At 42.6% G+C, this 72,089-nt stretch overlaps 1 long non-coding RNA gene across 2 annotated transcripts; it reads right to left on the reverse strand.

Moving 5' to 3' along the window:
* Positions 1-5,727: 5,727 nt before the first annotated feature.
* Positions 5,728-42,101, reverse strand: LOC146835412 (uncharacterized). 2 transcript variants are annotated; one of them, XR_014960436.1, is made up of 4 exons: positions 41,986-42,101; positions 41,802-41,866; positions 30,380-30,532; positions 5,728-5,949 (listed from the first exon to the last, which is right to left on the reverse strand). It is a non-coding gene; the product is annotated as an uncharacterized LOC146835412 (long non-coding RNA). The 2 variants fall into 2 exon arrangements; XR_014960437.1 differs by lacking the exon at positions 41,802-41,866 and having other exon boundaries at positions 41,986-42,063.
* Positions 42,102-72,089: the final 29,988 nt, after the last annotated feature.

Consider the following 72,089-nt stretch of genomic DNA (forward strand, 5'->3'; position numbering starts at 1 on the left):
TGTTGGGTTTTGTAGTTTAGAATGTTCATTTGTTCGATGACATCTTGTATGGTTTTATAGTCTAGAATGTTCCTTTGTTCGATGACATCTTGGTCTATAATGTTCCTCTGATGACATCTTGTTGGGTTTTATAGTCTATAATGTTCCTCTGATGACATCTTGTTGGGTTTTATAGTCTATATTGTTCCTTTGTTCAATGACTTCTTGGTTGGTTTTATAGTCTAGAATGTTCCCCTGATGAGGTCTTGTTGGATTTTATAGTCTATATTTTTCCTTTGTTCAATGACATCTTGTTGGATTTTATAGTCTAGAATGTTCCTCTGTTTGATGACATCTTGGTTGGTTTTATAGTCTATAATGTTTCTCTGATGACATCTTTTAGTGTATAATGGTCCTGTGTTTGATGACATCTTGTTGGGTTTTCTGGTCTATAGTGTATCTCCATCTGATGACATCTTTAGGGTTATATAGTCTAGAACATACCTTTGTTCAATCACTTCTTGTTGGGTTTTATAGTTTAGAATGTTCATTTGTTCGATGACATCTTGTATGGTTTTATAGTCTAGAATGTTCCTTTGTTCGATGACATCTTGGTCTATAATGTTCCTCTGATGACATCTTGTTGGGTTTTACAATCTATAATGTTCCTCTGATGACATCTTGTTGGCTTTTATAGTCTATATTGTTCCTTTGTTCAATGACATCTTGTTGGCTTTTATAGTCTATATTGTTCCTTTGTTCAATGACATCTTGTTGGCTTTTATAGTCTATATTGTTCCTTTGTTCAATGACATCTTGTTGGATTTTATAGTCTAGAATGTTCCTCTGTTTAATGACATCTTGGTTGGTTTTATAGTCTATAATGTTTCTCTGATGACATCTTGTTGGGTTTTATAGTCTATGATGTTCCTCGATCTGATGACATCTTGTTTGGTTTTATAATCTAGAATGTTCCTTTGTTCGATGACATCTTGTTGGGTTTTATAGTCTATAATGTTACTCTGATGACATCGTGTTGGGTTTTATAGTCTATAATGTTCCTCTGGTGACATCTTGTTGGGTTTTATAGTCTATATTGTTCCTTTGTTCAATGACATCTTGTTGGCTTTTATAATCTATATTGTTCCTTTGTTCAATGACATCTTGTTGGATTTTATAGTCTAGAATGTTCCTCTGTTTAATGACATCTTGGTTGGTTTTATAGTCTATAATGTTTCTCTGATGACATCTTGTTGGGTTTTATAGTCTATGATGTTCCTCGATCTGATGACATCTTGTATGGTTTTATAATCTAGAATGTTCCTTTGTTCGATGACATCTTGTTGGGTTTTATAGTCTATAATGTTACTCTGATGACATCTTGTTGGATTTTATAGTCTATATTGTTCCTTTGTTCAATGACATCTTGTTGGGTTTTATAGTCTATAATGTTCCTCTGTCTAATGATACCATGTTGTTGGCCACTACAGACTGGAAAAGCAGTGCGTAAACTTCTAGTTTGGCATTGCCATTAAAAGCAGTGGCAAAGCCACCCCTCCCTTAACCTTATATGTAAGACTCCCCTAATGAAGGCCTATGAAGCCTAATAGTGGGGAGCTATACACTGTTAAATATGACATTCATTTTTAATGTGTCCTAAGAGCAACACTTCAAAATTTTTGTTTTGCTGGGGAAAAGTTAGTTGCCCCATTGGTTAACACAGGGTACCGGCTGGCATCCAAGCCTGGCTAACTTCTGAATCGGACTACCTAACTGGGTACTGTAAGGTATCAATTTAATCGCGGCATTACATCTAACTTGATGCCCAAATTGAGATTTATGTCACTTTTAAAGTTAAGCAACTTTTAGAAAGTTGCCACTCTGTGCCCAGCTAGTCCAGGAGCCTCACAAAGGCCTTAGCACACAGACAACGTTCTGCCCGTCTGGGGAGATGTGTGGGAACAAAGGCGGTAGAGGCACAGTGAGGTGTTACCTCCTCGCCCAGGAGACCACTCAGGGTGTTAGCCTAAAATGTGTCCTTTCAACAGGGAAACTGCTTTTGAAGGGCCGTCTGCAACAACACTCCAGAGCAGGATGCCTTTTGTTCCTGAAGACTAGTTGGAGACAAGGCCAGGGAGGGAAAACCGATTCCCAAATCGGGTTTCCAGTGGGCAGGGAGAACTGAGGAAGGGTTCCTGACATTTTGAGGGTGGCTAGAATAGTGCACTCTGGGATAGCCAGATTCCACACATTGCAGGAAACACATCTCTAGGCGGGAGGAGACCCAGTAGTCTATAGCCTAGTGACCATGTGGTCCCCTCAGGGCACTTTCCTGGGATAAATATTTCACCCTTAGCACCCTGCTTGTCAGAAAACATTAGACTTGAAGAAAGGACCGAAGAAGGACTGCCCTTCTTTCCTTGAAACTGCATGGAGAGAGGCTGCACAGTCGGAAAGACTGAACCTGCTGCACTTTGGGCTAGTAAAGTTTGGACTGTGCCTGTGGCTCCTGGACTGGGGAAAAGTTGTTTCCTGGATTCACCTCACATCAGTGACTCCAAGGAACAGCTGTCTGATCTGCAGGAGCCAGCTCCAGGGACACAAGAGCTAAAAGAGCTGAAACCGACAGGCTGGTAGCCACGGCAGAGGTTTTGCAGCTACCAGTTGTCAGGAGCACAAAACTGCGAGACCCAAAAGTTGCAATCATGTCTGCAAGAACTGGGAGTGCTATCAGAGCCCCCACCTAAGTATTTTTACCCAATCGCAGTGCAATGAGACCAGTAGCCCGGCATTGGCTGGCCTGCTACTATAACATAGAGGACTTCGAGGGACTTCAATAGCAGTAGCCAGAATTGCCCTTCATCACCCATAGAACAAGAGACAACAACAAAGGCACCCCAATCAACCGCACCTTAACAGTAACATCCTTTTTTCATCTTTTAGCCTGCATCCCCAGCATCAGGACCACTCCCTTGTAGTATATAGCTGTCATCATGTAAAGCTTGGAATTTGCCCTAAAAATGCTTTGATGACCAGGTAACTGCTCAACGTATCCCCTCTGGCCCCCTAGACCTCCATCCTGTTGTATTTGGTCGATCAAGCCGGGCTGGAGTTGCCGAACTAACACTTTAAAAAATTTCAAAAGTTTACATACTTTTTGTTGATCAATACTTTTTTGCAGTTCCATTTAAAGGTATTTATAACTTCAAATCTCTGAAACCCTCTGGTGGATTTTGATCATCAAGTCTCTAACAATTCATAAACATATGCTCTGTTTTTATAAATTGTTGTTGAGTCTCTTTCTTGTTGTGTGATTTTCTTATTTCGTTGTTTGGTGTTAGATGGTTTACACTAAGTTTTGTCAAGCCTTGTTGCTTGAAGCCACAGCTACCCAGGGTTGAGTGTAAGGTTTACAAACGAGGTTGACGGGACCAAAGACAGATTTTGCAAGGGTATTACATGATAAAGCCCCACAACCCTAACATATAATCCACCCAAATCCTTGAATATTGTATTATTTTTGTATGCCATTATATTGTTATTGCGAAAAGTATTTTCCATTACTTATCAATAGGATTAAAGCAATGTATAATGAAGGTATCATTTTTTCAGGTTAGTGTATTCATTAAGGATTGGTGCATAGTGTTTTTAAAGTATATATTAATTAATTTGAGTTGAATAATTTGATGTTTTATGTATTAATTTACATATATAATACAGTATAAAATTATTTATAACATTTTACTTTTACGTTGTGAGGGTTTTGGGGGTTTGGTTAGGCAGTGTTTTTAAAATGCTTATCTATTAATTTTCATTGATTAGTTTGCTTGCTATTTATTTGTTTACTTCATAATAAAAATTACATTTTTTTAACAAATGTTCTTTCGGTTGTGCATTTTATTCGAGGATTTGGTGGAGAGGGTTAAGTAAAACTTATTTGAATTAGCAATAATTTCTTAATGTATTAATTATATGGACATTTTATTTAAAAAAAATTATTTGTATAATCAATCGTACTCAACCCCTTCGCTGCTAGGCCTCCCCCCTCCCCCCGTGCTAAGCCTTTTTTTGGCTATTTGGGGTAGTTCGCATTTAGGCCCCTGTTATTTTTTGACCACATAAGGTATCCACACTAAATTTGCGTCCTTTTCTTCCAACATCATGGGGATTTTAAAGGTACCCAGGGTTTGTTGATTCCCCTGGAAGGGATTAGCCAAAATACAGCTACATTTTAGTTTTTTTTTTAAAATAGGAAAAAAGGGATGAAGATGAATGCATATGGTATTTTCCCTGCAAAAGGTATCAACAAAGGGTTTGTCGTGCTGAAATCACCATATTCTCCACTTTTAGGGACTGACAGACTTTTATCAGAAAACCAACTTTTTTTTAACAGGTTTGGCATTTTACTGGGACATAGCCTATTTTTGCTATTTTGCGTGCTTTCAACCTCCTTCCAGTTAATTGTAAAAAATGGGTATGAAAGCAAGATGGATCCTAAACAGCTATACATTTCTGAAAAGTAGACAAAAGGGGTCATTTGTGCTGATCCTTCAATGTTTTCTTATAGAAACTAAGGAGTCTATTAGGATGGCGGTCGGAAAATCACTCAGACCTCCATGGTAGTGGGAAAAGACCGCCCGCATGGACCGCGGCATAACCACCGGTCCAATTAGTATGCTCCGCAGTTGAAATCTGACCGTGGCCTTTAACATTGCGGTGGTTGCTGCTGTCAGCAGCACTGCCGCAATGTCAAAAGGAGCATGACCTGCATATCCCTGCACTGCGTGGCACAGTGCCTGCCACCTGGTCAGGGACATGTAGGGGTGTACCATGGGTACCCCCAGTGCACCTGCAACCCCCCAACAAATTGGGGGCCCGCAATGGGCCCCCAGAGACATTCTCCGCATGCCTTTCCTTGGCGGTTCCACCGCAGCGGAAAGGCTGGCTACCGCCGGCATGATATTCAAGCCGGCGCAGCCTGGCCCTGCACCGGCCCCATTTTAGCGGTCCAGCTCCACCCACCAGGCATGTATGCGGACTGCTACCGGCAGAAAAGTGGTGGGCGGAATTTATCACCGCCACGGTCATCACCGCCATGCTAATGTGACCGGTGGTTTTCCGGGTTGCGATTGCGGACAGATGTCCGCCTCCGGCCCGGCGGTTGTCACCGCCGGCAGCCATCTGTCCGCCATCCTAATAGACCCACAACAGTTCAAAATAGGAAAAATTTAAACTGAGTTGAAAAAACCAGCCATTTGTGCCAACGTTTTCACCTGTAACTTCTTCTAAGTATGACAGATTTTTAAAAACGCTGGACCCTTCTGGTTGTGGGGATATATAGGACTTGTAGGTTCACCAAGAACCCAGAGCCAATAACTAAGCAGCGTTTCCCAATGTTTTTTATTGTGTACTGGGTATATAGGAATTCATTTGGGAAAATATAAATAGTAAAATATAGGTATGAAAGACACCTATGTATATCTGAAATGGGAAAAAAATATAGAGTTTAGAAACAGTATCGATTTGCACATCTCTGAAATTGTGGATACCCATACTAGCAAGAGAATTATACGACATTTTTCAAAGTGACTTCTTTTTTACACATTGTCTTACATTTGGGAGGCAGAAATGCATCGAAAATCAACAGGTAATAACAGTTGCTCTACAATGAATAATTTCCTAGCTATCGTAACGGAAAGTTTCAATTCTATTAAGGACTCGGAGGCGAGGATTATGCCTTCTTTCTTCACTTTATTTTAACAGCAGCGTGAAAGAACCAACAAAACTACGTTTCCCATGAACCAAAGGGAATAGTAGTCATTTGTAACAACCAATCAAAAAACAAGAAAGTGTCCAATCAGGATCTGCAATGCTCCACATCGTCCCTTGTCCGTGTCCTGTTCTCCTCTTTCGGAGCGCGAAGACAGCCCAATCGTCATCTTTAGGAATCTTGTTTGTGGGTATCAGAACCTGCAACAAACGAAGGAGAATTACCAGAGGAAAGTACAACCCTAGGAATTAGCATCTAGGAAATTTTTTTGGGGTTCAGCAAGATAAAACAGCAATACAACCACACAGAAGAGATCGCATCCCCCATAACCTCCCCAACTGGAGATCTCACACGAAAAACTTTACTTACGTCCATACGTGGGGGTTCTCTTCCAAGAGCATAGGGCGGGATAATCCTCACCTCTGAGTCCTTAATAGAATTGCAACTTTCCGTTACAATAGCTAGGAAATTTTTCATTCTATGTCAGGACTGGAGGCGAGGATTATGCTTGTTTAAAGCTTGCCCACAACCAGATGAGCCATATTCAGAATTGGCTTAAAGTAAAAACGCTTGAAGGTGGAGTCCGAGGACCAATCCACCGCGTTAAGGATATCCTCCAAGCGGGCACCCAAACCGAAGGCTTTTGATGCCAGAGCTCCTCTTGTAGAATGCGCTCCAAACAGTCTGAGGCTAATGCCTGCTTCTGACATCACCCAACGAACCCATCTAGCAATGGTGGGTGAGGAAACCGCTTTGAAAGGCTTGCGGAGCGCAATGAGAAGCTGACGCTCTCCAGGTGGAAGGTATTCCTCCGTCATTTCCTCGTACGCCTTGAGACAGCGCACAACACAAAGTTTAGGGGAGTCCGGGAATTCCAGGTAAGAAATAACCCTCGTGTGACACTTGGTACGGCGCAAAAGGGTAAAGGTCACCCCATCAGGGGTGAACATTCGACGAGAAATATCTAAGGCCCTGACATCCGACACCCGACGGCACGACACCAGGCAAAGGAGCATTGCAAGTTTTGCCGTCAACTCTTTACGGGATAGAAACCTATTGGGTTGCCATGAAAGGAAAAGATTCAAAACTTGATTGACATCCCATAAAGCTGAATACCGTGGTTCCGGCGGTAAGGAGAGACGAATGCCTCTCAAGAGTCTACAGACCAACGGGTGTTCCCCAACCGGCGATCCTGCTACAGGGACATGGCCCGAGGAGATGGCCGATTTGAAAGTGTTAACTGACCGATAGGCCATACCATCCGACGCAAGACGCGTCAAAAAATTCACGACATGGACCACATCCGTGACAAAGGGATCGAAACCCCTTCGCATACACCAACGGGCCCATCTGCCCCATGCGGACTTGTACCTTTTAACTGTACTGTCCGCCCAAGCCTTGGAGATGAGCTCTTCAGCTGTTCGCGAAAGCCCCGGGGTTTGCCATCTACCCCTGAAATCCTCCACGCCATGAGATTCAACGAGTTTGTGACTGTCAGAGGATGGGGAGAGCCGTCCGGGCTCCGGAGAAGGAAAGGAAGACGGGGGAGTAGGATTGGAAAATCCCAGGAAAGTTCCAGAAGAACTGGAAACCACACTTGAGACCTCCAAAGAGGGGTGATTAGGACTAAATCCGCTTGTTGCCTGCGGACTTGAGCTGTGGATCGGGTGATCATCGCGAAGGGAGGGAATGCATAACCCAATTCCTTGCTCCAATCCTGGAGAAACGCATCCGTGGCCATCGCCCGAGGATCGGGCCTCCAACTGAAAAACTTCGGGAGCTGATGGTCTAAGCGGGACGTGAAAAGGTCCACTGTAAACGGACCCCAAAGGCTGTTGAGGGAAACAAACACCGAACAGTCCAGTTTCCAAAGACTGTAATCGTGGAAGTGACGGGATTGGAAATCCGCCTCCACATTGTCGCGGCCCCGGAGATATTCCGCCGTGACAGATACGGGACTGTCCAGTCAATACTGCCAAAAACTGGCCACCAGATCGGACAGCGCTTTCGACTTGGTGCCTCCCAAGTGATTGATATAACGGACCGCTGATACGTTGTCCATTTTCAGGAGCACACACGACTGCACGGAATCTCTCGTCCAACAACGCACGGCAAACGAGCCTGCCAGAAGCTCGAGACAATTTATATGTAATTTCCGTTCTTCTGGAGACCACAAGCCTCCTGTGGAAAGATCTCCACACCGAGCGCCCCAACCGAGCCGGCTCGCGTCGGATTCTATAACCAGATCTGGAACAGCCCCGAAGATTGCTCTTCCGTTCCACGCCTCCATGTGGGTTAACCACCACTGAATTTCGCTCCGGGCTTCGTTGGACAAGATGATCTTGTGGGAGTACGGAAAACCTTTGCGAAGGAAATACGCCTTGAGGCGTTGGAGGCCCCTGTAGTGAAGAGGACCCGGAAAAATCGCCTGAATGGAGGCCGAGAGAAGCCCTACTATCCGTGCCAATTGGTGAAGAGACACCCGCTGAGCGGCCAGGACTCGACGCAACTCGTGACGGATTTTTGTCAGCTTTTTTGCCGGCAAACTCAGCGTAGAGGAGGTTGAGTCTATGACGAACCCCAAGAAGATAACGGACTGCGCCGGATGTAGAAGGGATTTCTTCCCGTTGACCACAAAGCCAAGATCCTGAAGAAGAGTCACTGTCATCTGCAGCTGCTCCCTCAAAAGAAGGGGCCAGGACGCCATCAAGAGGAGGTCGTCCAGATAAACAATGAGTCTGACGCCTCGCGCTCTCAAAAAATCCACTGCCGGTTTGAGAACCTTGGTGAAACACCAGGGTGCTGAAGAGAGCCCGAAAGGGAGAGCTGTGAACTCGTAAATCTGACGATGCCAGGCAAACTGCAGAAACCGGCGATGCGGAGGAAAAATCGGGATTACCAGATAAGCGTCTTTCAGGTCCAAGTGGACCATCCAATCTAGGGGATGCAAAACATCTTGCAGAAGATGAATACCTTCCATTTTGAAATGGTGGTAAACCACCCATTCGTTGAAGTCGCTTAAGTTTATGACCGGGCGTTTGCCCCCATGGGTCTTGTCGACTAAAAAGAGGTTGCTGAGGAACCCGCGCGGATGTAAGGACGTGCGTGAAATTGCACCTTTGGCGAGAAGGGAGGAAACTTCCTCGTCCACCAGGTCTGCATCGCAATTTGAAAACTGAATGGGCCGCGGAGGAGCCTGCTGTACTGGGTTCCCGACAAACTCTATATGGAACCCCTTCACTGTTTGAAGCACCCATGCATCGTGTGTGATGGCTAACCATGCCTCGTAATGACTGGCCAACCTCCCCCCTATACTTTGTGGGGAAAAAAGGCGAACACTCACCAGCATTTGTGTTGGAAGCTCCTCCTCTGAAACCTCTGCCTTTTCCACGGCGACCTCTGGTAGGGTAGAAGTTGCCAAACTTCGACTGGTCCTGATATTGTCCGGGGCCTCTCTGGCCTGTTTGATGATTCTGTCGACCGGACCCTCGAAAAACACGAGGGAACACTTTTTTAATAGTGGACTGGGCCCTATCCAAAGAGGTAAAAGTATTTACAAACTTGCCCAACTCTTTAATGAAGGGTTCACCGAACAGACCTCCCTGCGCAACGGCCCCCGCCTCTGAATCAGCAAGGTCGCCGAGTTTCGGGTCTATTTTGATAAGGAGAGACCTCCTTCGTTCGGTAGAAAGGGCGCAGTTAGCATTGCCCAGGAAAACCACTACCCGTTGAGCCCAGCCGGATAGTGTCTCAGGAGAGATTAAGGAACCAGAAGCTTTTGCTTCCTCAGCCATGTCCAGGATTTTGGTGGCAGGACCCAAGGCATCCAAAAGTTTGTCCTGGCAGGCCCTCCACGACCTATCAATCCCTTTCTTAGGGTCCCTGATACATTTTTGCAAAAAAGTAGTCATTCTAGGATCAATGTCCGGAGTAAGCGGCACCTTACCCTCAAAGGAAGGACATGGACATTCAGCTCTCAAGCAATTCCTCGCCTCTTTTTCCAGAGGCCTCCTAATATGTTCCGTGACATAAGTCGCCACTTTCTCGGCAGGCACCCAGTCCGATGAACGTGGGTGCATAATGTCGTTTGGATCTAACATATCCGAAGTTGGACGTGTTTGTGAGTCAGAGGGTACTGTAGGATCCAGAGGGGCCTGAGAAGGCCGAGATGGAAGCCATGAACAGATGGACTGGCATCGGGATCACCCGAAGGACCTGGCAATCCCGAGGAAGGGAGAGGCAACGGGGAGATCTCCGAACCCGTGGCAGGGTGACTATCAATAAAGGCCTGTTTGAGGCGTTCAAAAGCATCTACATCCACCCCTGAAGCACAAGCGCGTTTAGAAGGGAGGGGTCCGTGACATCTGGACCAACCCGAGACGAGGTAGGTAGGGTAACCGGTCTACGCTCCAGGCGCAAGAACGCCTGTTCTATCTTCTGCGTAAGCCTATCCTCTAATGGGGAAATGGCTTGGTCAACTGCCCTGTAAATGGAGGTATCCACAGCCTCATAAAAAGCGTCCCCCCAGGCATATTTGCCAAAGGATCCTCCTCCTCTTCCTCATGGAAGTCGTCATAAAATTCCATCACGACCACGGGAGGGGTAATCTTAATTAAGCCGCAATGGCAGTCTTCAAAAACTGGGTGTCAGTTTAAGTTTTTTCCTGTGTGCACTTGGTATATAGCACAATTCAATAGGGTGACTGGCCCTACGGGGTCAAAGCTGGCAAACTATTGGTTTAAAAGCAATGAACAAACTGGGCTGGTAAATGTCCCCATAACCAGGCCTAAAAGGCCAATACCAGACCTCCTGTGAGGCGTCAGCACGCTCCAGCGCAATACAGGACTCGTGCCCTTAGTGATGACACAAGCGTGAAATATTTCTGAAGCAACGGCCACGAGCAATTCTTAAATAACTCGCGCGCCGATTACAGACCGTGACAAACGGCGTCTTCCAGCCCAGAGCTCCGTAAGGATTAGCGCGCGCGTCTCTGAGAAACCGTTTGAAAACACCAGAGACGCGACGCGTTAATCCCTGCCTCCCGCGCCCCCAGGCGGTGGGAGGACCGAAGCCGACACCAGCTCCACACCGCGTAGGAGAGAGGGAAAACCCCTTCTCCCGCGGCACCTCACAGCGGAACGCTGAACGCGTTCACTCGCAACTGCGCGTCGAAATACTTAAAACGGGAAACAAAATACCTCATAAAAACTCAGCGCTCCACCGAAACCGGCGGCGCCGCCTAATAAAACGTGCATACATTAAAAACCATAAAGATATCAGCACAAGAATCACATTCACTATATGACAAGCACCCCTCAAACCTGAGAAGAAAATAAGAGGGCACTTAACTGGGTGCGCAGCAGCAAAGAAAGAGGAGAACAGGACACGGACAAGGGACTATGTGGAGCATTGCAGATCCTGATTGGACACTTTCTTGTTTTTTGATTGGTTGTTACAAATGACTACTATTCCCTTTGGTTCATGGGAAACGTAGTTTTGTTGGTTCTTTCACGCTGCTGTTAAAATAAAGTGAAGAAAGAAGGCATAATCCTCGCCTCCAGTCCTGACATAGAATTCTGTGTTGCCCTAAGTCTTCAGAGAAAAATGGTACCTCACTTGTGTAGGTAGGACTAGTGCCTGCGACAGGAAACGGCCCAAAACGCAATGTGAACACACCACATTTTTACAATGAAAACGGACCCTTTTTTTGCAAAGTGCCTGTACATTTTGAACCCCAGCTCTGCCAGCACCAAAGGAAAACCTAGCAAGCCTATACATATTTCAAAACTAGACACCCAGGGAAATCTAGGATGGGGTGACTTTTCTGACTCTCTCCAGGTTATGTTACCCAGAATCCCTTGCAAACCTCAAACTTTGTAAAGAAAAAAACACACACATTTTCCTCACATTTCTGTGGTGGAAAGTTCTGGAATTTGCATAGATCCACCAAATTCTACCCACCCGCATTCCCCAAAGTCATCCGAGAGAAATGGTACCTCACTTGTGTGGGTAGGTCTAGTGCCCGTGACAGGAAATGGCCCAAAACGCAACGTGGACACACCACATTTTTAGAGGGAAAACTGACCCTATTTATGCAAAGTGTCTAGCTGTCGATTTTGAACCCTAGCTCTGCCGGCACCTAGGGAAACCTAGCAAACCAATATATTCTTTAAAACCAGACTCACAGGCAAATCCAGGATGGGGTGACTCGTCTGTCTCTCACCAAATTCTGTTACTCAGAATCCCTTGCAAACCTCAAACTTTGTAAAAAAAAAAAAACATTTTCCACACATTTCTGTGGTGGAAAATTCTGGAATCTGCGTTTGTCCACAAATTCCCCCAACCCTCATTCCCCAAAGTTATCAGAGAAAAATGGTACCTCACTTGTGTGGGTAGGCCTAGTGCCTATGACAGACAATGGCCCAAAACTTATTGTGGAGACATGAGTCACCTATTACAAAACGACATGGTTTTGCAAAGGGGGGGCACCTGGGTTTTTGGCCCCGGGCTCAGCGGCCATCTGGGGAAACCTACCAAACCCACACATTTATGAAAATCAGATACCCTGGGGAGTCCAGGAAGGTATAGCTTGTGTGGATCCTCCAACGTTTCACTACCCAGAATGTGTGGGAATGTTGTGGGATCACCGGGCTGACACGAATTTCCTTTGGGATCCCCCAGGTCTCCCAATAAAAAATGGTACCTCTTTTCTGTGGGTAGGCATAGTGGCTGTCACAGGAAATGGCCCAAATTGTACTGTGGAGGCTTCAAAATTCAGTATCATGCAACGACCTGGGTTTGCAGGGGGGGGGCACCTGGTTTTTTGGCCATGGGCTCGCGGCTATCTAGGGGAACCTACCAAACCCACACATTTCTGAAAACTAGACACCCTTGGGAGTCCAGTGAGGTATCGCTTGCGTGGATGCCCCAATGTTTCTCTACCCAGAATTGCCTGGAAATCTCAAATTTAGCTGAAAAATTCAAATTTTCCTCACATTTCTGTATGGGAATGTTGTGGGATCGCCGGGCTGACACAAATTTCCTACCACCTGGTGTTCCCTCAGAATTTCTGGGTAGGGAAACGTTGGTGGATCCATGCAAGCCATCACTCCCTGGACTCCCACAGGTCTCTAGTTTTCAGAAATGTATTGGTTTGGTAGGTTTCCCTAGAAGGCCGACAAGCCCGGGACCAAAAACTCATGTGACCCCACCTTGCAAAACCAGATCGCTTTGTGATAGGTAATTTTTATGTCTCCACGATACATTTTGGGACCTTGCCTGTCACGGGTACTTGACCCACCCACAAGGGTGAGGTACCATTTTTATCAGGAGACTAGGGAGAATGCTGGGTGGTAGGAAATTTGTGTCAGTCCAGTGATCCTATAACTTTCCCACACAGAAATTTGAGAGAAATAGATTTTTTGAGCAAAATTTGAGGTTTGCAGGGGATTCTGGGTAGGGAAACGTTGTGGGATACACACAAGCCATACCTCTCTGGACTCCCCAGGGTGTCTAGTTTTCAGAAATGTGTGGGTTTGGTAGGTTTCCCTAGATTGCGGCGAGCTCGGGGGTATATATATATATATATATATATATATATATATTACCTACTGGCGGTCGCCAGTAGGTAGTTATAGTTAGGACCACGTTTCTATAGGAAATCCGCAACATTCTATTTTGAATAACTTTGGCGCCGGTCGACGAATCCTCGCGAATTTTTCAAAATAGGTGGGGCGCTACGCTCCGCTCCTACCCTGAAAGTCTCGGGGGGATTCGTCAAGCGGGGGCTGAGATAAAAGGGGGGTCCCAAAACGCGTTTTTCCCATGCATTTTTCCATAGGACCTTTAGACAGGGCTACAGCCCGAACGGCTGAACAGAATTACTAGAAATTTGGCAGAGAGGTAGTCCTCAGGTCAAGGAAGTGCCTTTTGTAGGTTTGGTGTAAATCTGTTCAGTAGATTCTGAGAAAATAGCCTTTAAATCAATATATATATCTGAGCCAGCTTACGGTGCGCTTACGGTACGCTTACCGTACGGTGGCGTGCGCGAGCGCGATTCTGATTGGCTCTTAGATCTTAGTAAACATTCGAATCGGCCGAAACCAGGAAGCGGCGGCCGCCATTTTCTCTCTCGCACTGAGAGAGATGTTTAAAATATAAAGCACAAAAACATGTAAAGGGGCTGTTTAGACAGCTCCCACACACATAGCCATGTTGAGGGAGTCCCCAAAGATCCCCCAAGGCCAAAAAACGGAATTTTTATTTTTTCGCCGATTACGCTTACCGTACGCGTACGATAAAAAATTATATAAAAAAAAAATTATCCACACTCCCCACCCCGTGTGCAATTGGTGGCCGAAGGCCACAAATTGTGCATGGCTTATTACACCTGAGATAAACTAGAATATTTAAATAAAAAATAATAAAAAAAAAAATTATCCACACTCTCTCCACCCCGTGTGCAAATGGTGCCCGAAGGGCACCATTTGTGCATGGCTTATAAAAATTACGAAAAATTAAAATATTACCTTTCAAAACGAAGTGCATCATATGTCCTCCATGTGCGCACGGTGCGCGAAGCGCATCGTGCGTACATGGCCCATCTAGCGTAACGTGGGCACGCGGTGCGCATAGCGCACCGCGTGCCCACCGTGCGTGCACGGCACTAACTGCGTAAAGTGGGCGCGCGGTGCGGGAAGCGTGGGCACGCGTGCCCACCGTGCGCGCACGGAACGAACTGCGTTAAGTGGGCGCGCACGCCACGAATGGCGTAAAGTAACTTAGCATTTAAAAAACCATACAAATTCACTGAAAAAACCATAGGTTTCACACACGTTATAGTTAGGAATTAGCATTTAAAAAACCTTGCAAATTCACTGAAAAAACCATAGGTTTCACACGTTATAGTTAGCGGAAATTTTACTGATAAAAAACCAATGAAATTCCCCCGTTATAGTTAGTGCAGGCAACTATAACTCACGCGACCGCAATCTTCTGCTGATGACATGTCTTTATGAAAAAAAAAAATATTTGTAATATATGTATAGCTAAAAATGTATGGAAGAAGACATGGGCAAATAAGTGTCTAAATACAGTATTAGCATCAGCAGAGGATTGCAGTCGCGTGAGTTATAGTTGCCTGCACTAACTATAACGGGGGAATTTCATTGGTTTTTTATCAGTAAAATTTCCGCTAACTATAACATGTGTGAAACCTATGGTTTTTTCAGTGAATATATATATATATATATATATATATATATATATATATATATATATATACTTGAAGCATTAAAAAACCTCCAGCGCGCAGCGCGTGGCTAAAATGAATGTACGAACTCCTCTTCGTCGGTGCTTAAAGTAATTCTTTATTCACTCCCTTCTGTCTGCCATGACGCGTTTCGGCCGGTAAAACGGCCTGGATCACATAAGGCTGGCTTTACAAGAAGTGTGTTTTAAAGTAGATAGCACCCGTGTCACGTGATTCATAGACATGTAAAATATACTATGTTTACAGAGAATGCTTTTCTTAAATGAAAAAAACAGACTAGGTAACAGATCGAATTGCAGATGAAATGAATCAAAGTCAATGTTTAAACTTGATAAATTGATATTAGTCCCATAAATACATTGTGCTCATGAAATCGTAAGACATAAAGACATAAATGCCGTTCATAATGGTGCCTAGTCATCGCATATAGTGTATTCACTGATACAGAGTAGAAGGTCACGCTGTTTTACAAATTTTTTGGTCGACTGTCTAATACAGTATATACTGATGGCGTTGATGGATGAATTAAGGCAGTCCAGACATGAGCACAAATATAAGATAAAAAAACTGCAAGTAAAAACATTTTGGTATATTCCATGTTATGCATCTAATAGATAAAATCACATTCGCTTAATCCCAGTAAGAGAAATTGCATATGTGCAAAAAGTGCAAATATACCTGTAAAGTGCTAAGTGCAAATATGTGCAAAGTATAGCTAAGTCGTCCTGAATTAAGAGCTCCATATGCATAATTAAATAGATTGAATGTAAAAACCCAATATAAAAACCATGTTGTTAATAAAGCTGTCACATTCAAAATATTTGGGAAATGCTATCATAAAAATTAAAAACACTATTATACTGAGCGAGGCAAAGCTGTATGTCAACAAGATGGTAAAGGTGTGGTTAAACAAGATTGAAGAACTATCCTTATGTAAACAAAATATGTCAGTCAGGGGTTGCATCTTATAAAAAATTGTGCAGATCTTCTGGGGTGTTAAGTCCAAGTGGGGTCTTACTATCTAATTCCATTATGATCCGTGTCTCTAGTTGTCTCAACATACGTTTCTATTGCCCCCTCGTTTAAGTTTCGGGATGGCATCAATGACAAAGTATGTAAGGCAGCTAAGATCATTATTGTGTACCAATTTAAAATGCTGTGCCACCGGGTAGGTGGCGTCGTTGTTAACGATGGCTCTAAGGTGCTGCAAAATTCGAGCATGTGCCTGAAGTTTGGTGCTGCCTATGTAGTTGAGGCCACAACTGCAGGTGAGAACATAAACCGCATATTCTGTGCGGCAATTGTAGTGACCACCTATTTGGACTGGTACAGAGCTAAATGGAGTACTGTAGTGAGCCCTATTGACTCCAAATTTGCATGCCCTGCACGATGTACATTTGAAGAACCCCTTGATAGGTTGCAGCCAGGTCCCCTTTGCTGTGTGTTCTGCGTTATTCCTAACCAATTGATTTCTCACAGAGACCGCCCGTCTAAAAGTGATATTGGGTACGGATGGAAGTCTGGGCGCCAAAACTGCATCCGTTTTGAGTATTGGCCAGTTGTTGTTAATTATTGCCCTAAGTTGTTTATGTTGCCGATTGTAAGTGGTAACTAAACGGGATGTATTGCTGGCCAAAGGGTCAGTGGTTCCAGATATTGCCTCAATTCTCTTATTTGAACTCAATAGAGTTTCTCTAGTCTTGAGAGCGGCCTTGTCAGTAGCTTGTTGGAGGATATTGTCACTGTAACCCCTGGCCTTGAATCTGGCCAGTGCCTGTTGTGAACATCTTGTGGATTCCTCCTGAGAAATGCAGATGTGTTTAATTCTAAGGAGTTCTCCGTAAGGGATACTCCTAATGAGATGGTTGGGGTGAGAGCTAGAGGCGTGGAGAGTGGCATTGCCAGCGGTTGGTTTTTTGTACAAAGTGGATTCCAACTGTTTGTTAGATACATAGATAGCAGTGTCCAAAATTGCGACATTAGATGGACTGATGTGTGCAGTAAACCTAAGGTTAATGTTGTTGTTGTTAAGTTCTGATAGAAATATTTCAACACTATCCTGGTCACCTTTGCAAGCAAAAAACACATCATCGATGTATCTAAACCAATGCAATACATGTTGTTCATATGTTTTGGAAAAAGTGCCCATGAGAGCCTGCTCCTCCCACCAGCCCACGTGTAAACACGCGTAGCTGGGAGAGAAACAGGCTCCCATAGCCACGCCCCGTTTTTTTTTTTTTTTTTTAAAACCTTTATTTGTGCATAGTAAAAGAACAAATACGGGCCTACAACCATCAGGCCGGCCACAATACGGTTGAGCACAGAGACAAACAATACATCCCCTGTGCGTCAAGGTCAAGATTAGCATCGATTCAGGATTCATACACTGGAGGGATCCTTGACACCGGGGGAAGGAGAAGTGAAGGTTAATTTTAAGGTTTTCAAAAAAAATTTTTATCGAGAAAAAAGTCAGTAAAGGATAGAAACAAGGAGATTCAAGTCCGCAAGTCGGCTTCATACACTGGAGAGCAGCAGCATCATTAAAACAGCCATAGAAAATCTCATACAGTAAGGCGATGCAGTTAGATAACAGGATCATCACAGTAGTAAATACGCACCCCCTAAAAGCCGCCCCCACTCAATCCACCCCACACCCGGACCCCGAAACAAGTATAGCGCAGAGACATGAAAGAAAGAGGCCCATAGAACTAAAAAGAAACAGTAAATTACCCCCCCACCCTACACCAATGCGGAGGCTATGGCCTACCCCCCCCCAGCATAGTGCCCAATGAACCCGAAATATAGACGAGAGAGAAAGTAGGAATAGAGTAAAGAAACTAAGAGAAGAAAGAAGAAAGGAGGCGGGGAGGAGCCCACGTATCCTCGGAGCGCCCGACACCACCGGCCAACCAAGCCTCCACACACTGAAACCCCACTACACCCAAAGGCGGTCGTGTGAAGATAGCATGTAACACCAAGGAAATGAAGGCAGACAGATCGCGACGAGTGCGCACAACATATGTAGACAATTCCAGTCCCAGTCCAGCCCGGCCGTGAAGCCATGATGATAGAAAGTAATCTAGCCCTGGCCCGATCGCGGGCGTACGATTAGACCCGCCCCCTCGTGAATGCCCCGCATCCCGAACAGACAAAGACAATATGGCCACTTAGGAGAAGATGGAGAAGTAGAGTCACAAAATGGCCGCCGATCATCTATTGAGGTCCCCTTGCACACCATATAAAATCCAGACCTGGCTTGTAAAGTACATGAGTTCCACATAAAAGGAGCCGTAGGCCACCGTGAACGGTTCCTCGAGGTCGCCAGGTGTAGTTCAGCTGGAAACTCCTGCGGGCACGGTGAGGCAGGCAACAACAAAGCAGGCAGCAATGACCGGGGAAACAAAGTATCTGCCATTGAGCAGGAGAGCGATTGATCCTGAGCGCCGGGAAAGCCAAATGCAGACACCAGTGTAGCACCGTTATACCCAGTCGTTGCTTCCCCGCAGGAGGACCACAGCACTGGCAGACTCACGTCTTGTTGATCACAAACGGGGCGCTCACGGCCCGCAGCAGACAGTGTAGAGTCGAACCGCTCACTCAGCGTTTGCAAGCCGACACACAATTGCAGACGAAAGTCCCGCAGGGCAGCCAGAACGGAGCCGTATGTCAGCGGAAGCTGCGTCCCCACAACGGCAGCAATCCGGGACGGCACTGGGGAGCTGGAGTCTGGTAGAGGGAGGGCGAAGCGGGCAGCGGGCGAGACCGGAGCATCACCCCCCAGCAGCGAGCAGGCAATCAGCGCCATGTTTTACCGTTGAACGGTACCGTGGCCAGGGGGGGGATCGTGACAAGGAGGCAATTCCCAACAGGTCTGCGCCGCAACAGGTGAAAGCCAGCAGTCGCTTCCCCTCCCTCGGGCTCTCTTTGCAGCCGACTAGACCATAGAAGAAGGGGGTCTGCAGCCTTCCACAGCGTGGTCCACAGAGCGGGGTAGGAGACCCGCCACACCGGGGCTTACCCTCCAGCTCCAGCCCGTCAGGTGCAGGGTACAGGAGGTGTCCGGGCGTCTCTCTCCCGGCTCTTCTGGCGACCGTACGTGGCGTGAGGCGGGATCGGGACCTCGGGCTCAGATTTGCACCAGCGGGTCCGGTGACTGCGACGCTTCCAGGGGGCCGGCCGAGGCCACTGTAGAGCAAGGGTCCAGGGCGGGGAACAAAGGCACCAAGAACTCCGGCATCCGGGCGGGCTAAGACTTCGGGAAAGCGGCGGCGCAGTCAGCGCGTCGTCGCACGCGTTGCACCTCGAAAATCGGCAAGGATAGGAATCAGGATGATAGTCCGAGGCCAAGGGCCGACGGAGCCGGGCGCTCAAGCGACTGCTCCGGTCGCCATCTTGGCTCCTCCCCGCCACGCCCCGTTTTTGACGATACATATTATTGTCAAACATAAAAAAATTGTTAAACAGGCACCACTTAACCATTTCCAAAAGCATCATGTTATGATTGTAACAGGCCAGAGGTCTTTTGTCCAGATAAAATTTGACGGCAGTTAATCCAGCATGATGGTCTATGCTGGTATATAGTGACTCTATGTCCATCACAACTAGCAGTAGATTATGCTCCCATTTGATGTTTTGAATTTTGTCCAAGAAGTCCCCTGTATCCCTTATGTATGAAGGGAGTAATTGCACAATTGGTTGTAGAAAATAATCTACATATTCTGAAATGTGTTCTCTGATGCCGCCGAAGGCAGAGATGATGTGTCTACCCGGTGGAGGATTAATTTCTTTGTGAGTTTTTGGTATTAGGTATAAAGTAGGGATGATGGGAAAATCAATCACCATGAAATTGGCTTCTTGGTTAGAGATAAGTCCTTGCCTTTTCCATCCCATGAGATCTTTTTTAAGGGTGTCTTTGGATTTTTGATATTCACCTTGGGCGGTCTTGGCATAGCAATCTTCATTGGATAGTTGTTTAAGGGCTTCTTGTGTGTATTGTTTGCGTGGCCAAATAACCACATTGCCTCCTTTGTCTGACATGTTGACCACAATATCCTTATTGTTTCTCAATTTACAAATGAGTTTCTCATACTGTACGTTTTGATATTTTGATCTACATTTACTGTGGTTGGTTTTGCAGTACAGTTTTTTGATGTTGTCTATTATTCTTTCGTGAAAAATGTCTATGGCCTTGGGCATCATCGGATAGAATTTGAACTTAGCTTTAAAAGGGCTGATGCCAGCACTAAGGGCCTTATGTAGGTAGCCTAACATTTACCACTTCATAAATAGTGAATTTTACCGATTCGGTATTTATGAAGTGGTAAATGCTATGTAGGTAATCCATCGGTAATATTTACCGATTCGGAATGGGTCGGTAATTTAGAATCGGTATTTACCGATTCGGTAATGGTAACTGGCTTCCCATTGATTCCTATGGGCCAGGAGGCCCATAGGAATCAATGGGAAGCCAGTTACCATTACCGAATCAGTAAATACCGATTCGGTAATGGGGGAGCACAATCAAGGGTGGCAGGGTGTCACAGTGACATCCTGTTGCACCCCTGATTCCTGCATGTGTGCACATGTGGCACACATACATGTATGTCTGCATGTGTGCACATGTGGCACACATACATGTATGTCTGCCACATTGCACACTTCAAAGTGCAAAAAAATGCTTTTTTCCAGCTATTCGTCATTTACCACCAACTTTTAGTTGGTGGTAAATAACGAATCCCCACAACAACCACACACTCCCCCTACATATCATTTCAGGATTCGGTATTTACCGAATCGGTAAAATTACAGATTCGGTAATTTTACCGATTCGGTAAATTACCGAATCCTGAAATGTGCCCCCTACATACCAAAAGCCTGAATACCGGTCGGTAACGGGATAATTACCGAAAATCGGCCGTTACCGACCGGTATTGGGCTTCCTACATATGGCCCTAGATGCGGTAAGGTTGAGATCAGATAGTCTCTCTTGAGTGGGAGTTTGACTGTTAGGCAACATTCTTTCTTGAAAATTCTCATTATTGAGCTCACTGATGGTGAGCATGGTGGTTGCATCTGACGCCAGAAGATTGAAGAGATTGCTGGATTAGTAGAGGTATTAGTCATTGTAGTTTGCGTGTTGCCGTTCTTGATAGTAAAGAATTTTTGTAGTTTGAGCTTCCTGATGTATTTGAAGATGTCAATGCGAGTTTTACTATAATTGAAGCTGCTTTCTGGGCAATACGACAGTCCAAGGGCTAGTATTTGTGTTTCCGCTCTGGTTAATGTGAGTTGCGAGAGATTGACTATTGTATTGTTATCAGTTGTTATCTCCTGCGCCACTGCTTCCTTGTTTTTCCTCTTCCTGCATTGGCGCCTTTCGCGGCGCCTCTTGTTCCTCCGTTTGTTTCTACCTGAGGAATGTTGCATTTCCGCGGCCGCAGCGTCTGCAGGAGGTCCTCTGCTAAAAAAATTCAACTCCTCTGCTGGACTGAGAATGTTAACTGATTCTCCAGCTCTCTGTACTCAGACCATACCATCAACTGAATCGTTGTCACTAGTGAGCGAGCCTGTTTCGGAGCCTGATCCTGTCATGTTGGTTCCAGTTGCTGAGGTTTCATTACTTTGTGTCGTGATGTTGCGATTGGGATTTCCCAGTTTGTTTTTCTTGGCGTGGTCATATTTGCGCGAGAACGTGAAAACTTGTCCCAACTCATAATCGGTTTTATCCCTTGCGTATTTAAAAGCCTTGCGTGCCTTGATTCTATCCTCGTGCTTTATCATTCTCTCTGTGATCTCTTTTTTGGTTTTGATGATCTATTCTGTTTGCTCGAGTTGATTAAGCTGTTCATTAATGCTTTAAATTTCTTGTAGCAGAATCTCAAGGTCTATCTTGGGGTATTTAATTAGAATTAAAACCATATTCATTGAGGCTGTCAAGTTGTTAGATGCCCATTCTTTGAGCATTTCATGGTTGGGATTTTCATACGAGGGTGCTACAAAAATTCTCAGTCCTCGAGGATATAGATATATTTATTTATATTTATGCAAAATATTAACTTTCTTGAAGAGAAGAGGCTTACTCTGTTGTAGCATGTAGCTGGCTTTAATCGAAAACAAGACGCTTTTCGGCCATTGCTGGCCTTGATCACAAGCAGCTGAGAAAACCAATCACAGTGCCGTAAATGTGTTTTCAAAACAAACATAAAAAGTGGACTGAAAAGATGTGTGATACAAAATAGGAAACCAAGCTTTAGAATTCGCATATATCTCTGTGCTGTAAATACATCGATAAAAATGCCAGTCAGGATATTAGTACAAGAGTGATACTTAGTTACTTGAAAATGTGTGCATCAGCAAAACCAGACACATCATTGTACATGGTACTAGCATGGTGCATTGTGGTCCCAGTGATATCTGCATAAACATAACAATCATTGTGGCCTAGCGGGTCATCGTAAATGCACACCTGTACAGCGTGTATCACCAGGCATGAGAGACGTTGAAAAAAGAAACAAGAGAAAAGTTCAGGAGAAACAGATGTACAAAAGGGAGAGGAGAAAAAAGGGTGGGAGAGAGACAAGAAAATCACCGAAGAAGAATAACCGCGGTAAATGGCAATGTCCGTTTATCCCATGATGGTTACGGAGATGGAGAGATGGAGGTAATTGCCAGAGAAAGCCACTGCAAAGAGAAACAATAGAGACAACGAAAAAAAGGAGAGATAACAAAGAAGGAAGAGGGCTGGTGCAGAGACAGAATTTCGAGTAAAAAATATTGAGTTGCACAAATATCAAGTCATTACTATTGTGGGTTAGAAATATCGACTGCAAGAATAATGTGGTCAAGAATATCGACTTAAGGTAAGCAATATTGATTTTAAAAATATTGAAGTGTTTAATATCGTTTAATATCGTTTGCATAGTTGTTAAAAATATTGTTTTTTATTTTTGATATATATTTTAGTATATATTCTATATGTATGTAATGTATGTTTTTTGTATAAGAATTACTTGTATTTTTAATATATGTGTTAAATTCTTAGTAGTTATGACATTTTTTTATTTGAATTTTGTGCTTTTAATTCTGTAGTGGGTTGTGGGTTTATAGGGTAATAGGGTGGGAAGTAATTTAATTATATTAAATTTATTTTAAAAAATGTATTTTAATTTTGAGTTTTTAGTTATGTAGAGGGTTGCGGGTTTATAGGGGTTGGGGTGGGAAATCATTTAATTATATTAAATGTATTGATTCATTTTTATTGATATGTTATAGTGTTAAATGTGTAAAGTAATTTATTATTAATTCATTATTAATTGGTTGTTAATTCATATTAATTAATTAATTTGTAATTAATTTTGGTAATTGTGTAATTAATTTTAGATGTATTGTGGCTTTTATAGGTGTAAAGGGTGGGAAGTAATTTATTTTTAATTGATGAATTATTAATTGGTTGTTAATTAATTTTAATTAATTTCTTGGTAATTAATAATGATAATTGTGTAATTACTTTTAGGTGTGTGTTGCTGTGTTTATAAGAGTAAGGGGTGTGAAGTAATTAATTATTGATTCATTAATAATTGGCTGTTAATTAATTTTAATTGATTGGTTGGTAATTAATTATGGTAATAATACAATTAATTTTAGGTGTGTGTTGTGGTGTTTATAGGTGTGAAAGGTGGGAAGTAATTTATGTTTGATTTAAGAAATTATTAATTGGTTGTTAATTAATTTGAATTAATTAAATTGTAATTAATTTTGGTAATTGTGTAATTAATTGTAGGTGTATTGTGGTTTTTATAGGTGTAAAGGGTGGGAAGGGTGGCATGTAATTTATTTTTAATTATTTGATTGGTAATTGTTTATGGTAATTGTGCAATTAATTTTAGGTGTGTGTTGCAGTGTATATAGGAGTAAAGGGTGTCAAGTAATTTCTGTTTAATTAATAATTTCTAGTTGTTAATATTAATTATTTGATATTTATTTTGGGTAATTGTTTATTTTTTGTGTGCTCTTTTTACTTTTAATGGGGTAAAGGGTGGGTATTAAATACATTTTAATGATTTAATTATAAGCTGTTAATAGTAATAGTTTTTTATTTTAAAATAAGTTTTAATTGTGTTTTTATTATTTTATAGTTTAATTTAGGTGTGTGTTGTGGATATTATAGTGTTAAAGTGTCTGAAGTCAATTAATCTTTTAGTTTTTTTATTAATAATATTTTTTAATTCAGTATTAATTATGTTAATTACGTAAATAAATGTAAATATAAATGTTGAAGTGTTTTGTTATTGGTGTGGTGTTGTAGGGCAGAAAATAAAATAAACACATTTATGTTTTAATTCATTCTTTTGTTTGTCTAGTTGAAAATAATAATTTTTTTGTAAATGTATTTATTATTTTATATAATATTTGTAGGTTTTTGTAATTTTTATCTCTCTGCTATTCTGCACTTTCCCTACTGTTGCAGTCACCGGAGTTGGAATAGTAATTTTTACCTCTCCGCTATCCAACACTTTCCCTACTGTTACACTCTCTGGAGTGGAAATAATAATTTTTACCCCTCCGCTATCCAACACCTTTCCTACTGTTGCACTCACTGGAGTGGGAATACATTTTTACCCCTCCGCTATCCAACACTTATCCGATTGTTGCATTCAGTTGAGTGGGAATCCTAATTTTTACCCCTCCGCTATCCAACATTTTCCCTACTGTTGCACTATTTGAAATGGGAATAGTCATTTTTGCCCCTCTGCTATCCAACACTTTCCTTACAGTTGCTTTCACTGGAGTGGGAATAGTAAATTTTACCCCGTCGCTATCCAACACTTTACCTACTGTTGCACTCACTGGAGTTGGAACAGTAATTTTTACCCCTCCGCTATCCAGCACTTTCCCTACTGTTGCACTCACTGGAGTGGGAATAGTCATTTTTACCCCTCTGTTCTCCAACACTTTCCCTCCTGTTGCTCTTACTGGAGTGGGAATAGTAACCTTTACCCCTCCACTATCCAACACTTTCTTTACTGTTGCACTCACTGGAATCAGAATAGTAATTTGTACCCCTCCCATATCCAGCACTTTCCCTACTGTTGCACTCACCAGAATGGGAAAAGTAATTTGTATCTCTCTGCTATCCTGCACTTTCTCTACTGTTGCACTCACTGGATTTGGAATAGTAATTTTTACCTCTCTGCTATCCAACACTTTCTCTGTTGTACTACTCTCTGGAATGGGAATAGTTATTTTTACCCCTCTGCTATCCAACATATTTCCAACTGTTGCACTCACTGGAGTGGAAATAAAGGTTTTACCCCTCCGCTATCCAACACTTATCTTATTAATGCATTCAGTGGAGTGGGAATACTAATTTTTACCCCTTCGCTATCCAACATTTACCTACAGTTGCACTATTTTGAGTGGGAATAGTAATTTTTGCCCCTCCGCTATCCCACACTTTCCCTACTGTTGCTCTCACTAGAGTGGGAATAATACATTTTACCCCTCCGCTATCCAACACTTTCCCTACTGTTGCACTCACTGGAGTTGGAATAGTAATTTTTACCTTCCGCTATCCAGCACTTTCCCAACTGTTGCACTCACTGGAGTGGGAATAGTAATTTTTACCTCTCCGCTATCCAGCACTTATCCTACTGTTGTACTCAGTGGAGTGGGAATAGTAATTTTTACCCCTTCGCTATCCAACACTTTCCCTACTAATGCTCTTACTGGAGTGGGAATAGTAATGTTTTCCCCTCCACTATCCAACACTTTCCCTACTGTTGCTCTCACTGGAGCGGAAATAGTAATTTTTACCCCTCCACTATCCAACACTTTCCCTACTGTTGCACTCACTGCAGTTGGAATAGTAAATTGTATTATTTTGCTATCCAACACTTTTCCTACTGTTGCATGGATTGTATTAGGCAATTTAAGTTTAAATATTTTTTCCTAGTTTTTTTTTAAGTTTAAAAGAATTGTATTAAGCAAAGGAAAATGAGAATGCAATACAAAATATCAGGTATGGAGGGGAGAGGGGAGGGAGGGGAAGGAAGGGGATTGCAGAATACAACATGTCAGAGAGGGTTTACAACAAATTAAAATTTGTGAAAGAGATACATAAAATAATAATATTCATGGGCAAGCTAAAAGAAGCAAAGAGATTGCATCAATCATGACTAAACATCTAAGTACAAAAAAAGAGTAAAGACAAAACAGTATAGTTGAAAAGTTATGGACACTAGAAGGGCATCATGGGGGTTTAGGAACTTCTTGTTGAGCAGGCGATGGACGAGAGGAATGAGCAAAACAATTATCTAAATATATCGTAATGGGGTGCCATAAGTCTGCACATTTGGTTGCTGAGTGAACAGAAGAAACAAAAGCATTGTCAAGTCTATGATTGTGACAGACATTGTATCACCACGCTTTGAAGGAAATATTGGTCGCATTTTTCCAATTAACTGTGATCTGCTGAAAAGCAATGGCAAATAGCAAATCAACAATACGAACATGCATATCTACATTGTCCCAACTAGGGGATAAACTACCCAAGAAAAGTTGAGTGAGAGAAAAGGGAATACAAGTGTGGAAGATAACATTGACTTGAGCCCATACCTGTAGCCAAAAATCATGCACATGTTTACAAAGAAATAGCATATGAGGTAATGCAGCATTAGGAGAGCCACACGACCAGCAATTGTCTGAGGTACTGGGGAATCGCTTGTGTCGTGTGGAAGGAGTGTAAAGTAGTCTGTTATAAATAAAAAATAAGGATTGTGTCAAGGAAGATGCTCTAGAAGTTTTACGGATTTTTGTCCAAATTTTATCCCATAAAGATACCGGCCAGGTTATTCCAAGATCCAATTCCCACTGAGATTCAACCTTGGATTTAGGTCTGGGGAGCTCGTGTGTATGAAGGTGCTTATAAATAGAGGATGCTTTGGGAGTAGTACGCAAGATAGAGTGAAGTTGAGAAATGGGGGTGGACGAAGCAGGAGAGGGAGGAGAAACCGAGAGCCGCTTATAAACCTCCAAAACCGCAGTCTTGAGTAGAAGATACTTAGAGAGGAAGGATAAAGGCAAATCAAAGGAAGAACGAAGATCAGGAAAAGAGAGGAAGGTAGAACCAGAGAAGAGCTGCGAGATCCAAATCAATCCTCGGCTTCTCCAAGATTTCCAATAAAAGGGCTTGCAACCAATTAAGAAAAATGTATTATGCCAAATGGTAGAAGAAAGGAAATCAGTGACAGTTGTAGGGGGACCGGGTGTAGCAGACAGTAAAAGCTTAAGGGTGTCTTTATGAATAGAAGTAGGGAGCAATGAGGGTTTGCGGGAAAAAGCAAGATATTCTGCGAAAGAAAACGGAGAAAGGAGAGCGCGTTCAACCTTAGTCCATAGAGGACAAGGAGAAGCAGGATCTTGCAACCAGAGGGAAGCTTGGCATAACAAAAAGGCCTTCTGATAAGCAGGGAAGTCAGGGAAATTGACACCACCCTCAGAGGCGGGACGGATCAGTCTGGCAAGAGACATTCTGGGTTTTTTAGAATTCCATAAAAATGAAGATAACGTTGAGTTGACCTTTTTAAAGAATTTCAGTGGGATGGGTACAGGAATATTAGAAAGTGTATAAAGGATGATAGGGGAGAGCATCATTTTAATAGTGTCAAGACGACCCCACCAGGACAGGTATAAGGGATGCCACCTTACAGTGAGGTCAGCAATCTTTTGTGCGCATTTAGACATACATAAAGAGACAGTGTCCGAAACAGAGGGGGTGATATATAAACCCAGGTATTTGATATGGGAAGGACACCAAGTGAACTGAGAGTCGCTGAAGTCCTGTTTGAAAGTAAATTTGGTTAGGGGAAGGATCTCACATTTGTCATGGTTAAGTTTATACCCAGAAATAGAGGAGTAATTTCGGACTTCGTTCAGAAAAGCCGGAATAGATTCTGCAGGGTTAGAGAGAAAAAGTAAAATATCATCCGCATAAGCAGCAAGTTTAATGTGAGAATCTGCACTCTGAAAACCACGAATAGCAGGGTTTTGACGCAATTTGGACAGGAACGGCTCTAAAGCAAGGTTGAAAAGAAAGGGGGACAAAGGGCAACCCTGGCGAACGCCTCGACCTAAATCAAAATAAGAGGAGATTTGACCATTCGCAAAGACAGCAGCTCTGGGGTGAGAATATAACAGGGAAACTAAGGAAATAAATCTAGGGCCAAAACCAAACCAGGTAAGGGTGTGAAAGAGATAGCGCCATTCAACCAGATCGAACGCCTTTTCGGCGTCAAGGGCAATCGCTGCCAGTGAGTGTTGACAACGGGAGGACTTTGACAGGATATTGAATAAAAGTCTGGTGTTGTCTGTAATATGTCGGCCCTTGACAAACCCAGATTGTTCTTCACCTAGAAGATCGGGGAGAAGGTGATCTAATCGGATCGCTAGCGCTTTTGCGAAGAGTTTGTAGTCAATATTGACTAAGGATATGGGCCTGTAGTTTTTGCAATATTTTACATCTTTCCCAGGCTTAGGTATTAGGCAAATGTGGGCATCCGAAAAGGTCCCCGAAGAGGCGCCGCGATCAACAAAAGTGTGAAGAAGGGAATGAAGCCGTGGAATCAATAACTTAGAGAAATGGAGGTAAAATTCGACGGTAAAACCGTCAGGGCCAGGAGCTTTATTGGGTTTGAGATGTTGCAGTGCAGTGAACAATTCCTTTTGTGCGACGTCAGATTCTAAGGAGGAAAGATCAGGGGGAAAATTAGGTGGTGTGTGAATGGTGGAGAAAAAATTAGCAAGGGAGCTGGGAGAGGATTGAGTTTCAGATGTATATAAAGACTTATAAAAGCGTGAGAATTCAGCAAGAATATCTGCATCCGTGTGTTTCAAGGTGTCATCAAGGTCATAAACAGATTCAATATTTAACTTATTATGTTTGATCTTCAAATAATTAGCTAGGAGCTTCCCTGCTTTATTCCTTCCCCCATAGAATTTAGCAGAAGACTTCAGCAAGTACAGAGAGGCGTCCTCCGTGGACTTCTCATTGAATTTCATTTTGGCAGCAACAAGGGCATTCAAGCTGTAGGCAGAGTGAGATGTAAAGTAGGCATGTTCCAATTTCTTGATGTCAGAAAGGAGCTGTTTGGTGAAGCTACGCGCAGTCTTGCGTTTATCTGCCACATAACGAATAATAAAGTCACGTGCAGCTGCTTTAAAAGCATCCCAGATAATGTGATCAGGGAGGGCATCGTCTGTATTAATCAAAAAATATGAGTCAAAAAAGGAGGTAAAAGAGGTTGTAAACTTGGGATCGGCGAGGAGGGAGTTGTTAAATCGCCATCTTCTGGGGGCATCAATTTTAGGAAGTATGTCAACACTAGTAAGAACAGGGGCATGATCGGAAAGTAGTATTGGGCCTATCTCAGAGTGTAGAAGTGATTGAGCGAGGCTGTGTGAGACAAAGATGTAGTCAAGTCGTGACTGGGAATGGTGACAGGGAGAGTAAAAAGTGTACTCCCGTAACTTTGGATTACAAAGGCGCCAGGAGTCTACTAACTTATGCTGTGAAATAGCATGGTTAAACAACTTGTGAGGTCTATTAGGAATGTGGGGGGTCGTGGACGCCCTATCGACAAAGGGGTCTAGAGGTTGATTACAATCCCCTGCCAAAATAAAATTATGGTCCACAAATTTTGTTAAAAGTGGAGAGAAATCAGTCCAAAAAGAAGGTTCACCCGTTGTTGGGCCGTATACATTGAGCAGAGAAATTGGAACACCTCTGAGTGACAGCTTGGCATAAACCCATCGACCAGAGGTATCCGATTTGTGAGTAAGGATCTGAAAGGGGAGAGACTTGCGACATAGGATTGCCACACCATTTTGTTTGCCGTCACCCTGTGAATAGAATAGTTCACCCACCCATCCACGTTTAAGCTTAGCAGATTCTACATCAGTTAAATGCGTTTCCTGGATAAATGCAATATCAACATTCAATTTGGCTAGATGTGATAAAATCCGTTGACGCTTAATCGGAGAGTTGATACCCTTCACATTCCATGACAATATATTCAATGACATAACAGTTGCTTAATTTCAAAAAAGATGAAAACCAGAAACAATGAAAGAAAAACCCATGAAAAGGAGAAGAGACAAAGAGAAAGAAGAAAAACCAATAAAGACATGCTGAGATAAAGGCTCAAGAATAGAAAATCGACAATGTGAGCAATAGCATGGAGGAAAGAATGAAAGGCAACAGTGTCAAATTTAGCCAATGAATCTGAAGGTAAACGAGGAATAAGCATAGTCAAAAGAAACAAAACAAGAACCAGCTCGACAGAAGGAGAATGGAGAATACTTACAAGGGGTAACTTAGGGAGGATACAATCAGGAACAGAGACAAGCAAGGACGGACGTGAAGACGGGGAAGGGAGGTAGGGCCAACTGGAGAAGGCAGGCACTCGGGGTCAGTGAGACGTCCAACCGGAGGAACAGGCGGAACGCAGAACATTGATCTGTGAAGGAGGAATGGTAATAAGGTTAGACAACAACAGGAGACAAAGTCATGGGACAGGTGATGATTGGAATATAAAAAGGAACCACAACATGAATAACAAACGTTTCAATGAAAAGTAAGACCCAACAAGAGAAACATGCAAATTATAAGATCCATTACATGAGAAAAACCAGCGAACATAAGAGCGAGGACATCATAATACAACTTCGGCAATAAGTCATGTTGGGAGAGAAGAAGAAGGTCCAGAAAGCTCCATGTCAGCATGGCCGCAGGAATTCAGGAAGCTTCGAAGGCGCGCAGGCTCCTCATAGGTCGTAGTCTTATTGTTGTAGGCGACTTTGAACAAACAGGGATGGAAGAGACCGTATCTGGCACCAATGGAGCGGAGGTCCGGTCTCATGTCCAAGAAGGCCTTACGACGATTCGCAGTGGCTCTGGCATAATCCTGCGCAAAGAACAAAGTGGAGCCCGACCATGCAAGATGAGGAGAAGCTCTGGCAGCTGAGAGGACTTTCAGCAGATCTGTGTATTCCAAAAAATACATTATTACCCCTCTGGGCTTTACTGATGAGGCTGAAGAGGAGTTAGCTCGACCAAGTCTGTGGGCGCGTTGGATGTTTAGAGAAGTATCCTCGGGCAAGTGTAAAATCTTGGGGAGAAAAGACTTGAAGAAATTGACAGGATCGTTCCCCTCACAGCCCTTCACCAGGCCGTAAAGGCGGAGATTATTGTGCCTGTTGCGATTTTCCAAGTCCTCCACCTGCTTCTGGAGATACGAAATCTGCGTATGCATGTGGGTGACCTTGGCCGCAGAATCCTGAAGAGACGAGACATCACGCTCTACCAATGATACTCTTTCATCCAATGAGGCCCAGTTGTCAGTAAGGACTTGCAACTTTGCGTTGGTTTCTTCCATAAACGGGCGCAAGGCCCGTATCTCTGCAAGGATTAATTCCATCGAAATGACCGAGGAGGACTTGGGAGGCGAAGGCGGATCTTTTTTCAATCTCTTCGGCGTCGTCTTCGTTGAAGATTGTGAGGAGGATTCCATGTTTGACGACACTTCACCAAAAGGGAGAGACTGAGAGGCTTCTAAATGGGCTAATTCCGTAAAAAGCTTGGAATTTTTAATGTAGTTGCGCTTGCAGACTTTGCCAGAACAGTCAGCCATCGACACGTCTGTAAAATGCAGGAACACCAAGAGCACACATGCAAGCTGGGAGCAAAACAAGTAATATTAGCCAGGAGAAACGAATTGGGGACCTAAAATAGCTGCCTGATATGAGGTAAATAAAGGAAGTCCATTAGGGTCATAAAAGAGTCATTATAATCAATAAAAAGTCACCTGTATGAGCTGGTGCATAACAATTATGCCGCTGGGGGTGCTAGAAGCATTATAATGTCACCATAACAGCTGGGGGCCATTGCGCGATGAAACACGCTGCTGAGGAGAGTTCGAGCACGGCGAAAACAAATTGGCGGCCGCGGCCGAATCCGAGCCGCGGCCGAGATAAAAATGAGCAGCCAGACTCCTGCAAAGCCGCCTCGATGGCGAAAAGGCACTCAGGGCATGCCTGACAGCATCCCACGACGGGATCCTCCTTTTGAAACTCCTGAAAGGAGCGCAAACCGCCTGCACACTCCGATGCGGGCGGAGCTCCTACCTCGGCGCCGCCATCCTCGTCGGGCGCCTAGCCACGCCCCCCTCATTTTGTTTTTTTTTCCTAGTTTAATGTTTTAATTTATTTTAGAATAGTTTTTATATTTTAAATTATTATATATATATATATATATATATATATATATATATATATATATATATTATATTTTTATATAATTTTAAAGTTTTAAAATAAATTAAAGCTAATAGTTTAATAATTATATTAAAGTAAATATATATATATATATATATATTACCTACTGGCGGTCGCCAGTAGGTAGTTATAGTTAGGACCCCTTTTCCATAGGAAAACCTCAACATTCTATTTTGAATAACTTTGGCGCCGGTCGATGAATCCTCGCGAATTTCTCAAAATAGGTGGGGCGCTACGCTCCGCTCCTACCCTGAAAGTCTCGGGGGGATCCGTCAAGCGGGGGCTGAGATAAAAGGGGGGTCCCAAAACGCGTTTTTCCCATGCATTTTTCCGTAGGACCTTTAGAACGAGCTACAGCCCGAACGGCTGAACAGAATTACTCGAAATTTGGCAGAGAGGTAGTCCCTAGGTCAAGGAAGTGCCTTTTGTAGGTTTGGTGTAAATCTGTTCAGTAGATTCTGAGAAAATAGCCTTTAAATCAATATATATATCTGAGCCCGCTTACGGTACGCTTACCGTACGCTTACCGTAAGCGTACGGTGGCGTGCGCGAGCGCGATTCTGATTGGCTCTTAGATCTTAGTAAACATTCGAATCGGCCGAAACCAGGAAGCGGCGGCCGCCATTTTGTGTATTTCACTCAGAAAAAAAAGAGTGAAAACAAGAAAAGGGGGCAATGAGGAGAGTTACAGACCCCCTTACATTTGTGAGGGGGTCAAAGAAGGACTGTAAAGTACAAAGAAAACATTTATTGATTTTAAAAAAAATCACGGGGTACGCGTACGGTAAGCGTACGGTAGAAAAAAAAAAAAAAAAAAATGAAAATCAGATTTAAGTGTTTAGATATTAGGGGGCTCTAAAAAGAGCCGTTGTGTTTATGAAATGATTTTTTAGTGGTACCTACAAGTAACTACCGATGCAGAGTCTAAGGTTCAAGAGGAAGACTCTGTTCCCTTCATCAATGAAGTGCACACCATCTCCTCTATAAATGTCTTGCATGTCATAACGCAAGTTGTTGTGGTAAATGGCACCCATACCATAGTCACGGAGGAAAGCAGAAACAGATTTGTTGACGTGCTTTCTTGCTTTGTCATCGCACCGCGTGCCCACCGTGCGTGCACGGCACTAACTGCGTAAAGTGGGCGCGCGGTGCGCGAAGCGCTCCGCGTGCTCACTGTGCGCGCACGGAACGAACTGCGTTAAGTGGGCGCGCACGCCACGAATGGCGTAAAGTAACTTAGCATTTAAAAAACCGTACAAATTCACTGAAAAAACCATAGGTTTCACACACGTTATAGTTAGGAATTAGCATTTAAAAAATCTTGCAAATTCACTGAAAAAACCATAGGTTTCACACATGTTATAGTTAGCGGAAATTTTACTGATAAAAAACCAATGAAATTCCCCCGTTATAGTTAGTGCAGGCAACTATAACTCACGCGACCGCAATCTTCTGCTGATGACATATGTGTCTTTATGAAAAAAAAATATTTGTAATATATGTATAGCTAAAAATGTATGGAAGAAGACATGGGCAAATAAGTGTCTAAATACAGTATTAGCATCAGCAGAGGATTGCGGTCGCGTGAGTTATAGTTGCCTGCACTAACTATAACGGGGGAATTTCATTGGTTTTTTATCAGTAACATTTCTGCTAACTATAACATGTGTGAAACCTATGGTTTTTTCAGTGAATATATATATATATATATATATATATATATATATGTATACATAATTATGTTTGTGTGCTTATTTCACCGCTAACATTACCGTTTTGAACTAAAAACAAATATAGATATTCATCACTAATAGTTAGCAGAGCCCTGCACCCTCACCGTGCACTGCTTATGACCTAATTTATGACATCACTGATGACATCTCAAATCACATCATTGATTACATCACTGATGACATTACTGAGGACATGATCCAAGCTTCTTTTGTACACATTGCTCTTTAAATGGGTATACCATTAGAGCTATGAAAGAAAGTGCAAAATAGCTCAGAGTAATTTGAAGCGTCTTAACTGCTAACCCCATTGGTAAAGAGAGATTGTGTTATTTGCAACATTGACCCTATAGCATACATTTCATGGGTATCCGAATTCATGTTGGCTCTGAACCACAGATGAAAGGGTAACCTATCCTGCACACGGTGTACAATTGTTCAGGGAAAACCAAGGGGCATATTTACAAGCTGGCAATAAAAAAATTATCGCCGCTTTTGCGGCCGTTTTCGGCCGAAAAGCGGCGATAATTTTATCACCTAATTAGCAAGGCTACGCTAACGCGTGAAACCTTGCTTTAGCGTGGGGATTCCTAACGCCCAGCTTTGCATCTCTAATGAGATGCAACGTGGGCGTTCCTGACCTAACATGACAGAAGAAATGTCGCTAAGCGACATTTCTCCTATCATCAAGCCCCACGTTATGAAACATAGCGGCAGGAAAAGTAGCGATAACCCCTGTTATCGCTACTTTCCTTACGCCTGCTTCAGGACTGACTTAGCCATGATATCCTATGGAAGGTGGATATCATGGCTAAGTTTGTGAGTCCCTATCAGCAAGCTAACGCCACATTGCGTGAGATTATCGCTGGGTTTCCAGCGATAATCTCACGTTAGGCAGTTAGCGCTAGGATTTTTATCGCTGAGGAGATAAGCGTTGCTAATAGCACGCTATCTCAGCGATAAAAATCCACGTTACCCGGCGATAATTATCCTCACACTAAGGTGCCGATCACGATCCGGTAAAAAAATTCCCCGTACGACTCGTATCCGGTCTTTTTACCGTACGAATCGTACAAGTGCCGTACGAACTGGCAATCACGATTCGCATGGGAAAAAGACCATACGAATCGCATTGGGAATAATTCCCCACACGTCCTCGGGTCGGAAAAAGTGTCCGACACGTCCTCGTACGATTTACCGTACAAACGTGAAAAGCGAAGTCCGACCGGGGAATCACGATCCGTCCCGGGCGTCCGAATGTACAACCGTATGGTTAAAAGACCGTCCACACCGAACTCCTATAACAACCATGGAGACGTCCAAACAGGTGCCTGGTACGTGCCGTACCCCCCCCCCAGCCCCCGCATGTACGCGCCGTACCCCCCCCGCATGTACGCGCCGTACCCCCGCCAGCCCCCGCATGTACGCACCGTACCCCCCCAGCCCCCGCATGTACGTGGCGAACCCCCGTGTATGTACACCCGAGTACGTGTCGAACCCCCCCGTGTATGTACACCCGAGTACGTGTCGAACCCCCCCGTGTATGTACACCCGAGTACGTGTCGAACCCCCCGTGTATGTACACCCGAGTACGTTCGAGTCGTACCTCCACCCGTGTATGTACACCCGAGTACGTGTCGTACCCCCACCCGTGTATGTACACCCGAGTACGTGTCGAACCCCCCCGTGTATGTACACCCGAGTACGTTCGAGTCGTACCCCCACCCGTGTATGTACACCCGAGTACGTGTCGTACCCCCACCCGTGTATGTACACCCGAGTACGTGTCGAACCCCCCCGTGTATGTACACCCGAGTACGTGTCGAACCCCCCGTGTATGTACACCCGAGTACGTTCGAGTCGTACCCCCACCCGTGTATGTACACCCGAGTACGTGTCGAACCCCCCGTGTATGTACACCCGCATACCCCCAGCTACGCGCTGGGGGTACGCACCGTACATACACGGTTGGGGGTACGACTCGAACGTACTCGGGTGTACATACACGGGGGGTTCGACACGTACTCGGGTGTACATACACGGGGGGGTTCGACACGTACTCGGGTGTACATACACGGGGGGGTTCGACACGTACTCGGGTGTACATACACGGGGGGTTCGACACGTACATGCGGGGGCTGGGGGGGGTACGGCGCGTACATGCGGGGGCAGGGGGGGGTACGGCGCGTACATGCGGGGGCTGGGGGGGTACGGCACGTACATGCGGGGGCTGGGGGGGGGGGTACGGCGCTTACCGGGCCACCTACTCTGGTCGTTTCGCGCCGTACTTCGCATTTGCGGCACTTTTTGGGTGCTGTGAAAATATTGCCGTCCGGACTGCTGTCGGTTCGAATCGTAATTTCTGGGTCGTGAAACGCTGCCTAGAAGCGTCCCGACGTCACGTCGCAGCATTCCCGGATCACATTCGTATGCATATTTTCGTCGGTCGGTGTTTTTTACGATTCGTACGGAAATGGTGTTTCCGTGCGAATCGTAATTCCATGTTTGTAATGTTTTACAACCGGGTACGAGTCGGACGGAGAATACGCTCCGACCGACGGTTCGTACCCGGTTTTTACCGGATCGTAATCGGCACCAAAGAGCGCTGAGCGCTAATTATCGCCGGTTGTTGCTGATATGCCTCCTAGTTCCTCCAGATCCTGAAGCTCTGTTACATAACTAATGCCCTGCTTTACCTGTATCATACATTGAGAAAAGAAGTGAATAAAAGCAGAAAAGTGGGTAGAGTTAACACTGTTTACTCCATGGAGAGAGTTTACTCTGTATCACACTGTTTGCAGACAGTGAGACTCTCACGAGAAATACACCAAAGACTATTTAAAAAGTATCTGCTAAGAACAATGTCCACTCTATGCAAAACGTGTCTAAAGAGTGGCCATTCACTTAAAACAACAAAAGATCTGAGGGTACTAAATACCATACTACCTACAGCCTTCATGCTGTGGTGAAAACATTACAGAGAACCAGTGCTTAATTTGTAAAATATGAAATGCAGGTGCTCACATTTTTTTAAGAGGCCACATCCACTTCCCTGGTTCCACCCGGGGTCCACCCACTTCCTTCATTAAAAGACATCTCAGTTCCCCTTGAGACTAGTTGTACTATCAACCTTTTTATTATGCTTTGCACGCCCCCCACGCTCTGGTCAGTGAGCCTGCATTGCTTAAACAGGTGCCTCTCACAGGGACATGCTAAAAGTGTGAATACTCGCACGTGCTGCAAGCCTGCTGATCCTGTACAAGACACCAGTATGTTGTTATAATACATTAATAATATCCCATCCAATAGCATTCCCATGACAAGAATGTCTCTCCATTACTCTGGAGTGCCACGCAAACTTCAATCCACAACACCAGCCATGTTCCTCCCAATTCAAGAGGAATCATGTCTTTCATTAACCATGCTTTTTTGTCAAGCACAGTCCTCTCCTCTCTTTATCTGAAAATAAATTACATTTATTCCAAGCAGATTCTAACATAACAGTGCCTGTAACAATGCTAGCTACCGCAGGGCTGACTCACAGTATAAAAACAACAACAGGAAAATGCTGCTACCCAAAAAAATGTATACACTTGCACTTCTACACTGCTTTAAATTTCAAGTTAGAATGCCAGCAATAGAAGTCAGTGGGTTAGTGCCCAGTAGCAAAGATTTGAAACATGAGATTCTTTCATTCTACGCCTTAGTTTTAAGCACCGCTTGTTGCAGAAAGAATGACTGCCCCCTTGCACGCATCTTACGATTGTGGCTTCTTCCTGACTGCAGCAGGGAACGGGCTGCCCCATCTTAGCAAACGTAGTGAGACGAGACACCAGAAACGCAGGCTACACATTACAGAGACTGCATTTTAGTTTTAATTTACCTGAGCCTGCTGTGCAACACGTTGCTTGCTGCTTGCTGTTTCTGTTTTCTGTGTCCAATTAGTGCTGAGGCTGCGCAGTATGCTGGGGCGGGCCGCGGGCGAAAACAGTGATCATTGGTCCAAGTCAGGACCCACACTTGAGGATCTGACAAGGAGACACAGGGCAGGACTAATGACATATTTTTAAAGCGGTCATTGGTAGCACTTCTGTGATTGATTGAAGTGACCGGAAAGCTGAGGCAGGGACCCATGCGGTTTCTGACAGCATGTGTGTCTCATAATAGGGCAGGCATCTGCGACGTCAAATTTGATATATTTAAAGGAAAGTCCCGTGCAATATCAGCTCTTCGCCGCCACCGGGAACACCCGTGTTAACTCAGTGAGCAGGCAGCACCTAATATCGCGTGTAGACCCGGCCCTGACTAATAAGTGCCGGTACTAAGCACCAGAAAGCACCGGCACAAATTAAGCACTGCAGAGAACTCATCATCTGAAGCAAAACAAGCACATGTACATAGATTAGTACCTGGTGCTGTATTACAAATAGTTTGCCCCAGGGGCCCAATGGGCATGTGCGCCCCATTTTTGCACCTGGGTACCATGGTATCACTGAAGAGGCAACAGACCCTTGTGCAGCCCCATTTGTAATACTGAAAGCACTAGCACACATGTAGCACCAGATGCTATCTTCAGAGGGCATTCACACATTTAAATGTGACTATATGTCAAGAGTTGATAACTGAAAATGTCTTTTTAGTCCACTTTTTGTATGTCCACGGAAGAGTGACTCCTCCCAGTAGCCACAGTGGTAGTTTGCACAGAATAGAATATATGTAAGATTCCAGTTGGGAGGAAAAAACTAAGGATGGCAAAATTGTGTTATTGTATCTGTGAACTGACATGATATTCTATAGAACTGTAATGAAATGTATGCTGTTAAGGCTAAAAGTGATTTGCCAGTATGTCAGGTGACTTTTTCATGCAAGTGGCATCCCTGGGTAAAACAAGTTTCACAAGACATTGACAGGAGACTGATTTGAGCAAAAAATGTCTGTAGGCAATATGTTTTCTGCACAAACAAATCTCTTTCATGCAGAAATTATACAAGATTGCATAATAACGAAATTAAGTTAATTTCAGGAATTTTGAGTAACTAGGGGACTGATTACGATGGGGGGGGGGGGGAGACCGCCACCAACAGGATGTTGGTGGCAGTCTCCCGGCCATTGGAACAGGGATTTCCATCCGCCATATTATAATGGCTTCTGGACAGGTGGCGATCGGAAACTCCGACTGTCACGGTCCCCGATAGGCAGTCTGTATCCAGCCGTCTGTCGGACCTCCCTGAAGTCCCAGAATGGTGGCAGTGCCTGTCAGGCACTGCCGTAGGGATTACAATATCTCTTTCTGCCAGCCGTTCTATGGCGGTCAACCCACCGCAAAACTGCAGGCGGAAATAGATTTGGAGCCTGTAGCGGGCCCCAATAGCCCCCTCGGCCAGGGACAAAGGCACTGGGGGGCACCCATGGTGAGCCCCTACATATCTCTACACCATGTGGTAGGCACCGCATGGTGCCTGCCACGTAATGCAGAGATATGTGTGGGGTGTCTGTTTTGTCTTGTGGTGGGTGCTGCAGAGCGCAGCACCCGCCGCAATACAAAACATGGCCAATGCGACCACCACGGTGGCGGTTGCTTCAAATTTTGCCCTGTGGGACCGCCACCTTGTAGGCGGGCAGTCCCAAATATGACTCGATGGCAGGCGGACTGAAGTCCTTCCGCCATCGTAATGACCCCGTAAGATTTGAGAATTACATGAATTTCACCGACATAATTCAAATTTCTTCCAGGCCTATTAAAAACATAGCCAAAAATCTGGGAACAATTATGTTGCAAAGCATCTTCCTCTTGTGAATGACCCTTAATATAGTCTTCAAACAGGACCTGATATCACAGGTAAAGGCTCTAATACATCTAAAAATGGGAACCTCAGATAACATCCCATGGACACACTATCATCTTGGAAAAGGCTGCTTGTAGGGTTTGCCTATGCCCCTTTGCAGGAACTCATGGCATTCATTTCACAAATTAAGTAGCTGACGTTTGACATCCTTTGCACCATGCTGAATCACTTAATATAAGAAACCAATAAAGGGTTTGGCTATTAGGCAGCAAGGCCAAGCCAACTATAATCAAAAAACCATAAGAATGCCAATGCTGCTAGTACATCAAAATTCTTTTAGACGTGCATTGAAGAAAACAATGACACAACAACCGCCTATTCCGTTGGATTTAATCCCAATGTTTTTTTTTATCAATACATAAAAAAGATTTGAACACCACACAACATCTTTCACTTTTTAGTAAAACATATTTTTATCCTAACAAATAACGACAACACGTATGTATTTACATTCAAACCACACTTAAACAGACTCTCATAACCCCATGTATCCTAACTGATTCAAAACATCATTCACTCTCTCCATACACACACTTGTCAGACCTACATAAAACAATACCTCACAAATTTACAACATAAATGCCACAAGACAGCTTATTTCAATAGTATGCAAGGCCATCAACGCAAACGATTTTTCTAAATCAAAAACATATGCAATTTTGATCTTGGATTGGCCATAACAACAACGGTCTACGCGTTTCGAATCCCTCCAAGATTTGGGGGATTCTCATCAGGACCAAAACAGCTGGAAATCAAGAAGAAGAAATATCCTTGTCTTAGTAATTGACCTTAAGGACCCCTAACTCTGCAGACCTCATCTGTTCAAAAGCCCTTACCTCTACAGATGCTCAATGTTCAGCCGACCAAAGAGCGTATCAGTTTCTCCAAACTGTAGCGCCTAGAAAACAATCATTCCATCACAGTCTCATTCATTCAATTGTAAAGTCAGTGTGAAACCTCACTTATATACACGTAAATATGAAAATTATGAGTGTTTAACTTTTACTAACGGAAAATCAATAGTAGCAGGAAAACAGTTGCAGATAGAAATGGCTACAACATTGATGTAATTCGCAATATTCTGTTTGTTCAAAAATGGCAAGTACCTTGGGGCAGATCTATGTCGGAGATGCGCCACTTTTACGCCGCCGTTGCGTCACTTTTGTGACGCAGCGGCGGTGTAAACCCTGCGCCACGTTGCGCCATATTTACATTGTGACGCATCTATGGAGATGCGTCACGATGTAAAGCCCTGCGCCACGTAAAACCTGCGTCAGGTTTCACGTGGGCGTGTCGACATAGGGGGGGGCGTTCCGTCGCAGGAACGCCCCTGAAAAGTGACTCAGTCAAATCTATACGATTTGACTGAGTCACTTTCCCAACGCTGATGCGCCAAAACCCTGCGCCTGCTTGAAGCAGGCGTAAGGCTTGACGCACCATGTTAGGGATAGGGTTGGTTGGAACAGTGCTGGAGTTGCGTCGCGCTTGCGACGCAACTGAAGCACTGCGCCAACCTTACGCCATTGGATGCGTCACGCATCTGTTTATTCCTGCGCCATGATGCGCCGCATTATAAATGCGGCGCATCATGTGTGGCGCAAGGGTAAACTTGCGTGACGCATCATTCCTGGCGCATCCTTGCTGATTTGCAGGGATGCGCCAGGCAACATAAATCTGCCCCCTTGTTTGATGTCCGCTTTTCCGCTAGAAAAACGAATGTTGTAGCACCCGCGATGGCGTGGCAGTGTTTTACTATGAAAAAGAGGGGAGGGGGGCTACGTTACAAATGTAGCAATTTCACGTGGCTCCTAATATTGACATTTGGCACAACTAAATAACGTTTTCCGCCGAGCATATTTAACCGTAGTTTAAACTACCTTGTATTCTGTCTGTTGTCCGCTTGAAAATAATTGCGGAGATGCCAATGGCGTTCAGCGTCTTTCTGGAGAAGAACAGACGATATAATTCAATTAGCGCTTGTTGTTTTAAAAGACATGGCGATTATACAAGCTGCTTGCACCAAACTATTTCACGGAGTTGCAAAATTAGCGCGGTTCTTACCTCTAATTGCAATATCAAATTTGCAACCGGGTTGGTTTGTTTGGCAGTTCGCCTCCAAGTCGAATCTCTAGCGTTAAGAGGGCGGACCCTTTTCTGAACACGAGGGTGATTGCATCACTATCTCTGGAATTCTGGTAAATGTAGTTAGGTTGGCCTCACACAAAGGTTATTCGAATGCTTTACATGATTTGTTAATCCTGACGATTCATGCAGCAAATGACTTGCGCTAGACTGTGATAATATGTAGATATGAATATCGACTGTGCAGTTGACTCCTCGCAGTATTAGACTCTGTGTTGTTTATAAGTCGTGAAACATGTGGGCGACTCAATATTACTTATAGTTTGTACATTTCTGAAAGTTCATTTAGCCCATTGACGGCTGTATTAAATCTGATAGTTAGCATTGCTTCGCGTTTTGTTAATTTCACATCCAGATCTCCACCTCTAAGATCCTGTTTGACCTTTGAGATAACAGCCATTTTAAATCTTTTTCTGTATGTGTGTTTGTCTGCCAGTGGTTCACTAATGAAGCCGTTTGTACATTCTTTCGAATTCTAGATTTGTGCTGTGAGATTCTATTACGTACTTCCTGATTGGTCTTCTCTATTTATGATTTCATACACGGGCACAGAATCCCATACACAACATTCTTGGGCTTGCAATTTGAAAACGTCTCGTGCTTCCAATGAATTGCATTATGGGTGAACAAGTCGCCTTCCAATGTTGATTCACAACATATGCACGTTCCACATTTGTGGTGACCTTTCACTGAAGGGAGGCCCACATATTCACGAAGGGCGGCTGTTTTTAGTTTAGGAAGTGCTGCTCGCACTATCTCATTGGCGATGCTTTTATCCTTCTTGAAAGCAAAAAGTGGTGCTTCCATGAGCGTCTTATCAAGGTTTTTTCCAAATGCCAATTTTGATTGATGACCTTTTTTAGCCAATTAGACATTGGACAGTAAGTTGAAACGCACACAATCCTTTCTGAGCTTGTTCTTACATTTCTCTCAAGCAAAATTTCCCGTGGGGTCCCCCACACTCTCTTCATTGCTTTTTTTTAGAAGCTTTTTGGGATAACCCCTGTTTGCAAGTTTTCCCCTTAGGTTGTTGGCATGGAATGTATATTCATCTTTAAAGGCACAATTGCGCCTGATGCGCAAAATTGTCTGTAGGGCAAATTTTCTTTCAGACTCCGTGGGTGTTTGCTTGTGAAATGAAGGGCTTTATTTCTGTCAGTTTATTTCTTAAATAAAGTCGTGACCAGACGTCCTTCTGTTGCATATACTTCTACGTCCAGAAATGGCATTTTGTGAGTTGAGTGATTCATACTAAATTTCATGTCTGCTGTCCTGTTGTTTAACCATCCATGGAAGGAGTGTAGCTCTTCTTCTTTTCCTGTCCAAACCATAAAAATGTCATCGATGAATCGTACCCAACTTCTAATGTGTTGTGAGAAAGGGTTGTTATTGTGGACAAATTTGTCTTCATAGCTGGACATAAAAAGTGCTGCTAGCTCTGGGGCGAATGGGCAACCCATGGCTACTCCCTACGTTTGGTAGTAGAATTCATCATTAAAATTGCAGTAATTCTTTTTTAGAGCAAAACTTGCCAATTCCATTATGAATTCAGTTGGCATTTTCATTTGTTTGTCTCTGCTATCTAGAAAAGAAGATAACACGCCAGTACTTCATCTTGTGGTATTTGGGTATATAAAGATACCACACCTAAGGTCACTAAAAGAGGTTTATTTTCTTCAAAATTCATTGTTTCAAGTTTGTTAGTGAAATCTGTGGTATCCTGGAGGAACAATTTGACTTCCGCCATGAAAGGTTTTAAAAAATAATCAACAAATTTTGAAATAGGTTCCATTAGCGACTCGCAGCCCGAAATGATTGGTCTTCCTGGTGGGCAAGTTTCATATTTATGTACCTTAGGAAGTACGTACAAAATTGGTGTTCTTGGATGTTTGTTTTGTAGGTACTCGTATTCTTTTTTACCTAGAAATCCTTGATCGTATCCGATTTTTAAAATATTGAAAAGTTGTCCTTGTAATTCCCATGTGGGATCTTTAGAGATCTTCTTGTAGCATTCTCTATCACAAAGATGTTTATTTACTTCGGCTGTATACTGGGGAATACCCCAGACCACAATCGAACCGCTTTTATCGGCCTGTTTTATTGTTATTGTTGAATCATTCCTCAGATCAAAAAGAGCCTCCTTTTGGGGTTTGGAAATATTAGGTTTCACAAATCGTTTTTTGTTTTTCTCAAATTCAGCAATTGCTGATAAAACAGTTTTTTCAAAAGTAATTACCTCTTTGGGAATCATACCCGATGGCGGACAGAAAGTGGATTCTTCTTGAAACCTGTTGTTTCAACAGAGCCTGATGTAGGATGCTCTGTAAAAAAAGTTTTTAGGCGGATTTTTCTGCAAAATTCTATAACTTCTGCCCTTAGTTGCACAAAATTAGTATTCCGTGTTGGAACAAAGGTTAATCCTTTCTCTAAGATGCTTAATTCTGCATCTGTCAAGACTTTATCCGAAAGATTATAAATAGACGATTTGTTTAGTTTTTGTAATTCTGTCTCCTTGTAGACATTTCCCATGGCTGGTTGTTGAATCTTATCCTGTCTCGTGTTTTTTGCTGACCTCTTCCTAAAAATGAAGAAGGCTGCTGTTGTTGTTGTTGTTGGAAATTCTGTTGGGGATTGCCCCGTCAATTGAACCCTGAATGGCCGATACTGTTTTCCGTTTCGCTGCCACTGGAAGAGGAGGATGTTTCCGAAAATGTGATGAAAATATTTTTCGATCTTCCCTGATATTCTGGGAGAAATCTTTGTGCCTCTACTCTTGAGTAGAAATCTATTTGGAGATAAGGATAGACTCTTCCAGTGGCAGCGAAACAGAAAACAGTAGCAGCCATCCAGGGTTCAATCGACGGGGCAATCCCCAACAGAATTTCCAACAACAACAACAGCAGCCTTCTTCTTTTTTAGGAAGAGGCCAGCAAAAAACACGAGGCAGGATAAGATTCAACAACCAGCCATGGGAAATGTCTACAAGGAGACATAATTACAAAAACTAAACAAATCAAGACATGAAATTTAGTATGAATCACTCAACTCACAAAATGCCATTTCTGGACGTAGAAGTATATGCAACAGAAGGACGTCTGGTCACGACTTTATTTAAGAAAAAAACTGACAGAAATAAAGCCCTTCATTTCACAAGCAAACACCCACGGAGTCTGAAAGAAAATTTGCCCTACGGACAATTTTTGCGCATTAGGCGCAATTGTTCCTTCAAAGATGAATATACAATCCATGCCAACAACCTAAGGGGAAAACTTGCAGACATCACAAAAGGGACGTTCTGCAACCAAAACCTCAATGAAACATTATCAAATAAAAGGATATGCTAAGCCCGTATTACAGATAGGGTGCACAGACATTGTTTGCCTAATTTTTGAAGGAGATGTGCCGGTGCAAACAGGGAGCCACAAACCCGTGCCTGTCCTGGAGACAGCACAGTCAGTGTAATCCGGAGCAGCTGTTTACAAGCCACTTCATATTTCACAGTGCATGTGGTAGGGTTGCCACCACTGCTACTTTTTACCGGCCTGGCCAGTGTTTTTCTATGGAGGCCTGCAAATTAAGTTGGCAACCCGAACCTGCTGCGCTACTTCTTGCGGACATGGACAAGGCATTTGACTCCCTTAGCTAGACCTACCTATTTGCACTCCTGGACCACCTGAATATTGGTCCTAAACTTCTCAGATATATTTGCCTCCTGTACACTGACATTACAGCTTCCGTAAGAATTGTGGACGCAACTTCACGACCATTCCAGATCAGAAGAGGTACTAGGCAGGGATGCCCTCTTTCTCCATACTTGTTCACACTCGCGGCATGGGTGCAAATTGACACCCAGATATATGGTTTCGAGTGGTCGCGCGAGGTATCCAACCGCACAGCGCTCTATGCCGACAACGTGATGTTTTTTTTACACGTCCGGATAGATCTGGTCCGTGCCTGCTTTGTATAATGGAAATCATTGGCCAAAGCTCTAGTCTCTATATGAATGCCTCCAAGTCCTATCTGTGGCCTCTATGTGGTGGTGATCAACTCGGAATCTGGGTGCAGCAGGTCACAGCAGCCGCAGGCGGCTTTAAGTACTTTGGGGAGTTCCTGTCCTCGTCCCAATCTGGCTCCTGGACTAAAAACCTGGCCCCATTGTTACCCAGGATTAAACAACAAGTGAGCTCCTGGTCACAGCTGCCGCTGATGCTGCTTGGCAGGTCGGCCATCTTCAAAATAGTTTCATTGTCCTACTTTACTATATCAACTCCAAAATTATCCCTACCCCACACATGCCTGGTTTTGGCAATTAAAGTCGATCATCAGGAGGGGTGCTGTGCGGGTCGCACTACGAATGTGCTACTAATTCACATACTGCGGGGCCAGATATTCAGTCGTATCACGCAGCATCACATCTCCTTATCCTTAACGATTGGTGGTATGGGGTTTGTGGTGACCATTCCTATGCACTCGAATGTTGGCTGATGGGCTCTAAATCGCTACACGTGATTCTGTATGCCAGCGCGATTCTGTATGCCAGCACGACTCTCAAGATGCTGCCACCTGCGACCCGGACCCTCTTTGTGACCTGTCGGCAGGCCCTGCGCAGGATCGGGTGGTGGAACAGACTCACAAAGGAGACCCCACTTTAGCACAATGACCTCTTACCACAATTGCTTGACTTGTTCGGGTTTGCTGGCTGGGATGCCATCGGCATCTCGACGATTAGGGCTATTCTCCAAGGCCAGACCCTTAGATCCTTTCAACAACTACAATCCGACTTCCAAATTACCAGATCCCAAGTATCTCCGATTTCGCAACGCGATATCTCCCTATCTTGTGCGACAAGACACCATTCCCGACGTCAACCCCATTGAGGTCAAAGTGTTTATGGGCGCGGTGGGCACACACAAAATCACAGTGCTAAACCGTACCCTGGTCACTAATAGCCACACCACACTACACAAGACTAGAGAGGCCTGGCAGGAGGACCTGGGTCTGCTCGATGAAGGTGACTGGATGGAGGCTCTTGAATCCCTGCGAGGTGCGGCCATCACGGCGTGCCTACGCTTTATACAATTTAAATACCTCCACAGGGTCTACTTTACACATTATGGACTTTGGCGTCCAGCCATGATTGACTCCCCCATGTGCCTGCAATGTGGGCAGGCGGAAGGTACTTTCCTTCACACTATATGGGACTGCACCACCCTATTACGGTTCTGGCACGGGGTATTGACTTGTCTCTCTGAGGTCTTGAGGTAGGATATTCTGCGGTGTCCACGCTTAACCATGCTATATATTACCATTGGGATCGGAGGTAATAGGTCCAAAAGGCATCTGTTGTTTCTAGGGCTCACATTAGCGGAGCGTGATATTGCTAGAGCTTGGAAGGTGACTCTCCCACCCTCTGTCAGAGTATGGAAGAGTGAATTTGAGTTCTACATGGGGCTGGAACTTCCGAAGGAATGTCCCTAGAAACATACTCTGAGCATAGTTATCTACGATAAAATTAGAATTTCTGGCTTTATATGCTTAAACACATGTAGTCATTTCACATAAGTGAAAATTATACATTAGCAAGCAGTGAGAGAGGTGATGATTTTGGGATCCTCCCTAACCTAGGGAGAGAACCAAGCAGATGCCTTGAAAACAAAAAGCACATTTTCTTGAATGATTCGGCGGTGGTCCCGTCCTCTGGGGCCACCCCAAGCACAGTTATTGGCAAAAATACAATCCCAACCAAAGGCCCTGCAAAGCATTATGGGACAAGATTAGCAGTGGGCAGTGAATATTATAGAATCCAATATCAAAATAATTCTACACAGAGCTGCAGTTCAACTAGTCGTTACTAGATGTCCCTCACGAGTCAAATGCAAAAGGATTGAAATTATTGTTACATCAAGCTGCAGTTCCACTCGTCGTTACTAGATGTCCCTCACGAGTCGACACGAGTCAAATGCAAAAGTTTCATGAAAGGGTTTCAATGCTTTTGCATTTGACTCGTGAGGGACATCTAGTAACGACTAGTGGAACTGCAGCTTGATGTAATAATAATTTCAATGCTTTTGCATTTGACTCATGAGGGACATCTAGTAACGACTAGTTGAACTGCAGCTCTTTGTAGAATTATTTTGATATTGGATACTATAATATTCACTGCCCACTGCTAACCTCGTCCCATAATGCTTTGTAGGGCCTTTGGCTGGGATTGTATTTTTGCCCATAACTGTGCTTGGGGTGGTCCTAGGAGGAAGGGACTACCACGGAATCGTTCACCAGCATGATATGCTCTTTGTGTTCAAGGCTTCAGCTTGGTCCTCTCCATAGGTTAGGGGGGACCCCAAAATCATCACCTCTCTCATTGCCTAACATTTTTCATTCACAGTTCACTTTTGTGAATTGGTGATATGATTTCTAGTATGTAAAATTGCTGTAGTAAAGCATTTGTGGGTTATGTTGTTATTACTGTTATGTTACCAAACTACGCAATATTCTCAGGTTCTTGCTTTATTATGATAAGTCAAACTTGTGACTAGACTTCACAGAGATTGGAAAATGATCTGTAGCTGACACATCGGTATAACCAATTACGAAATTTGTGTTAAATAAGTATATACTTGTAGAAGTAAATAAAATGCCATCATATGGATGCATGTGACCATCCAGTCTTCAGTGGTGCAAGATTAACAGAAGCTTTGTGTCTCTTTGCGGCTGCCGTCATCCCACCATGACCACTGTGGTAACCTTATGTACAAAAGCACAGTTATAGTGGTGCGCACGGACATTTTAGAATAGGATTTCTGATAATAACAATATTGGTCGCTTCAGGCATCCAGATAATTTAAAAAAGACAAGCCACTAGGAAAACTTTCCTTCATTTGCCCGTATGTCTTTCATCACCAGCCTCAGTCATGCATCAGTGGCAGCAGACATGCTGATGCTGTCCTTGGATGGTTTACATGACATTAGACTCTTGCCACCAAGAGGGAGCTCAAGGCCATTGTGTACGTCACTAGTGAGGGTTCTTCTCGACCGTCAAGCACAAAAGCATCACTCAGGCCCACTGGGCCCTGCACTGGTTGTCATCTGTAGCTTGTTCCCCTGTCCCTGCCCTTGTTTCATCCCCCCTGATTCCTACGACTTCCTTGGCACCCATGTGTGCGCGTGCATTTCGAAGCCGCAAGCAATGCCAGGAATCCATGGTTGGTGCATCCATGAAACTGTTACTGCAGGCTTTTATGGTTTATATTGGCCGGAAAAAATAACTATTGACTTGACTTGACTATTACTGCAGGCACTTAACCATCTTTTAAGTGTATTTTCTTCTTGCTACCATAGTTCTTACGAATTAGACACCAAGGAGAGTGCTGGAAGTTTTAGGTCTTGGCTCTAGACAGCATACATGCTGTCTCAAAGAGACCTGTTGTATATACTTTGTGAGCTTCAGCCTGCCCATAAGCTTCACACTTGCAGGCTTCATTGTCGCTCTCCTATTTTTACTCCCCATTTGTCCACAGCTTTCATGCGTCATACCTCTTCCTGTGTTTAGCCCTCCCCTAGAGCAAGGGCCAATTACTACTATCCATCCACAGCACCCAGTAAAACAACTGTTTTTGGAACTACTCTTTAATTGATTTTGAGCACTTTACACGAGGGTTCGCTCCTAGCGCTGTTTCTGTAAACAGCCCTGAAAATCCTTATCTCGTCACATTTGCGGTTTTCCAAGTGCACACATTCCGTCCCCCAAACCCCAAATGTTTCTTCCTGCCCACTCCCCTGCTGCACACAAATGTAGTTCTTTGCTGACCCTAACATAACAGTTGCCATGTTTCGCACACCAGTGATTACCATCTTGTTGCTCGCCACCTGGTTTGCTTGCTCTGCCGTTACTATTGTGATAATGGTTATGAAATAATCGCTGTGTTGTCTGGGTGTGTCTCTAGCGAATATATATATGGTGGCGTGTTTTAGGGAAGGATTTCCTCTTCTGAGCATGATCAGTGTCCATCTTGTAATGGGGAAGGTCCTTTGTTTCTCTTTGTATTTCCTCTCTGTCCATGTCTTTTGAGTGTAGTTAAAAGGTTCTCGCTGTAGCAGTGCTTTTATTGGTAAAAGTGTTCACATCAGCGTAGGCAGGAAGAGAGTGTCTTTCAAGCGCCACGGAGATCTTTCGATGCCAGCATGAGCTCATCAGCATTCTCCTGGTTACTTGATGCTATGGACTACATTATGAACCACTGAAATTTTACATTAGGTCAAAGTTTTATTTCCTTACCAATCGATTAGAAAAACGTACTCGTGTGTACCATTAAATAGAATTGTCTAAAGTTGAATTTCCTCTATTTTCTGTGTGTATTTCTGTTTTTAAGCGGTCTTAAGCGAGTTGCTGAAATGTAGCGTAGTTGGCTACAGCACACCCAATCAACCAGTCTACACTGCTCTGATGTCAGGTGTGCAGGTGGAGCATCTTGGAGGAAAAATAATGGACACATCCAATCTCTTGGGGCTGGGGGTTTCTGGTTTATAAAGTACTGCATTTGGAGGCCTCCTAGTAATGTGTTGTATTATATTGTAATTGCATTTATGTAATAGTTACTAATTCGAACATTTCTCAACAATTTACCCAATATATAATAAGTCAAAACTATACATGTCACTTTATGTTCCAGAATGCTACATAATATGGCTAAAAGACATTGACAAAGCCAACAATTCTTGCATCGTGGAGATGGATTAGCTTTGCCAATGCTTGTTTGTTCTGAGATGAAAATGGAGCAGTGCAGCAGCTGTGGTAATGTACATGTTTGACTGGAGGAAGCCTGCCTATCACTGAAAATCAACAGTTCCAGCAGGTTACGATGACGTAGTGCTCGGAGTATTATTGTAACCAGTGAGCAGGAATCAAACCTCACTACGTGACGTCATAAATGTTGCATAATTATGGCCGGACCTTTCTGTAATGCACTGTTATTGGTTATTAGAGCTGGCCCTTAATGTAGGTTCACCCCAGATTGTTTCCTTCCTTTGCTGAATCCATTTTTGTGTTGGCTTTTAGTTCTCTGTACACTTTAATGCTGCTAACCATTGGGTAAGTGCTTGCACTCTCTCTTGAAAACATGGCAAAATTGATTTGCTACATTTAATTTAGTTATATGTTCCTGGTATATGGTACTGCCCTTACCCAGGGTTTGTAAATTAAATGCTACTAGTGGGTCATCCACTGAAGTAACCTTTCAAAACGTCTCAGGCCTGCCGCTGCAGCTTTTGTGCAGTTTTAAGCGGTCAGTTCAACCAGGAAAAATAAAACTTTTGCCAGGCCTTAAACCTTCCTTTTTAATACTTATAAGTCACCACTAATGAAGGCCTTAACAGCTCAAAGGGTAAGGTGCATGGTATTTAAACATGTGTACTTTAGGTTTATATGTCCTGGCAGTGAAAACACCCCCAAAGCAATTTTTCACTGTAGCAAGGCTAGCTCTCCCGTTGGCTACCATTGGGTTCCCTTATGACACTTGATAAATGATAATTTCAGACTGGGAGCAGATAGAGAAATAGAGATGCTCCTATCCTAAGCAGGATGGCATGGGGGTTGTTCTCCACCCTTCCTGTGCTTTAACAGGTAGCCTAAGGGCTCTACTCACCACTTTCCTGACTTCTGAAGATGCCTACTCAGTCACTGGCAAATGCAAATGCAGCCCACACCTGGGCCTGCCTGTCCTTTGTTACCCTAGACAAATTGGAGTGAAACCCAGGGAAAAGGGAAGAACTGTACAGCTAGTTTAGGGCTAGAGAAAAAGGGTATTCCCCACCCACAGGCTTGCACTGGGTAAAAAAGTGGCACCCTGAGAACCTCTCATCAGAACACTCCTGGGCCTTTGGAGATTCAGAAGGAGGACTGCCCTGCTGTCTGAAGCCTGAGGGAAAACTGGACCTGCTTGTCCTGAGTCCAGGACCCCAAACATGACTCCAAGAGTTGGTTGTCTGCCCTTTTGTTAGAGCTACAGTGACACAACAAGCTTCCACAGCAACTGACCAGCCTGAACCCTGCTGCTGTCCTCCATTAAAGAGTCAAGAGGTGCCTCTCCGTGTCCTGGACCCTTGGCATGTGTTCGAGTTTACTCCTCTAAATCCCAAACTGCAAGAACTGGAGTCCCGGTGAAAAACCAAATGCTCAGGGGTCTTTGTGTCAAAAAGAACCATCTCTGGTCTCCTTGTGAATGCAAACAGACTTCACACAGGCAAACATAGGATCTGTTTCCGACTGCTGAGACGACTTTCCTGGATACAGACCCAAGACTTCACAGCTTGGTGCTCTTTGTGTTGACATCAATGGCACTACATTTCCTGCCAATGCAAAGTAGCAATTAGCGGCCACCTCTTCCCGTCAACAGTAACCACACCTCCAACATGAAGTTCCAACTGAGGCTCGTGACTTAAGTACTTTGCCATTAATGAGCCCCTTTCTGGATCCAGTTTGCAGCCCGACCACCAATGTTCTCATCGACGCGTACTTCTCACACGAAAACTGAACTAAGAAGGTACACTCTTCACCGTGCATGAATCTTATCCCTGTGTCCAACCTGCGCTCCTTCGTGGTCAGCCTGAACTTTTGACTTTGAGCTAGTCAAGCGCAAACAGACAACAGTGAATGGAGCTTTGTGCTTTTGGGTGCCTTTTTTACCAAAAACTTCGAAAAATTATAACTTCGGTGCTACTTATTGGATTTTAGTCATTTTTATATCATTTTATGTATTACTTTACTCAGTTTGCTAAGTTGGTTTGGCATTTTTGCTGTGTTGTCTTTTCACTTTACCTTATACATTACCTTTGAGTTAAACCTGAATATGTTTGTGCCAAGCTACCAGAGGTTTAAGCACAGGTTTATTTAGCAACTTTGGTGGCTCATCCTGCGAAGGATTGGGTCAATTTTTTTAGTGCTCTCACCCTCTCAACAAAACACCCAATTTCTTACATGAGTCTTCAAAGTTCACCAAGGACGTAGACCAAGGAGAGTACAGTGAACAACGCTTTCTGCCAATTCTGCCCTTAGACCACGACACAACAGGAATGCAATAAAAGAAGGCTCCTTCCACTTCTGATTGGAGACTGAGGATCACATATACTGCATGCTTCACCAAAACCGAAGCAGGACTGGCGCACCTGCAGCACGTCACCAACTTGTCAGTGAGGCTTGCCGATCCTGCCCCACACTGGGACGCTCAACTTTTGTTGACACAATGGGCCTGATTCACAGAACTAACGTAAGACAAAATCCTAAACTTACCATTTTGGTATTCACAGAAGGCACTTACTCATTTCGGTATTCACAGAAGTTAGGAGTCCTACCTTTAGGACGCCTAAATGTCTTCTGTGAATACCGAAAGTCTTAAAGTTAGGATTTTACTCAGTTTAGGAGTAGTAAAGTTAGGACTCCTAAATGCCTTCCGTGAATACCGAAAGTGTTAAAGTTAGGATTTTTCTCAGTTTAGGAGTAGTGAAGTTAGGACTCCTAACTTTAGGACTCCTAAATGCCTTCTGGAATACTGAAAGTCTTAAAGTTAGGATTTTTCTTAGTTTAGGAGTCCTAAAGTTAGGAGTCCTAACTTTACTACTCCTAAACTTAGAAAAATCCTAACTTTAAGACTTTCGGTATTCACAGAAGGCATTTAGGAGTCCTAAAGTTAGGACTACTAACTACTGTGAATACCGAAATGAGTAAGTGCCTTCTGTGAATACCAAAATGGTAGTAAGTTCCGGATTTTGTCTTAAATTAGTTCTGTGAATCGGGCCCTATGTAACTTTCCTATGATGATCTCTCTCCAGTGGGCTCTGTGTGAGCCTCCACTGTTTGAAACTCAATACAGGCAAGACTGAAATTGTGATAACTGGTGGCAGCCATAATTTTTGGGAACCTACCTTCTGCCCTCTGATTTCAGTCCTGGCCCCCTCTCTGTCACCAGCATGAAGAGCCTGGGAGTTAAAGTGAACGCCTCCCTTCAGATGCATAGTCAGGTTTCTGCTGTCATATCCTCTTGTAGATTCTACCTACGTCATCTTCAACTGCTGCTCCTTACGAAAGCAGACAGATTTGTGTTTTGACTATTATAAGGTGCGACTAGACTATGGTAAAAGACTTTTCCCAGAAATTAACACCCATTCCTTACTAGCCTCGGGCCTGATTATGAGTTTGGCAGTTTCACTGCTGCGGGTGTGTCAGATTCACCACTGCTGATTAAGCGGTCTGCCCACAGTATTATGATGTTGTCGGATTTAAGAATGAAAGACCAATGGAACACTGCCACCACCGCCGCCATTCGCCGACCACAGCGGTGTCGGTCAAGGGAAAGCAGCTGCCACAGGGCAGTATAGAGAAATTTTGCTGCTGTCCAAATTCCGAGTTGGCCTGCCGACGAGCCTGACTGTGGCGGTGAGACTGCCTGCTTCAAGTCATCGTAAACAAAGGTTTTGGGGTGCATACTCACTCATTTCCTTTTCTTCCCTCCAGTCTCTGACTTGGACCCCTTCCTCCAGATCCCCCTTCACAGCAGCATCTTGACCCCCAAGAAAACAACCCTGAAATACAGGTAACTTAGTTTTCTAGTGTTTACCCGTTAACTGGACTGGGCACATATGGACCAGACTCCTGCAATGGGTAGTAGGTATTTTTTCACATGTGTCATGCATATGTGTATATTCAACACTTGTGCAGTCAGAATATACACACATGTATCAACAAATATGAAAGAACATTCACAGCCCTCAGAAAGACTGCTGCCGGCCCATCAGAGACATCATAATATCAAACCGCGGCAGCGGCAATATGGGGATCGGCCCGCTAAACTCGTAATCAAGCCCTTCATGTGATGCAAAATCATGCACCTAGAATGGTGGTGGGCGCTACTAGCAATAGTCATTTTAAACCTATTCTGTGTGCGGTAGACTGGCTACATTCATGTAACCGTGTTAGTTTCAAGACAATGCAGAATCCACCACTGGCCTTATGATAAATCACCAGAATATATATTGAGAAAGATTATTAAATACATCTCCATAAGAAATGTCTGCTCAGCATCTCCGGTCTCTTTGTTCCTTGCTTCCAAAGAAAATGACTTAAGGGCAGGGCCTTGTTTTGTCGAAAAAACTCAGATCTGGAATCAGCTTCCCCACAAATTGCAAACTACAGTCAATCATTTACAATTTAAAAAGACCCTTAAAATTCGGCAGTTTCAATAGACAACCCCTGTTATATTTACTTTCACAGCTCCCAGGCTGAATTCAGTTGGTGGGGCTGTCAGTACATCATTGGGGGGGAGTGGCTTATTCTGTAAAAGACCTCAGAAGCCACAGCTTAAAGCAGGTCAACCTTGAAAAACCTGCAACAGCAGACATATGCAAACTAGCTCATGTGTCTTTCACTGTGTTTCTGGAACACAGCAACGGTCAGACAGACCATGAGAATATCAGTTCCTGAAATAAAATTAAAAGCAAAGGGCCATATGTACAGAATTTAGGGATAGTGAATATGTACAGAATTTAGGGATAGTGAGTTCCCAATTGCGATTCTCTGCAAATCCCAATTAGGAAACCACAATTCCAAATATACAAAAATGTACAAGTTAGTAATAGTGAGTCCTAGTGAGGTTGCAGTTGACCTACCTAATGAATATTACTGAGGTAGGTCGCAATTTGTGACCCATTAGGAACTGAAACCATCACAGGGATGGTGGCCTGCCGGGGTCAGAAGGCCACTATGTCTGTGAGTGCTTTTTAATAAAGTTATCTCTTTTTTTTTTTTACATGCAGCCCATTTTCGTTAAAGGAAAAGGGGATGCTTCAAAAAAATAAAATAAAAAGTTTAAGTTTCATTTTTCAAGAATAGGCAGTGGTCCTATCGACCACTGCTTGCTCTTATGATTTGTTTCAACATTCACAAAGGGAAAGGGTTCCTATTTGCAAATGGTTACCACCACCCGTGAGGTGTCATAAAAAATGAATGTTTTGGAACCGTAATTCGGTTGCAAAACATTCATACATACCATTACAATTAGGTATTTGGAAGGGACGTCCTAAACAGGCCCCCTTCAAAAGACCGAGCACATATTGTGATTCTGTAAATATGTTACAAAATCACAATTTGTGCTCTGCACATGTGTAAAAGCATTTTTGTGGTCAGAAACGGCCTGATTAAAAAAATCAGGTTGTTTCCTACTGCAAAAATGCTTTTGTACATATGGCCCAAAATAAGAGGCAGGAAATGTGGTGAGGGGGAGATCTGACTCCCATATTGACAAGCTCCCACTGTTTGAGCTCATTGATTTGTAAGGTGGACCCTCATCTCTCCTTTGTAGGTGATGTTGAGTACTCTTTCTTGTTTTTTAGAGGATGAGGAGATAAAGAGTGCCAGGACCTTTCTGTTGGTAGTAGGGCAGGAAAAAGAGACTGGGCAGTTCTATTGGCCACCACTGACCCAGAGTGGCAGAATGTGATGCACTGCACATGGAAAGCATGTCCGGCAGCCTAGAATAGCTTACTCTAGTAGGGTCTGCAGGTCTGTGGGACATACAACCGAGGTCAATGTTGCTGTCAGGTATAATGGCACAATAAATAGCACAACTTTATTTACATCTAGGGAATGTAGGGCAGTTTAAAATCCACACAATACAGAAAAACAGATGGAACTAGTCAAGTCAAGTGTATTGATGATCAGTTTAAATCTTACAGTAAAACCAGTACACTGCCCTGCTATTAAAAATAATGTGCTAATTTGCAAGTTAAACCTTTTAGAACAAACATGTAAACACGATTAGTCAGTTCTTGCGCTACTGTAGTTCCTATTTCATGTGCAGCATATTGAAACATAAGCGTACATAACTGTTGTTGGCTGATTAAAATCATATCATACTAAATTTTGCACAACTACAAAGCAAATACAAATCAGGTCCACAGATTCCAAGATGTCAGAGCAGCATGGCCATGCAACCTAAATCGCAGGTCCCGCCTCCAAAAGACATTCATTACTCTCTGCCGCTAACTGAGAAGGGTCACATGCAAACTGCAGCACTTGCTGCCATCTTACAATTATTGTTCAATAATTGTTATTATTACAATTACATTTCACAGTGCCAGCTGCCATTTTTAAATCAGTGGTCCTAGTAACTCTGGGGCTAAGATGAGACACACAATATTCCAGTGACTAGAAGAGTCAAATGCAAGGCATTCCCAAACACCTCTCCTGCTCATAAATTTAAGCACAGGGGTGGCATAACTCACCTTCCAGGTTGAGAAGGAGAACAGATCTCCCCCATATTTGGGGGGCGGGAAGGCTTAGGTGAAAGACTTTCACCACAGAGAAAATATATTCCCCGCAGAGAAAAAAAAAAGCAAGGATTTGCACTGAGGATTCTTTCCCCCCTGTGTGGAGTTCTGTGCTACAGATATCTCCGTGCAACAGAAATAGGAGCCTGCAAATAAAGTCACCTGATCAATGACATATTATTAATGCATACAATACAGAAACCCACAAATATAGGAAAATAAGTATCATTAGCAATAATATCTCCTTCCTATACTTAACTAATAAAACCACAAATATCGAGAACAGAAATATTGCTGCTAAAAATATCGATTTTTACTTATAACGAAAACACAAATATCGAAAACAAATATATTTTCACCTTTAAATAAACATTTAATATGTCAAAAATATCGATTCACAGACTTTCAAGTACAATATTATTGCCAAAACAATTACATTAACATTAATAAATATTTTAAAAGTTTCATTTTTCATAAACAAATTATTTAAAATAAATATTAAATATTTCGTACATGTTTAAAATAAAAATAAGTTTAGAAAATCACCAAAATTCATAACAATATCTAAAAAAATATTTCTATTAACTACAAACATTTAAACAACATATATATATATATATATATATATATATGTATATATATATATATATATACACACATCTATGTATGTAAATATAAATATATAAATATATATATATATATATATACTGAACAAAGGAGGTTGTCCTTCCTCTCCCAAATTGAAAGGCACTCACGGGTGTATTTTTAGTGAAAATACTTTATTGTGCAAACCTCCCTGCACTGACAGACACGTTTCGCCTTGCGGCTTTATCGATGTCAGTTTGCCGTGTAACAAAAAGCAGTATTTAAACATTGTAAGTCACATGATCATTCAGTGACAGAAATAATGGACTAACGTTGCATTGCAGTCCTAAAGCCATGGCAGACATCTTAAATGATGTTTATAAAAAGATATTACAATGCTGTACTGCTAAAGTGTGAATAATAAAGTGCATAGTGCAAAAAAAGAAAAATGTTAAAACCATTCGTTTTTACAATGAGGGGAAGAGCAATACATATTAATACCTGCTAATTAATATCAACCTATTTTCATGTATTTCACAATCATTTAGCAGTATTGTTGATGTAATTTTATATTCAATTCATTCCTTGTATAAGGAGATTGCTGATAGCCCTGTTTGCCACAATTGTGCCCTGGATGGGCAAATGTCATAAAGTGCTAGGTTGGGATTTGCTAATAGGGTTTATTTACTTACTAACCCATCTTATCTGATAATTTTGTCTACAGATAATGAGGAAGGTGTACTTATTTACTTAAGATGAACCCATAACTCTTCGTCCTTATTCAATCCTATTGGAGTTTTGGTCTGGAGATCAATGATGTATTTTGATTCCAGCACCCGCAATTTCCTAACCCTGTCGCCACCTCTTTCATCTCTTCCTACCTGGTCTATACAGTAGTACTTCAAGAGGTTTCTATTGCTTTGATGATGTTGTTCAAAGTGTCGTGCAACAGGATAATTGGCATCTTTATTGGTTATTGCACGTAGATGTTCCAAAATGCGTTTTTTTGCCGGGTGTATTGTACTACCAATGTACCGCTTGGAGCATGGACACTCCAGGCAGTACACGACGTAATCAGAGTTACAGTTCAAAAGCTTTTTTATTTGTCTAATGGGCCTGGGATCCCCCAGTCTGCCCTCAAAGGTTGTGACTTTGTTACTGTTTTTACAGGCTTTACAGCGTAGACATGGGAAAAAAACCAATATTTCAATTTTATTTTTCTTCATTTTTGGGTCTTCGTAGTGGCTATGTATTAAGTGATCTCTCAAAGATTGACAACGTTTGTAAGTAATTAAAGGGCGCTTTGGTAGATGTTTTTTCAAAACATTATCTGTTTCCAATATGTGTCAGTTTTTCTTAAAAATGTTCACAACTTCATTAGATTTGGTGTTATACGTTGTGATCATTCTGGCAAAGTCTCCATCTATGGGTTTCTCCTTAGTTTTAGTTATTAGTAAGGTCCTCCTATCCACCGTCTCCGCCCTTTGCTCAGCATGTTCCAGAGTTATGTTGTTATACCCTCTTTTTTTAATCTTTCAAGTGCTTCATTTTTGGCTGTGCTAAAATCTTTAAAATTGGAGCAATTGCGTTTTAAACGCAAAAGTTCTCCATATGGAATGTTTCTTATCAAGCTTTGAGGGTGGTAACTTCCTGCGTGTAACACAGTGTTACCAGCAGTTGGTTTTCTATACAGGCGTGTGGATATATGTTATTATCAACGAAAACTTCAAGATCCAAATAGTTGACAGTTTTGTCGCTAATTTGGCCAGTAAATTTCAAATTAAGATTATTGTCATTGAGAGCAGTTAAATATTCCTCAACCGAGGAACGGTCCCCTCTCCAGATAATAAACAGATCGTCGATATAACGTACCCATAAACTGATGTTCTCTAGCCATAGTTCATTGGAGTCCGCCCATGCCACATGCTTCTCCCACCAGCCCACAAAGAGATTCACGTAGCTGGGGGTGAAGCACGTGCCCATGGCGGTCCCCCGCTGTTGTCTGTATAGTTTTCCTGCGAATAGAAAGATGTTGTTTGTCAAACAATAGTTTATCATTTGTATGAGCATGTCATTATGTTTATGGAATCTCAACGGTCTTTTGTTTAGAAACCATTTCACTGCAGTAATTCCATCTAAGTGATTAATGCAAGTATATAAACTGGTGATATCTAAAGTTATTAAGAGCATATCTGGATGTGTTTTCCAGTAGACTGTTAATAGAGGCCACTATGGGTCTCCCTGTGGGGTTAACCATATCTTTATGCACCTTTGGGAGATGGTAGAAAGTCGGGAGAACTGTGTGTCACAGTAGAGGAATTGAAACTCATCTTGATCTAACATTCCTTCATCCCTCCAAGTTGTCAGGAGAGCATGATATGTCTCGATACACTCTATATATTCTTTTCTATTGATCCCGACATAACACTCCTTATTATCCAGTTGGCGTACGGCTTCTTGTTGATATTGCTCTTTATTGAAGATGACAATATTTCCTCCTTTGTCAGAAGGTTTGATCTCCACGGTCTTATCCATCTTAAGATTTTGTATTGCTTCCCATTGTTTTCTTGGGATGTTATAGTTGTTAATTTTGCGATGTTTGTTTTTTTCCAGATTCTTCAGATCAGTCAGGACGGCTTCATTGAAGACGTCTATCGCATCAAAGGGAACGTGTGGCATCGCTCGCGAGCTCTTTTTAAAATGACTTTGTCCACTTGATTGTGGTATCCCCGCTGTTTCTTTATCCATATTTTCATTATTACTCTCCTCTGATGGTCTTCCACTAGATTCCAGGCTTTGTAAAATTATCAAGGCCTCTAAATCTTGACCCCTCAAGTCCATATCGGTGTCTTCCCGTGTTCGTGTGTCATTTATTTGTGATTCTTTTTTACAGATACTGTTTTTCAACGTAAAAATAGAGAAATCATGCCAGAAAAAAAGAAAAAGAAAAGAAACTCAGAAAGGCGCAGGAGTGTTTTTCATCCGTTTGCACTCTTCTCGTGCAAGATTGTTTGGATGAAGGGTCCTTAGGTGTTTCATCATACTTGCCGTGTATTTCTTGTTAGGATCCCCTCGCAACAGAACTCTTTTGCAAATCTTACACGTGACCAAGGTGGCATTGATCTTTGTTTGCCCCTCGGGAAAAGTAAAAAATTTCCACACCACTGAAGAAAAACGTTGTGGGCGTGGTGCCTCCTCCAAAAATTCATCCTTAGATTCGGTGAAAATTTTAAAGCGACAACATTTACAGTTTTTGTAGGTTAAACGTATAAAATTTTGTTAGCCGTAAGCATTTTATATATCTGTGATTTGTATCTTGTGGTATTTTGCTGAGAATAGCATGTTGTTTTTTTTTTAACAATCTTTCTGATTGTTTTTTTTTTGCCCGCTGTTAAGTGATGAGTACGATTGAAATCACTATTTTTAGTGAAATTCAATATATTCTGAGAACAGCAAAAAAGGCAAACAAATTACTTTGTGGAAATTATGCTGTGTTGTAAAAAATGTATTATTACATGTTATAATTTTTTTTTCCTTTTTTTTCACAGATCCAAATTTAAAAATAAGCAACTTATATGAATTTAGATTGCAATGAAAATCAGAAAAAAATGTATACCATTTTTTATTGCTATTACTGTGAAGGTAAGTTTAACTAAGTCTCAATATGCAGAATGAGGAGATCTGCAAGAAGCTACAAAGTTGAAACACGTTTCTAAAAACACTCTGTTTATACCTATGTAGTTTTGAAATCTGACCATAATCAGATATCATGTGACCTGCAAAAAAAGAGATTTGAGGGGTTCATAATATTTTCCATTGTAGCTATTGAAGGACCGCAATAATTTCAATCATTCTTCTCTGTGCTTACCTTCTATCATTCGCAAGGAATTTTAAAACTGGAAATATGTCACTTTTTGTAACATAGTTATTGCGCAAGACACTCTTTCATATTTACAAAGAGAGGAAAATGCACTCTGTGCACTTTTTATACTCCATGTAAATACAACCTCATTATGCACACCAGTTTGCATTGAAAGGGTGTTCTATAAGTGTTGTTGTGCATGATTGCACTGAATACTCATAGAACAAGACACATGTCTAGATTTGTCATAAATCATAAATCTCGATATGTGTGTGAATGCTGCACCATTCTAAAATTGGTGTAGGAAAGCACAACAAGGAGAATTGTTTCCATTTCTCCACATTTTTATATCTTCAATGCATGCTACAATGCTCAGCATACATTGAAGGAGAAAAATGCCTTTACTGATTGTTTTTGTGCAGGAAGGTGTGTCTTCCTGCACAAAAACGAACAGCACATGACACAGATATCCTTGCACTATGGTGCAAGGGTGCCTGTGTCACCACATGGCTGCAGTTTAAGCAGCCGTACAGAGAGAAGCATAGATTTGCAACATATTTATGTACATATGTTGCATCCCTGTGCTTCGGAAGTAATACAGCACACTGCAGTTAAAGAGGTTACTGTGTGATGCTGCAGCACTTCCTCATAGTTCTGCACTTATACATTCACCATACGCTACTAATGCATTCATTCAGTCAATTACGTACTACACATACATTCATCTAAACTTTCACACACTAACAAAGAAATTTAGCTCTTTTTTTAAACTAGGAAAGTTAGTTCTTACAAGAACTTTTTTTTTCTTCTTTCTTCTTTTCTATTTTTTGGGGGGTTTTCTGAAAACTTTTTAATTTTTTTTGGTTTTTCTGCAAAAAACAAACAAAAAAAAACGGGAGGAACCAAACAATGAACTTGAGGGAACAATAAAAAAATAAAAAAATAAATAGCAAATGTGACTTTCTTGCCGGCGGCAGATCAGATCGATCGACTGCTCACCGTAGCACAAAGTCGTATTGCACTTAGTGCAGAGCACTTTTAAAAATTCAAATTGAGGACGGATGTCCAAATTTTGGGCTGATGGATGCACTCTTGAAGTGCTCGGCTGCGATGAGGTGGAAGGCGCAGGAGCAGGAGTGTCTCTCATCCGTCGGCATTCTTCTCGTGCAAGATTGTTTGGATGAAGGGTCCCTAGGTGCTTCATCATACTAGCCGTGCCGCACGAGTATTTCTTGTTAGGATCCCCTCGCGACAGCACTCTTTTGCAAATCTTGCATGTGACCAAGGTGGCATTGGTCTTATTCTGCCCCACAGGAAAAGTAAAACATTTCCACACCACTGAAGAAAAACGTTCTTTGATTGGTGCCTCAGATGTATGAGGAGATGCAGGTAATGCCTGCTGCCCTGAAGCCATTTTTAGTAGAAAAAAGTTAGAGCTAAGTGTAAACTTAGTCTAAACAAATCTTCTTCTCTGCAAAGAGATGCTCCTCCAAAGAAGGTCAAAGAAGAATGATTGAATTGGGTGGGGTCTTTTAATAGTTAGAAGAGGAAGTGTAATGAACCAATCAAATCTCTTTTTTTGCAGGTCACATGGGATCCGTGCACCCTGCGCATAGGCAGCACGCACCCAGCGCGCATCCGCGAAATTGAATTAAAAAAAATTATAGGATTAGATGTAAAAATATGTTAGTTTTAAAACTAGTTTAGAGTTTGTCTTCAATTAATATTCACATGAAATACATATATATATGTTTTTTTAAATGTTAAATATTTCACGGGATCCGCGCACCTACCGCGTCATAGACGCAGATGACGCATCGCGGAAGTGTGTAAACGTCGCGTTACGTACATCGAACGTGTTGCGTATAGGCTGGGAGTCGCGTACCTGTCGCATTGCGATCATGCACTAAACATGTACCCAATGCATACCATGCGCGGATGCTAATGCGTAGGGATCGAGAACGGTGCGCATAGGGTGTGCGGATCCAAAAACATGGGAAAAAAAATATATAAAATAAAGTTTTGAACATATAGTTAAAGAAATATTTTTAAAAATATAAAAAAATGTTTGAAAAACCCAATAAAAACAAATAATATTTCTTAATTTTTAAAAGAATTAATTAAAAAAATAAATTAAAAAAAGGTGATAAAAGAATTAAAAAAAACATAATTAATGAAATTGACACACTGAATTTGAAAAATATAGAAATCCAATGGAAATCATTAAACATGATACCTTTAGAGATAAGTTATAGATAGGAATTAGCATTTAAAAAACCTTTCAAATTCACTGAAAAAACCATAGGTTTCATGCACGTTATAGTTAGGAATTGGCATTTCAAAAACCTTAGAAATTCACTAAAAAAAACATAGGTTTCAGGGGTGTTATAGTTAGCTGGACATTTCCCTCGTACAAAACCCTAGAAATTCCCCTGTTATAGTTAGTTCAGCGAACTATAACTCACGCCCCCGCAATGCACTGCTGATGACATCACATATTACATCACTCATGACATGGTCAGTGACATCACTGATGACATCACTGATGACATCTCAAATGACATCACTGATGACATCACTGATGATGTCATCCATGTGATAAATTAGTGCATCTTCTCACACCCTAATATAACTTTGATACACCGACTCAAAATTTCAGACGGCCATTTTGAAAACCATAGATACTCCAATACCAATAACTACATACCCACTCTTTGACTCTTAGGTCTACATACACCTCCACTCACTCACCTGTACAGTCACTCATACTTACAGTCACTCTGTACAGGACAATTATATGCATTTATACACCTATATAGACACTCACACACCGCCAATCATCCATTGAGGTACAGACACACCTAGTCAGTCATGCAAATAATTAATTACAGTCCAATTTACTCACCTATACAGTTAAACACACTCAAGTTCACTTACTCATAAAAATACTAACAAATTCTGACGCTCTTTTACAATTACTGATACAAGCACACACTCATCCATACAGCCACTCCCAAAATCACACACTCTCACATATAAATAGTTATATACTCTTACACACATATACACTGTGTTTCACATATGTAGTTACTGACACATGTACAACTGAGATATACATTCACTCACTAACACACCCTTACATACAGTCACCCAACCATACAGTCCATCACAGATGCACTCTTAAAACCATGCACCCACTGAATCACCCACTCACACATCTATGCACAGAGTCACACACACCCTACCCACACAAACACTCAGGCACCCATACAGATACTCAGACAACCAATCAATAACCCATATAGACACTCATATAGCTATTCACAAAACGATGCAGCCACTTATACACCAACACACAGACACATACAGACATTCACACAGTTTAGTCACTGGTCTGCAGTAAGATACATTTAATGACTCACTTATAGAGTCAGTTACGCACCTAGAAAATCACCCATTCACACACTTATACACCCACTCATTCTTCCATAGGCCTTTCACTATAAATATATAAAACATATTTAAACTTTTCAGAAAAACACACATTCACTGGATGAAGTCATCAGTGATGTCATCAGTGATGTCATTTGAGATGTCATCAGTGATGTCATGAGTGATGTCACTGACCATGTCATGAGTGATGTAATATGTGACGTCATCAGCAGTGCATTGCGGGGGCGCGAGTTATAGTTAGCTGAACTAACTATAACAGGGGAATTTATAGTGTTTTGTACGAGGGAAATGTCCAGCTAACTATAACACCCCTGAACCTATGTTTTTTTTAGTGAATATTTATATGCATGTGATCAAGGCCGAAACGCGTCATGGCGGCAGTGCTGGGTTTATGAAATAAAGACTTCTGCACAAATGTTTGGGTCTGTATCCGTCCTTTCAGTGCAATTGAATTTATGTGGCGGTGTTTGTATATATATATTACCTACTGGCGGTCGCCAGTAGGTAGTTATAGTTAGGACCACGTTTCCATAGGAAAACCTCAACATTCTATTTTGAATAACTTTGGCGCCGGTCGACGAATCCTCGCGAATTTCTCAAAATAGGTGGGGCGCTACGCTCCGCTCCTACCCTGAAAGTCTCGGGGGGATCTGTCAAGTATATATATATATATATATATATATATATATATATATCACCAACACAAGTCCACCAGCCGTTGCACCTCAGCGTCACGGGTGCTGCTCAGCGCTTGGAGGACGCGCAATTCAATTCCAAAACCCAGGTTTCTCCTTCCTAGGAACCTTGCACAATAGAGCGCACTCAAAGCCATCAGCGTTTAAGCAAGCAATTTTCATTTATTTTCGTCTCCACTGCTTACAAGTAGACAAACGCGTTTCAGCGTAACCGCCTTCGTCAGTGTCTATTCAATTGTTGCATAATCAGTATTTTAAATAAAGTTTTCATGCAATTTCATGGAAATGAAAAGTAACGTTTTTAGATAAACATAGAAGAAGGTACAGTAATGCAGACATTGGTAACATTACTGCAGCGGCCATCTTTGAACGATCAATACATTACATTCATGTATGAGTTCATAACATGAATCTACATATATATGTCACTTATTTACATTTCATGTAATTATAATTCATCCATTATGAATTTCTATTCTAGCCATTCATTGCCACTAGAACACTTAAAGTAATATTTTAACTTCTCGGCCGCATTATATGAAAATCACGCCCTGGATGGGCTTACCTCCAAAAGGTCTGCATTGTTACATTCAATGGACAATTTAAAAGAACCTGAGAAGATTACTATTGCTTTGGTGTTCCATTTCAAAATGACGGGCAAAAGAATTTTAGAACACCTAAGGGCAATTATTAATAAAGACCACAATTATCCTGTTGCCCGTCATTTTGAAATGGAACACCAAAGCAATAGTAATCTTCTCAGGTTCTTCTGCCTAGATCAGATTGTCAAATCTGAAAGGGGAGGAGACCAGGTGAAGAAATTACGTATCTTAGAATCTAAATATATCATAAAGTTGCAAACAAGAATACCGAAAGGACTTAATAATGAAGAGGAAATGTGGGTCCATATAGGCTAATTTGGAGGTTCTCCGTATCCTATGCAAATCTCTTTAGAAAGGGGGAAATACGTTTTTATTTTTTCTGTAATTGAGAAACAACAGGAACGATTTAAATTGTCCATTGAATGTAACAATGCAGACCTTTTGGAGGTAAGCCCATCCAGGGCGTAATTTTCATATAATGCGGCCGAGAAGTTAAAATATTACTTTAAGTGTTCTAGTGGCAATGAATGGCTAGAATAGAAATTCATAATGGATGAATTATAATTACATGAAATGTAAATAAGTGACATATATATGTAGATTCAAGTTATGAACTCATACATGAATATTGATCGTTCAAAGATGGCCGCTGCAGTAATGTTACCAATGTCTGCATTACTGTACCTTCTTCTATGTTTATCTAAAAACGTTACTTTTCATTTCCATGAAATTGCATGAAAACTTTATTTAAAATACTGATTATGCAACAATTGAATAGACACTGACGAAGGCGGTTACGCTGAAACGCGTTTGTCTACTTGTAAGCAGTGGAGACGAAAATAAATGAAAATTGCTTGCTTAAACGCTGATGGCTTTGAGTGCGCTCTATTGTACAAGGTTCCTAGGAAGGAGAAACCTGGGTTTTGGAATATATATATATACATATTCACTGAAAAAACCCACAGGTTTCAGTGACGTTATAGTTAGGAACTAGCATTTAACAAACCTAAGAAATTCACTGAAAAAAAACACAGGTTACAGGAACGTTGTAATTAGGATAACATTTCACTTGTACAAAACCAGTGAAATTCAGCCATTATAGTTAGCTGAGCTGACTATAACTCGCTCCCCTGCAATGCACTGCTGATGACGTCACATATTACATCACTCATGACATGGTCAGTGACATCAATGATGTATTATGTTGAGTTCTGTTTTCATTCTTTTAATGTTGTCATCAACCCATGTAAAGCTCTTTTTGAGGTCAACCTTGGATGTGATTTTTTGGGATCTATTTGTCCAGTGCAGTGGAGATCCAGTTGTAGAAGGTGTGTATGTCTTTTGGCCGTAAGTTTATTTGGTTTCTTTCAAGGTGGGTATTGAGTTGCTAGTTTTTCCAATTGTCTGTATGAGCGTTTGTTGTTGTTGATTTTTTGTTGTTTTTGAAGTGTTTTTATTGATAGCCAGCCGCGGCTGCTGCAGGTAAGAGCGAGGGGCGGGGCGGCAAGGTGTGGGCGGATTTTGAAAGACGACCACGAGCGAAAATGTAATATATAATTAATTTTCCCTCATGGTCGTCTCTCGAAATCCCCCCTCACCTGGCCCCACCGCTCTTACCTGCAGCAGCCGCAGCTGTTGAAAGATGTCTTTATAGCAATGATCCACTCTGGCTGGATACATGCCTTCTGCACGAAACACAGCAAGTTATCTTATATTTGAATGAGACATACTTGTATAATTTAAAACATCAAATAAAGTTATCGCAAGTCTCTGTAAGGTTGCGTGTACGCGTCCTTTTTCCAACGCCCAGTGTCTCTCAAAGAGCGCGCATGCCCGTCAGATCTGAAACCAAGGTCGAAGTGGATGTTTTGAAATGTTCCTCATGAAAAGCAAAGATCACGCTATCAGTAGAAAGCCTGCAGAAATGAAAACGCCTTCCCTGAAATGCGTGTGTGTAGGAAAATCTGCAGAAAATAAAATACCATCTCCTGAAATATGTGTGTATTTAAATCTTGGACAAGATTTAAACACACTCATTTCAGGAGAAGGTGTTTTCATTTCTGCAAACTTTCTACTGACAACCATGATCTTTGCCTTCCATGAAGCCCATTTCAAAACATTCACTTTGTCTTCTGCTTCAGATAACTCATAGGACTTTTGATCATGACGTGCTGCTCATCTCCCTGGGATACCAAAGGGGGATGGGACCACCATTGAATCATTCAGCATGATATGCTCTTTGTGTTCAAGGCATCTGCTTGCCCTCCCCCTAGGTAAGGGTTGACCTCAAAATCATCACCTCTCTCATTGCCTGGTATTTATCAAAGTTCACTTTTGTGAATTGGTTATATGCTTTTTAGCATGTAAATGTAAAGTTGATGTAGCAAAGGGTTGTGGGTACAGTAGGTAACTCCACTGCATAGCATAGTTACCAAATTTCCACAATATCACGTTACTGATAATGATGATTAGATGTGACACGTGAGTTTGATGTCCACAGCCCATCAGAAGTTGAGTAACTTTTTGCTCTGAGGATTGTACTTAAGATTACTTTTAATAACATGTTTGTGAGCATTAGTAATACAGTGGATGCATGGAACCTAAAGATGGAAGGGAATGAGGAGATATCTTAGGTCAGATTTCGAAATACTCAGGTACTTTGTGTGAGAGAGATTGTAAAGTGATCTATTGCTGCAGTATCTTTAGCATCGTGTTGGATGGGAAGGGATTGTGATGAAATTACAACAAGTGTCTCACATTTGCCTACTACATGCAACTAAACTTAACCAAAATGCACCATTTTACTTTGATTTTCAAAGAAATCCTTGGAGTGAGAAACACCACTGATTATAGTTCCTCATGTGCTGCACTCACTTGCATTCTAATAATTCAAATGCCTGGTGCACATAGCTTTGGCTAAGGTGCTCAACGACCCTTCATTGTCACACACAAAGGACAATAATTAGAGGGGACATTGGTTGTTATATATGTATGTATATATATTACCTACTGGCGGTCGCCAGTAGGTAGTTATAGTTAGGACCACGTTTCCATAGGAAAACCTCAACATTCTATTTTGAATAACTTTGGCGCCGGTCGACGAATCCTCGCGAATTTCTCAAAATAGGTGGGGCGCTACGCTCCGCTCCTACCCTGAAAGTCTCGGGGGGATCCGTCAAGCGGGGGCTGAGATAAAAGGGGGGTCCCAAAACGCGTTTTTCCCATGCATTTTTCCATAGGACCTTTAGAACGAGCTACAGCCCGAACGGCTGAACAGAATTACTAAAAATTTGGCAGAGAGGTAGTCCCTAGGTCAAGGAAGTGCCTTTTGTAGGTTTGGTGTAAATCTGTTCAGTAGATTCTGAGAAAATAGCCTTTAAATCAATATATATATCTGAGCCCGCTTACGGTACGCTTACCGTACGCTTACGGTAAGCGTACGGTGGCGTGCGCGAGCGCGATTCTGATTGGCTCTTAGATCTTAGTAAACATTCGAATCGGCCGAAACCAGGAAGCGGCGGCCGCCATTTTGTGTATTTCACTCTGAAAAAAAAGAGTGAAAACAAGGAAAGGGGGCAATGAGGAGAGTTACAGACCCCCTTACATTTGTGAGGGGGTCAAAGAAGGACTGTAAAGTACAAAGAAAACATTTATTGATTTTAAAAAAAATCACGGGGTACGCGTACGGTAAGCTTACGGTAAGCGTACGGTAGAAAAAAAAAAAAATGAAAATCAGATTTAAGTGTTTAGATATTAGGGGGCTCTAAAAAGAGCCGTTGTGTTTATGAAATTATTTTTTAGTGGTACCTACAAGTAAGTACCGATGCAGAGTCTAAGGTTCAAGAGGAAGACTCTGTTCCCTTCATCATTGAAGTGCACACCATCTCCTCTATAAATGTCTTGCATGTCATAACGCAAGTTGTTGTGGTAAATGGCACCCATACCATAGTCACGGAGCGTGCACGGCACTAACTGCGTAAAGTGGGCGCGCGGTGCGCGAAGCGCACCGCGTGCTCACTGTGCGCGCACGGTGCGCGAAGCGCACCGTGCGCGCACGGAACGAACTGCGTTAAGTGGGCGCGCACGCCACGAATGGCGTAAAGTAACTTAGCATTTAAAAAACCGTACAAATTCACTGAAAAAACCATAGGTTTCACACACGTTATAGTTAGGAATTAGCATTTAAAAAACCTTGCAAATTCACTGAAAAAACCATAGGTTTCACACATGTTATAGTTAGCGGAAATTTTACTGATAAAAAACCAATGAAATTCCCCCGTTATAGTTAGTGCAGGCAACTATAACTCACGCGACCGCAATCTTCTGCTGATGACATATGTGTCTTTATGAAAAAAAAATATTTGTAATATATGTATAGCTAAAAATGTATGGAAGAAGACATGGGCAAATAAGTGTCTAAATACAGTATTAGCATCAGCAGAGGATTGCGGTCGCGTGAGTTATAGTTGCCTGCACTAACTATAACGGGGGAATTTCATTGGTTTTTTATCAGTAAAATTTCCGCTAACTATAACATGTGTGAAACCTATGGTTTTTTCAGTGAATTTATATATATGTGTGTGTGTGTTTATGTAATACAATAGAAACAGGTGGGGCCACTCATTAACATTATATATGCATGTAACCATATAGGAAATGGTGCTCAGGCACCTTAGAGTGTGATAGTTCACTCAATAGTTTAGACAGCGTCCTCAGTCACAGCTGAGGGACTGACTGCAACAGGAGTAGGGGGAGGGATGCTAGCTGTTTGCTGGCACACATTTCATTTGACTGGTGAAGATAAGTGAAACGTGCTTGCCCTGAATTCTGGAACTGGAAGGCTGCTCTGCAATTACAAGCATCACAGATCATTTTTTTTTTCTTTATATCATATAAAAAAAACAAAAATCTTAGGAGGACGAAAGGGCAGGGTGTGTGGGAAGACAGGTCAGTTCCCCATTTAAATGGACCTGCTGCTGTTAATTCCATCCCTTGAGATAGAAAAGTGTGGGGAATTCTGACAATAGAGATGGATGTATCTGAAATAAACGCAGCAAGACCTTTGATTTCTGGCTTTTTGTCTGTGAGACCTAGAGAGTGCTGACAGATGTTACACTCGAACCCTGAGTATGGAGACTCTTTGAGCATCAGGGAAGGCGTTAGAACCTTGAAGATCTGGACATAGCTCCTGATCCCTATTTCATTTTGGTTTCATTTGAATCATTTGAAGCCTTGGGGCCTGATTGCTATCTTGGCGGGCAGGGTTACTTGGTCACAAAAACACCAAATTGCGATTCCATTATATCCTATGGAACTTGTTATGTGGCGGATTGAATATCCATCACGTTTGTGACGGAGTATCCCATCCAACAAGATCATAGTCAGGCCCTTGGTTTGTGAAGGCCACCTGGGTCATTCTTCACTGTAATGCTTCTTTAGTGGTGTTCATGTACCACATGCAGTTCTCTGCAGAAGGACTTGCTGCTTGTGCCAAGCTATCAACGGTGA

Source organism: Triturus cristatus, chromosome 4_2, assembly GCF_964204655.1.
Source record: "Triturus cristatus chromosome 4_2, aTriCri1.1, whole genome shotgun sequence".
In the NCBI taxonomy this organism is placed as follows: domain Eukaryota; kingdom Metazoa; phylum Chordata; class Amphibia; order Caudata; family Salamandridae; genus Triturus; species Triturus cristatus.